General features: G+C 43.3%; 10 protein-coding genes across 12 annotated transcripts; 6 read left to right on the top strand and 4 right to left on the bottom strand.

Annotated features, from left to right (window-relative positions):
- Window positions 1–15741: 15741 nt before the first annotated feature.
- Window positions 15742–16542, top strand: LOC107277835 (cysteine proteinase inhibitor 5). Its single transcript, XM_015773973.3, has one exon. It carries the CDS (start codon window positions 15744–15746, stop codon window positions 16242–16244), a length of 501 nt encoding a protein of 166 aa, XP_015629459.1. The 5' UTR covers window positions 15742–15743; the 3' UTR covers window positions 16245–16542.
- Window positions 16543–19065: 2523 nt separating this feature from the next.
- On the top strand, window positions 19066–19766 carry LOC4331784 (cysteine proteinase inhibitor 5). Its single transcript, XM_015774852.3, has one exon. It carries the CDS (start codon window positions 19113–19115, stop codon window positions 19494–19496), a length of 384 nt encoding a protein of 127 aa, XP_015630338.1. The 5' UTR covers window positions 19066–19112; the 3' UTR covers window positions 19497–19766.
- Window positions 19767–25642: 5876 nt separating this feature from the next.
- On the top strand, window positions 25643–26382 carry LOC107280269 (classical arabinogalactan protein 9-like). The gene has a single exon (XM_066308303.1). It carries the CDS (start codon window positions 25729–25731, stop codon window positions 26356–26358), a length of 630 nt encoding a protein of 209 aa, XP_066164400.1. The 5' UTR covers window positions 25643–25728; the 3' UTR covers window positions 26359–26382.
- An 8436-nt stretch (window positions 26383–34818) lies between these two features.
- Window positions 34819–35214, top strand: LOC136355890 (cysteine proteinase inhibitor 8-like). The gene has a single exon (XM_066309082.1). The coding sequence runs from the start codon at window positions 34819–34821 to the stop codon at window positions 35212–35214; it is 396 nt and encodes a 131-aa protein (XP_066165179.1).
- Window positions 35215–36790: 1576 nt separating this feature from the next.
- On the top strand, window positions 36791–37198 carry LOC136355889 (uncharacterized). Its single transcript, XM_066309081.1, has one exon. It carries the CDS (start codon window positions 36791–36793, stop codon window positions 37196–37198), a length of 408 nt encoding a protein of 135 aa, XP_066165178.1.
- A 698-nt stretch (window positions 37199–37896) lies between these two features.
- LOC4331782 (putative MO25-like protein At5g47540) lies at window positions 37897–42117 on the top strand. Of its 2 annotated transcripts, XM_015773564.3 has the most exons (11): window positions 37897–38411; window positions 39554–39721; window positions 39935–40053; window positions 40205–40279; window positions 40521–40614; window positions 40844–40903; window positions 41008–41076; window positions 41180–41278; window positions 41500–41544; window positions 41623–41725; window positions 41821–42117. In XM_015773564.3, exons 1-11 carry the CDS (start codon window positions 38226–38228, stop codon window positions 41877–41879), a joined length of 1077 nt encoding a protein of 358 aa, XP_015629050.1. In that variant the 5' UTR covers window positions 37897–38225; the 3' UTR covers window positions 41880–42117. The 2 variants fall into 2 exon arrangements, with proteins under 2 accessions (XP_015629050.1, XP_025879399.1); XM_026023614.2 differs by lacking the exon at window positions 39554–39721 and having other exon boundaries at window positions 37959–38411.
- Window positions 42118–42244: 127 nt separating this feature from the next.
- Window positions 42245–42755, bottom strand: LOC4331781 (uncharacterized). Its single transcript, XM_015773565.3, has one exon. It carries the CDS (start codon window positions 42678–42680, stop codon window positions 42432–42434), a length of 249 nt encoding a protein of 82 aa, XP_015629051.1. The 5' UTR covers window positions 42681–42755; the 3' UTR covers window positions 42245–42431.
- A 2237-nt stretch (window positions 42756–44992) lies between these two features.
- On the bottom strand, window positions 44993–49982 carry LOC4331780 (nuclear pore complex protein NUP96). Its single transcript, XM_015776134.3, has 6 exons — window positions 49820–49982; window positions 47065–49687; window positions 46796–46919; window positions 46368–46513; window positions 46196–46293; window positions 44993–45841 (listed from the first exon to the last, which is right to left on the bottom strand). The coding sequence occupies exons 2-6, from the start codon at window positions 49522–49524 to the stop codon at window positions 45652–45654; spliced, it is 3018 nt and encodes a 1005-aa protein (XP_015631620.1). The 5' UTR covers window positions 49525–49687; window positions 49820–49982; the 3' UTR covers window positions 44993–45651.
- Window positions 49983–51027: 1045 nt separating this feature from the next.
- Window positions 51028–55036, bottom strand: LOC4331779 (alanine--glyoxylate aminotransferase 2 homolog 1, mitochondrial). Of its 2 annotated transcripts, XR_001544836.3 has the most exons (10): window positions 54607–55036; window positions 53997–54227; window positions 53731–53901; window positions 52632–52775; window positions 52335–52514; window positions 52003–52228; window positions 51715–51828; window positions 51527–51613; window positions 51330–51443; window positions 51028–51251 (listed from the first exon to the last, which is right to left on the bottom strand). XR_001544836.3 is itself a non-coding variant. In XM_015777607.3 (9 exons), exons 1-9 carry the CDS (start codon window positions 54868–54870, stop codon window positions 51400–51402), a joined length of 1461 nt encoding a protein of 486 aa, XP_015633093.1. In that variant the 5' UTR covers window positions 54871–55036; the 3' UTR covers window positions 51028–51399. The 2 variants fall into 2 exon arrangements, 1 of the variants encoding a protein (XP_015633093.1); XM_015777607.3 differs by having other exon boundaries at window positions 51028–51443.
- A 7672-nt stretch (window positions 55037–62708) lies between these two features.
- LOC4331778 (transcription factor ILI3-like) lies at window positions 62709–63875 on the bottom strand. The gene is made up of 2 exons (NM_001417236.1): window positions 63532–63875; window positions 62709–63242 (listed from the first exon to the last, which is right to left on the bottom strand). The coding sequence occupies exons 1-2, from the start codon at window positions 63652–63654 to the stop codon at window positions 63090–63092; spliced, it is 276 nt and encodes a 91-aa protein (NP_001404165.1). The 5' UTR covers window positions 63655–63875; the 3' UTR covers window positions 62709–63089.
- Window positions 63876–69842: the final 5967 nt, after the last annotated feature.

Raw genomic sequence — 69842 nt, 5'->3', positions numbered from 1 at the left:
CCGGCAGGCTATCTCGCAAGCCGCGGCCGAATTACTTGTGTAATTCCTATTTATGCAATATTTGCGGAAAAGAAATACTTAGTTTTAAATTATAGGTGCAAGATGATCAAAGGTGACTTGTCTTGCTCGAGATCTTGAGCTTGATCCTCGATATCCTCGCACTGCGGGTCTTCGGGCTCCGAAACTACACGCGAAACGGGACAACTCAACAAACGGCGAAAAAAAAGCCCTATTAACGACCTCTAATCATGCCATTAAATAGATCTCGAGATTTGAGGAATTTTGGAAGTTGAACGGAGTCAAACGGATTTACGGTTGGGGAGATATGGAATTTCTAAGATTATTGGATTTTTGGTCTAAAGGAAAAGGATTTAATTAAATCCTTTTTGAAAAAGAAAAGAAAATAAAAGAAAGAGGGAGGGAAATTAGACTTTCCTCGGGCGGCTAGGGCGCGGCCCGAGAGAAATGGGGCGGTCCGGCCGAGCTAGATGGGCCGGCCGGCCCAAGGCGCGTGCGCGCGGGAGGGGAGGAGAGAAGGCACCGGTGGACCGGGCTCACCACGCGTGGTCCCGGGTGGGACCCGCTTGTCGGTGACACGGTTCACCGTGCGGAGCGAGCACGCGGCGTACGCGCGCGGGCGGGGAGGGACGCGGTGCACGCGCGCGGTTCGCGGTAGACGCGGATGCGGCGGGCCCACGCGCAGCCTCACGGCTCGCGGTGGACCGCGCCCGCGAGCGGGGCCGGAGGGAGCGGCTGACCGGGGTCGGCTCGACCCAGTCTTGGCTGAGCTGGCGCCGACGTGGCGCCTACGTGGCTGCCACGCGGGCTGGCGGGAGGTAGACGACGACGCCGGCCGGAACGGACGGCGGACGACTGCGGCGAGCGGCGGAGCGAACTACGGCGAAACGGGCGAAAGCGAGCACACCGGGGAGTCGCGCGGGACGAGGGGAGTCGGGCCAACGGCTCGGATTCGCCGGAGGGAGCTCGACGGCGGCGGATTGCGGCGGCGGCAACCGGCGGCGAGGAAAGGGGGAAACGGCGACGAGGTCACGAGGGGTTGATTCCCGGCGGCGAGAGCATCTACGCGGCTACGGGAACCCGATGCTAGCGTCGGATTGGGCGGAGCTACGCCGAGCGAGGCCGGCGACGAGCGGACGCTACGGAGCACGGGCGGCGACGGCGGCGAGCACTCAGCGAGCGGCTGCAACGGTCGGGGCGGCACCGGCCAGCTACGGGGAGGCTACTCGTGCTACTACTCGAGTCTAAGGGGAGGAGATGGAACGGGGAGGAAGAACGGAGGGAGGCACTACCGTGCGGGCGGGCGCAGTGACGAGAGGCCGACGGCGCGGGAGTGATCTCTCCGGCCTCGGGCCGGGGAAGAGGAAGAAGACGAGCGCCCGGAGTCCCCTTCCGCGTCCTCGAACGCACCGGCTCTCCCGGTGCTCGGCGGTGAACGGCGGAAGCGAGACAGTGGGGCGACAATGGCGCGGCGGCGGCGAGCGAAACGGGGAAGGGAAGGATGGAAGGGGCGCCTCGGGCTTTAAAGGGTGGCTATGTCGGTTAGGAAACCGACTTTGGGCGGTCAAGGCGCGAGCTGGAGCTCAGCGCTCGCGGCCAAAATGGTGACAGAGGCGGATGACGCCGGCGGGGAGGGAAAAAGGAAAAGAGGGAGAGAAAGGAGGGCTTGCCCCTTGCCGCTTTGGGAAAAGGAGAAGGGAGCGGGGGCGACGCGGCAGAGGGAGGGGGAGCTCTGTCTCCGTCCCTTGGCTGCTCGCGCGCGGAGTGGCGGGGCCGGGCGATGACGACGGCGATGACGGCGGGGCGGTTTGGAGTGGCGCGACGACACGGGCGACAGGTGCGGGCAGGCACGGCAGAGGGTGACGGCGGTGGCGGCCAGGCGGTCGGCCACCACGGCGCGCGCGCGGGAGAAAGAGAGAGAGAGAGAGAGAGAGAGAGAGAGCGCCGGGGGGGAAAGAGGAGATGGGCCGAGAGAGATTCGGCCCATCGACCCCGGGGAGGCAAAATAGACTTTTGCGAAGGGACCGATTTGGGATGGATTTGGATTCGGGATTGAACTCGACGATAGATCGGGGATTTGAGATCTGAGATGGCACGGGGACTGCCTGCAAGCGAAGAAACAATTTTCGCACTTATGGTTTTTAAGAGATAGATTTTCCCGCTAGGCGCCACGACGGAACGGGCGCTACAGTCATCGCCGAGCCCCGCGTGGTCGCCGTCGCCGAGCCTGCCGCTGTCGCCGTCGCCCGAGCCGTCTGCCGTTGCTCCCGAGGGCGAACAGCGCGAGCGCGGTAGGAAGGCGTCGTCACGCCGTTCGCTCGTCCCAGGTGGGACGAGTTCGTCCGCCACATTTTCCCGGATCAGTTGGTCCCGGATCTGAGAGGAATATTCCTCTCCAGGACCAACCCATCCCACTCACCCCTCAACCAAACACCTCTAAAAGTGGGTTCGTCCCATCCCATCCCCTCAACCAAACACTACCTAAGTTGGCTATCGTTGACTCGTTGTCACTGATATCTTCCGCCATGGATGCAATCATGAAGAGGAAGCTAGGCATCGATTAAACACACTAATCATCAACCCGTGGGTTTGCACATATTACTGTTATCACATTATAGATGTAAAAAAAATGCTAAATAAATAGGGTGTTTTTAGAACTATAGCTGCTTCATAAACTAAAAGATGAGTTAACTTAAGTTACAACTCGCTAATTATTAATTTTAGATAAAAATAAATAAAATAGTAAAATATTATTTGATAGTTCACGGTAAGTACAACTCCATATATATATTGATTCCTAATTATTTTTAAATTATAGCAGATTATGAAGAAGTTTGAAAAAGGAGTCACAATGATACGATTACTCTGATCAACGGTTAGATATTTGTCATTAACGTATGATCTTTTTCAGAGTGCACGATTACTCAATTAGTAATTTAGTATAGATAGATGGATGGATAGGTACCCTCTGGTTATAAATATCATTTTATGTTTACGAAAGATAGGTTAAACTTTTAAAACTATAAGCATATATTAGCATTAACTTCTCAAATGATTAGCAAACTCTGTTTTCAATAGGACCCCTATATAAGTATGTACTCCCTCCGTCTAAAAAAACCCAACCAAATACTTCGATGGGATATAATCTAGTACACGTCCAGACTCGTTATACTAGGTTATATCCTATCAAGTACTCCCTCCATATTTTAATGTATGATGCCATTAACTTTTTGATCAACGTTTGATCATTCGTTTTATTCAAAATTTCTGTGCAAATATGAAAATACTTATGTCATGTTTAAAGAACATTGGGTGACGAATCAAGTCACAATAAAATAAATAATAATTATATAAATTTTTTTAATAAGATGAATGGTCAATTGTTGAATAAAAAGTTAACGGCGTCATACATTAAAAGAGGTAGTATTATGTTGTTTTTTTTTAACAAAGGGAGTACACCGGTTCCATTTAGTCTTTCCTAAGTCATCTAGTACGTGTACAGGTCTTAGAAAATACATTTGAAGATCTCGAAGCCAGCAACAGTGCCGCAAAATATTTATTAGATAACCGATGAGAACTGAGAAGTACCTTTGTATTTCAAGACTCAAAAATGGGGCTCCAATTAAAGATCACACATGATCTTCGTGGAAGACCTCAAGCTAATATTTTTATGCAATCTTCAAATGTATGATGCTGCTTCTCTACTCCCCCTTGTTAATCACCTCTATAATAGGATATGCCACAAGTCACATCACATCACGTACTACATTAACTTATTATGAGATTAACTTATTACGAGATGAAGGGAAAGTATATATATTTATAAATACATCATAAAGACATTAAATACGGGGGATTGTCTGCCAGGCCTATTTTAGGTAGATTTTGCGAACTAATTTGATATTGTATTTATTGGTGACTTAATCAATATATACGACCTAGGTTAAACTATAACATTTTATATTTTGCAATGAAGGTAGAGCCGTTGACTTGACCCGCCTCGCCTCTGGATCTCAACTTGTAAAATATGCATGGAGCGCAACTTGCACGGAGGTTATCATGGGCACGATCGAAGATCTCATGTTTTCCAGGACGAACAGCTGTCTTCTCTCGTCGTATACGACGACATGGTAGGCAACCTACTGCTCATTTCCACGCATACTACGTACGTGCATTGACAATCTCACATCAAGATCGCCATGAAACCAAGCTAGCTCTGCATATGGAATGATGATGCAATTTGACATGGCTCGATCTGCATATGGATGGTGCAATTTGACATGCATCGAGATCGCCATGAAATTAAAGCAGGCTACACTGGTAGAGAAATCGTTTGTAGTCCCGGTTCGTAACCCCTCTTTAGTCCCGGTTGTCCAACCAGGACTACGAATCCGGGACTAAAGACGCTATCTTTAGTCCCGGGTGAAATAACCGGGACTAAAGATCGATCTCTAGTCCCGGTTGATAATACGAACTGGGACTAAAGATCGGTCAGCCACGTGGCCGGCTGATCCATCTTTAGTCCCGGTTGGTGTTACCAGCCGGGACTAAAGATCCATGTACCATTTTTTTTATTTACATGGCCCTGTTTGCTGCATGGTTGATTATATATATATATATATATATATATATATATATATATATATATATATATATATATATATATATATATATATATATATATATATATATATATATATATATATATATATATATATATATATATATATATATATATATATATATATATATATATATATATATATATATATATATATATATATATATATATATATATATATATATATATATATATATATTACAATACATATATATGCATTGTAATATATATATTATGCATGTATATAGAATACATATATATATATATATGCGTATGTATATATGTATAAATACATATATTACACATATATTTATAATTTAAAGCACTTAACATTTTATGTACCTATATGTTACCAAAATATATATTAACACTAAAGTAAATGTACGTACATATATAAATATAAATATATATATATATATATATATATATATATATATATATATATATATATATATATATATATATATATATATATATATATATATATATATACACATATGCATGTATAGTACAATTTATTTGCTCGCTAGCTATAGCTACGACTTCGACGCCTGCGTTACGTCAGAAGAGGAAGGACCGACGTTACGAATTGTCGATCTGTCGTAGTAGAATTCACCATCGGGATTAAGGACTTCTTCGTTGATGAACCCCATAAGTTGTTCTTGAACAGCCGTGATAAAATCCTTATGTGGGAGTTTTTCCCTCATGTGAATACGCTATCATTTGAAAAATAATGACATATCAATATATGAAATTAATAAACAACTTAACAAATCGATACGCAATGAAATTTTGAACGGTTTATGTATACGTACATCGAGCTCTCGTTTGGTGTATATTTGGTTTGATAGGCAGTGGGCATACTCGCATACGTAGTAGCCGCATAAGTTAGTTCCCTTGTCCTGCTTTGCACACTACATGAGAAACGATGAGAGATTTAATATACTCTTTATATTAACTGTAACTAGAGATTCAATTCAATATAATTTTGGATCATGCATGTACTCACTGGAAAATGAAACCTCCGTCCAAGTTTTTCTTTCCAAGTCCCGCGGACCAATTGACGGAACCGATCCCAAGCCCTACATGTGCAGTTGCAAGCTATGATTAATTAAATATTACCCGAGATCAACATAATATCAACAGAGCCCCGCGACTTTGGAATAGATGGCATTATATTACCTGTCTATCAGTTGGAAGACCTTGTCAAAAACCTTCTCCTCTTTATTCATTGAGTCATACACAGTGACTCTGCATGCGTCCAAGTCAAAAAAGAACAGGACCCAGTGGAATCTGGAATATGCGTGAGATGAGATAAATATCAGAATGTACATGTTATATGTATGGGAATGAAATTTGTTCGAACGACAATAAAAACTCACTCTGTGTTGTACGGCAATAGTATGAACGTCTTGAAATGCTGCTGCGTTAGGAGATGGACAAGATTGTCCTCTGTGTCTTTCTCGTACATGTCGAGCATTTCGGTGTTGATTTTCCGAGGGTCGATGAACCCAGTATTGTAAACCCCCTGCCGTCGGGCCCTTTGAATCTCCATTCTACAACAATGAAAGGAAATTATTATTGCTTACATATATGCCAGGAGCTAATTATTGAACGAAACAAATCGAACTCAAAGATACTTACAAAATCCATGCGCTCAGAAGAGAGACGTCGAGGGCGTCCCGATGGTACAGATCGAAGACATCCTTGAAATGGATCCATAGAACATCTTCTCCTTGCAAGAAGTCGGGGTTTCTGATTCTCGCTCCGAACATCTCTCTACCATTGGCGCTCATCTCCATGTACCGTTCATGGAATTTGTACATTTGTGTCGGTAGGGACTGCAGCTGCTCAGGCTTGACAAGCGGTTTACCGAGTTCAAACTTGTATGCCACTTCCGCCTTCGGGATTGGTGCGCCTCCAACCAACTGAGCCATGGTTACACCGGTGTCCGAAATGAAATCCGTTATGCCAAAGTCTTCGCCGGTCACCAACGGCTCGACCACTTGGTCTGGTTGTTCTCCAAGCTGAGGAACTGGTTTGGACTTCTTGTAATAGGCTTTCCTAAGTGTTCGGTCATAGTCCGATAGCTTTAAGGCCTCCTTGTTTGCGGTGGACATTCCCTTGAAGAAATTCTTCACGCTCGGGTCAATAGGTATCTTCTTTTCAGGACTCCGAGGCTTGAGTTGCCTCTTCACTTCTCCTGCCACATAAGCATTAAGCTCCTCTTGACTGCAATCGTACGGCAGCTCCTTGTTTTTGGTGGTGTCAACTTTGGCCTTCTTCGTTGCCCTTGTGCTGGCAGGAGGTGGAGCTTGGTGAGACCTTGTCTTGGGAGGTGCAGGCGGACACGGTGGAGGAGGAGGCGGAGGAGCCGGAGGAGATGGTGCAGGAGGAGGTGGCGGAGGAGCCGGAGGAGATGGTGCAGGAGGAGGCGGAGGAGGCGGAGGAGCCAGAGGAGATGGTGCACGAGACGCCGCTTGTCGCCCAGGGAGGATGATGTACCGCTTGCGCCATAGTATAATGGCGTGGCTTGTGTCTCGTAGATGCGTCTCACCGTCTCCTCCTGGGTAGTCCAACTCGAGGTCCTCGTACACGGCTTCCACCAGCTCAACTTCGACCCTCGAGTATCCTGCTGGAATCGGCCTGCAGTGGTAAGTCCCTGAAATGTCCGTTGGGATGGCCATTCCTGACGCTACCTTCACGTGATGAGAGGTTATCTATTAGTAATCAACCTAAGCAGCAACTTGCGGAACGTACGAGTCAAAAATCATGTATTACATCGAGCATACCTTGATTGATAAGTTCTTGAAGGGAATATGCAGCTCACATGGTGTCCGATGCGTGATCTCATCAACGGGGCAGGTGGTTTCGTCCCGGGTTTGCATGGCGTCCATGCTATGTGATACTACCTACCCCGTTGAGGCGCAGCTGCTACGATTGCCTGATGGGCTGACCATTGGAGGAGGTATGTACGGCTGGGGATCGTGTGACCGATGTGCTGCCATGCGTTCATCCACCTTCTGGGCCACCTCCTCTTGCATGCTGAGCTCGTAGCTCGATATCCTGTACTCGAGATCTGCAATCTTCGCCTCGGTATCTCTCTTGCTCCTCATCCGACTCTTGTATGTGTGGATGTCCTCCTTGAATCCCATCTTCCAGGGAATCACGCCTTTCCCTCGTGTTCGTCCTGGATGCTCGGGAGTCTGTAGAGCGAGTGACAGCTCGTCCTTCTCTCTGTCGGGTCGGAACGTGCCCTGAGAAGAGGCTTCCACTGCGTCCGTTAGTCGATTCGCAGCCTCGCGTATCTGATCGCTGAAGACCAAGGAGCCATCACCTGGGTTGAGCGTTCCACCGTGAGCATAGAACCAGAACTTCGATCGATCGGGCCATTTAGCGGTGGCCGGTTCGATACCCCTCTCAAGCAAGCTTGCCTCCATCTCCTCCCACTTCGGCATCGCGACGCTATAGCCGCCTGACCCCAAGTGGTGATGGTACTTCTTCTTGGCGGCATTTTCTTTGTTTCTTTCCATCATCGCCTGCCCTTGTTGACCTGTCTTGTAAGCAACGAACTCGTCCCAGTGATCCCTTAGCTTCGAGAATACGTCGAAGTTTGGTGTCTGCCCCTTCAGGATGTATTTCCGGTACAGATCTCCCTTGAAGGTCTGGAACTGTTCTGCCATTTTCTTAAGAGTCCAGTGTTTCACTATGTTCTCTGTACCCGCAGGGAGCGTGAACGTCTCGAGCATTGTGGTCCACAGCATCTCTTTCTCTGATTCCGGGACAAAGCTGTCATCACCCCCGCGTGCCCTTGTTCTGCGCCAGCACACCTTGCTGACAGGCACGTTATCCCTCACAACCCAACCGCTGTGGCATACAAAATTCTTGGCTGCTTGTGCCGGGGCACTAGGTCGGCCGTCTACGTCCACCTCAGTTATGATGTGCCGACCCTCTATCTTCTTCGCGGCACCTCGTTGTCCGCGTGCCCTCTTCTATCCAGCGGAGGGATGACTTCCACTAGCCTCCTCCTCATCGTTCCCCTCCTCGTTCCCCTCCGCATCCCTCTCCACGTTCCCCTCCTCGTTCAAGTACTGGTTTGGATCCTCGTTCCCCTCTTCTTCGTTCCAGTACTGGCTGCTTCCCTCTGCGATTGTATCATATAGTATCTGTTCCTCATCGCGATCAGCCATCTGTGCATACAAAAAATATATGTTAGGTATATAGGATGTATTTGCTAACCGTAATATTAAAACTCTAATAATCTTATATTAAATCTCTAACAATCTCATATTAAATCGCTACTAATCTTATATTAAAATTGTAATAATCATATATATATATATGCTAAGTCTAACAATCTTATATTAAATCTCTAACAATCTTATATTAAAATTGTAATAATCATATATACTAAGTCTAACAATCTTATATTAAATCGCTACTAATCTCATATTAAAATTGTAATAATCATATATATATATATGCTAAGTATAACAATCTCCTCACTATCTCGTATATTAAACCTCTAGTAATCTTATATTAAATCTCTAACTATCTCTAACACTCAAATATGCTAAGTCTAAGTGTCGTGTATTTGTACGGTAGATAATCATATATGCTAAGTCTAATTAAGTTTCGAATATTACATCTCTAATAATCTTATATTAAATCTCTAACAATCAAATATGTTTCGAATATTACATCTCTAATAATCTTATATTAAATCTCTAACACTCACATATGCTAAGTCTAATTAAGTTTCGTATATTAAACCTCTAATAATCTTATATTAAATCTCTAACTATCTCTAACACTCAAATATGCTAAGTCTAATAATCTAATAATCTCTAACACTCACATATGCTAACTCTAATAATCTAATAATCTTATATTAGAAATCTAACAATCTTATATTATATCTCTAACAATCACATCTTTACATAACATGCCTGCGCGAATTCCTTCGAGGGCTAGCTACCACTTCGGCTTGACGGACGACGACGACGATGTCTTCTCTGCAACATGCAAAAAAAATGTATTAGTCTAAATGCAAACATATAATGTATTTCACGTTTTCAAGTATATATAATCATATATATATATATATGCTAAGTTCGTACACATTTCGCTCGCGTTCGTTCTCACACTTTTTGTTCAAGTGCATTCACGTTCGTTAACGTTTCAATCACGTTCGTTCGCGTTTCATTCACGTTCATTCGCGTTCGTTCACTAACACTCACGTTCGTTCACGTTTCAGTCACGTTCGTTCGCGTTCGTTCACGTTTCGTTCGCGTTCGTTCACGTTTCTTTAACGTTTCGTTCGCGTTCGTTCGCGTTCGTTCGCGTTCGTTAAGCGTTCGTCCGCGTTCATTCACCTTCGTTCGCGTTCGTTCACTAACACTCCCGTTCGTTCACGTTTCAGTCACGTTCGTTCGCGTTCGTTCACGTTCGTTCGCGTTCGTTCACGTTCGTTCATGTTTCGTTCGCGTTAGTTCACGTTCGTTCGCGTTCGTTCGCGTTTGGTCACGTTCGTTAAGTGTTTGTTAAGCGTTAGTTCGCGGCGGCGACGTCTCGCGGCGGTGGGGGCTCGGTCCGGTGCCGTGGGCCGGCCCGGCGGCGTGGGGGCGGCGGCGGCGTGGCGGCGGCGGCATCGTGGCGGCGCCGGCGGCGGCGTGGGGGCCCAACGGCGGCGTGCCGCGGCGGCGGCGTAACGTAGCGGCCTGGCGGCGTACGTCGGCGTCGGTGCCGTCGGCGTTCGTCTGCGAAAGAGAGAGAGACAAAGAGCTACATCGAGAGAGAGAGAGAGAGGGCGGGGGCTCTCACCCAAGAGACGCGGCGGCGGCGTCTGCGGCGGAGGCGGCGAGGACCGCCAGGCGACGGTGAGAGACGACGGCAGCGTCGGCGCGGGGTTGCCCTAGGCAGTGGCGGCGAAGGAGAAGCCGATGCTCGATCTCGATGGAAAAACGTCTAAGTGCTAGTGGAGAAGACGAGGGTGCACCGGGAATATATATACCCCCGGATCTTTACTCCCGGTTGTTGTTACGAACCGGGAGTAAAGATATCTTTACTCCCGGTTCTTCTCACCAACCGGGAGTAAAGATATTTTCCCGCTATTTCCAAATTCTTTTTTAAACCTGGTTAGGGTTAAGAACCGGGACTAAAGTTAATAGCACTGAATATTGAAATTCGTTGCATATATGTTTCTAAAATAGTAAATAATGCATTATAAATTCTAATTAACATATGTAAATCCCACATGCATGATTTAAAACTTTTAAAAATTCTAATAATCATATATAATTAGCATATGCATGATATTAAATTATTAAAAATTGTAACTAACATATGTAAATCCCACATGCATGAATTAAAACTTTTAAAAATTCTAATAATCGTATATAATTAGTATATGCATGATATTAAATTGTTAAAATTGTAATTAATCATATATAACTAGCATATTCAATACATCCAAAATAGTTTACAACAATTACGGCAATAGATCGGCGGTGACGGTTGTCCGCACGTACTTTTTCCTCACTATTGTTCCTTCCTTGTGATCGCTACGTGAGTAAGGGGTGTCTTCGTTTGATAGGAGGATGCTAGGGTCAACCGTCACCGTGAAAGGGGGTTGCCCATCAAACTGATCGTAATCCTCGTCAGTCTTGTCCTCTACTCCGACGATTTTTCTTTTGCCTGGGAGAACCACGTGGTGTTGCGGCTCGTCAGGCCCTTTGCCCTTCTTTCCTTTGCTAGACATGTCCTTCACGTAAAAAACTTGCGTTACATCATTGGCAAGGACGAAAGGTTCGTCCGAGTATCCAACCTTGTTAAGGTCAACCGTTGTCATCCCACTGTCATCAATCGTTACGCCTCCACCAGTCAACCTAACCCATTGGCACCGGAACAGAGGGACCTTGAGAGGTCCATAGTCAAGTTCCCATATCTCCTCGATGGCACCGTAATACGTGCCAGTTGTACCATCGTGTCCCATGGCATCGATACGAATACTGCTCTGGTTCGTGCTCTTCATGTCTTGGGCTCTTGTGTAGAATGTGTACCCATTGATCTCATATCCCTGGAATGTCGCGATCGAGCCAGATGGACCCCTCGCCAGGAAGGCCAGTTGCTGGTTAATCGTCTCGTTACCCATGAGATGTTGTCGCAGCCATGCGGGGAAAGTATCAATGTGATGCCGTGTAATCCATGCATCGGACTTACCGATGTTTCTGGCGCGAACTAGAGCCAAGTGCTCCTCGATGTAAGGAGCCACCAATGAAGATTGTTGTAAAACCGTGAAATGGGCTCTACAGAATAAATTGTTGTCTACTGTCATTATAGCTTTCCTTCCGAGAGTCCCCTTCCCCGTAGTCTCCCTTCATGGCGTGATTCAGGTACCCCGATTGGGCGAAGGTCTTCAATAAATTCTACGCAGAATTCAATGACCTCCTCTGTTCCATACCCCTTAGCGATGCTTGCCTCTGGACGAGCACGGTTACGAACATATTTCTTCAGAACGCCCATGTACCTCTCGAAAGGAAACATGTTGTGTAGGAACACAGGCCCGAGAATACCGATCTCTTTCACTAGGTGACAAAGCAGATGCGTCATTATATTGAAAAATGAAGGTGGAAATATCAACTCAAAGCTGACAAGACATTGCACCACATCATTCTGAAGGGCTTCTAACCTATCCGGATCGATGACCTTCTGCGAAATTGCGTTCATGAAAGAACATAGCTTTGTTATTATTGCCCGGACATTGTCTGGGAGGATACCCCTTATTATAACTGGTAGCAGCTGTGTCATCAACACGTGACAGTCATGAGACTTTAGGTTTGTGAACTTCTTCTCCTTCGTGCTTATTATTCGCTTTATATTCGTGGAGTATCCAGACGGTACCTTGATGCTCTCCAAGCATTGAAACATACTTTCCTTCTCTGCCTTGCTAAGAGTGTAGCTGGCTGGACTCAAGTAATGGCTGCCTTTCTCCTTTGGTTCCGGGTGAAGGTCGCCGTGTTGTTCCATATGCTTCAGATCATTACGCGCTTCCAGTGTATCTTTCGACTTTCCATATACACCTAGGAAGCCAAGAAGGTTTACGCAAAGGTTCTTAGTGAGGTGCATCACGTCGATTGCGTGGCGGACGTCCAAGAATTCCCAATAGGGTAACTCCCAAAATATGGAGTTTTTTTTCCACATCGCCGCGTGACCATCTTCGCTCTCTATAGGCTGGCTGCCAGGCCCCTTTCCAAACACTATTTTAAGATCTTTAACCATAGCAAACACTGTTTTCCCGCTGCGATGTTTAGGCTTCGTACGGTGGTCCGCCGTATGTTCAAAGTACTTGCCTTTCTTCCGTACCGGGTGGTTTGCTGCAAGGAATTGACGATGACCCATGTACACAACCTTCCTACAGTGCTTAAGATACGTACTTTCTATTTCATCCATACAGTGAGTGCAAGCCTTGTACCCCTTGTTGGACTGCCCGGATAGGTTGCTAAGTGCAGGCCAATCGTTGATGGTTACGAACAGCAGCGCTCGTAGGTTAAACTCCTCCTGTTTGTCCTCGTCCCACACGGGGACACCTTCCTTCTTCCACAACAGTTTAAGATTTTCGACCAGTGGTCTTAGGAACACATCGATGTCGTTACCAGGTTGCTTGGGGCCTTGAATAATAATCGGCATCATTATGTACTTCCTCTTCATGCATAGCCAAGGGGGGAGGTTATAGATACACATCGTAACGGGCCAAGTGCTATGGCCGCTGCTCATCTCTCCAAAAAGATTCATGCCATCCGTACTTAAAGCAAACCGTATGTTTCGTGCGTCCTTTCCAAAGTCTTTAAATTTTCTGTCGATGTTTCGCCACTGCGAACCATCTGCGGGGTGTCTCAGCATCCCGTCCTGTTGACGTTCTTCAGCGTGCCAACGCATCATTCTAGCATTCCCCTTGTTCCTGAACAAACGCCTTAGCCGTGGTATTATAGGGAAATACCACATCACCTTAGCAGGAATTCTCTTCTTCGTTAGCTGCCCGTCAACCTCACCTGGATCATCTCGTCTAATCTTGTATCGTAGTGCTTTACAAATAGGGCATGCTTCTAGGTTCTCGTACTCCTCACAGTGATATAGGATACAATCATTCGGACATGCGTGAATCTTCTGAACTTCCAGTCCTAGAGGGCAGACTATCTTCTTAGCCTCGTACGTTGTCTCGGGCAATTTGTTTCCCTCCGAAAGAATGTTCTTGACGAGTTTCAATAAATCGCCAAATGCCTTGTCACTAACACCATTTTTTGCCTTCCATTGCAAGAACTCCAGAGTGGTATCCAACTTTTTTGTGCCCCTGCTCGCAACCTGGGTACAACGACGTTCTGTGGTCCTGTAACATCTTGTTCAATTTATGGGCCCCCTTTTCACTTTCGCAGTCCTCCTTGGCATCCTGCAACATCTGACCAAGATCATCCGCAACGTCGTTATAATCAGCATCTATGTCCTCCTCGCCCGTTTGATTTCCTTCAAATCCAGCGTACTGAGCAAAGTCTAGAATATTGTCGTCTTCCACTTCATCTTCTTCCATTTCAACCCCTTGCTCTCCGTGGGATGTCCAACAATTATAGCTTGGCATGAACCCCGACTCAAACAAGTGGAAATGAATAGTCCTGGATGCAGAATACTCCTTCTGATTCTTATACTTATTGCATGGACAACAAATAAAATCCTTCTGCTTGTTAGCTTCGGCCACTCTCAAAAAATAATGCACGCCGTCAATAAACTCTTTGGACCACCGGTCAGCGTACATCCATTGCCGATCCATCTACATGAAATGAAAAAAAAAATCGTACACAAATAATCATTCGTACAATAATGACAGTCATACAATAATGATAAAATAATCACAAACTCTTTCAACAGTCATACAATAATGACATATCATTATTCATACAAAAATTATAAAATATTCTACCAAATAATTCTTATTTATTATTTTTTATGTTTTAAATTCTTTTAATTTTCAATTTAGTTTGTTTTCTTTTATTTAAGATTAACTTTCATTATATTTTCCTACTCAACTATTTTATAAAACCTTATTTAGCAAATAAACAAAATTTCTATATATTCTTTCTTTTCCCACACAAATTTTCTCTCTCATCAACTTACAACAAAATTTTGGAGACAAAAAAGTGTGTAAAACATAGCTCCAAATGTAATATGACCAAAAAAAACATTGGAGGATGAAGTTGCTAACCTTTTAGGCACCTCCGATTTATATATAATCACCAAAGTAAATTCACTATAAATTTTGGCATGACCTCCCCTCATTTTTAAAGAAATTTTGAAGCTTGCTCGGGCTGGAGGAGGAAGAAGATATATATAAAGGGGTGGGACTTTAGTCCCGGTTTGTGTTACCAACCGGGACTAAAAATTAGTCCCGGTTGGTAACACAAACCGGGACTAAAGATCCCGGGGGGGCCTGACAAGCCCTGACAGCATTTGAACCGGGACTAAAGATCATCTTTAGTCCCGATTGGTGTTACCAACCGGGACTAAAGATCAAATATGCCCGTTACCCTTTTTAACCGGAACTAAAGATCATCTTTAGTCCCGGTTTTTGTTGTAACCGGGACTATCGTGGAATTCGGCCAACCGATGAAAGATGGTTTCTCCACCAGTGCTAGTACAATGCAAGTCACCCTATAACAACTTCCACGCATGACATCGGGCACTTTAAATTATTCATCATCACTGTAAAAACGCATGGTTTTAATTAATAATCTTGTAAGCCTTTAACTAGCCTACTTGCACCGGAGAAATGGCCGCGGTTGGCGAGTCCACCCCTACAAAACCAAGAAACTGCGTGAAAACTGAGCCAAAAAAAATTGTGTGCACGTCAGTACGTGGCCTCGAACCGTGCAAGCTCACGCTCACTCCAGCTTGCTCCCCACCAGATGTCGCCTCCTCAAGCTCGCACCGTTAATGCACGGCCTCGGCGCCCTCTCGGCCCCGGCGCCCCGCGCGCGCGCGCTCCCGCGCGTCAAGTTGGCCACCACGCGCATGCACAATTCACATGCACAAATCCACCGCGCCATCCACGTCGGCAATGGCTTCCGATGGCGGCAGCTCATTGCTCTTTTTCGCGAGCTATAAGTATCAAGGCCAGAGCAGAGCAGAGCAAAGACCAAAACCGCAAGCAGAGCCTGTGATCCAGTGGGCACTGAGCACCAGCAAGATCGTCGCCATGAGGACGTCGTCGTCGCTGCTCGTTGCCGCCGCTCTCGTTTTCGTCGTCGTCGTCGCCGAGACGCTCCCGGCGGCGGAGGCGACGTACAGGCCGATCGGCAACACCAGCAACCTGGTGATCCTGCAGGTGGGCCGCTTCTCGGTGCTCGTCTACGACCTGTCGCACCGCAAGAGCCTGGTGTTCGTCTCCGTCGTCAGCGGCGAGACCGAGGCGGCGGTGGGCGGCGGCACCAACTACCGCCTCGTGATCTTGGCGGAGACGACGCCCGGCGGGAGCAAGGCCAAGTTCCAGTGCGTCGTCTGGGGCGTGCCCGGCTCTCGCGCCAACACCTGGAAGCTGCTCAGCTTCAAGGCGATCTAGACGTGTACGGCGATCTAGCTGGTTCAATTTGATCAGCGTACAAGGATGCTCATGCATGCATAAGTTGCCATTTTGTTTCTCGAGTTATAAGTTAGTTTCTGTGTCTCCGCGATATATAATTTCCTTGGATTGGGAATAAGCTGTCCCACTAGAAAGGAGACTGCATTTTGTTATGATTAATTTTTGTGCCACAAGCGAATTAAACCATGTCGATGCTAATTAATGTAACCTTATCACATTATGCATGATAAATGAAAATGTGATTATATCGAAACACTTACTATATCGTAATACACCGTGCTAGCTGGAACATCATTTTGTTACCACACCAAAATATTACTCGGTATACTTTCTGGAGGGACGGACGGACATGTTCATAATATATATTGTCCTTGGTCAAAATACTGATGATTAGTTTGAGGTTAAAAAACATTCATATAATACATAGATGATCCGTAGAAATTAAGTAGTTTCATGTGCGCGGTGAAATGAATCGCACCAAATTAAGGCCAAATTTTTGTTGTGTATCTCATGGCAGAGGCTAGCCGGAGATGCAAGCCGTTTTCATTATCTTGAAAAAAATATTCAACCCACCTCTTTAAAAGTGCAGTCATTCTCCTTCCACCTCTTCTCACCGTGTGCATGCATAAGGTCGGGCACTCTTTCGTGGGTGCATAATCACCATAGAATTTAGTAATTTCTCCTTATATGGGTCATATATGTGCTTTATCCTAGATCAACCCACCCAACCGGTAGTGATCAGCGGATATATGTATCTCTTCTTGTTTAATTTGCCATGTACAGCTGTAATTCTAGTTTCACCCATCTCGACCTAGCTTGCTTGTTAATCACGTCCAAAAGACTGTTCAGAAACAGTCCGAATTCAACTGATCAATCTATGACCTGTAGGTTCTCGCAGCCGGTCCACGTTCTGAACATGGAGACATGTGAATTCTTTTCGGTGTTTGAGAAACCCAGCTCATTAATTTGTTTACGTCCTTTGATGGTTTTGTATGGCAGGGAGCCAGGGAGAGAGGAATAGAGCCTAATGCCATGTTTAGATTCCAATTTTTTAAAAAAAATTTAACTTTTTTTTGTCACATTAAACTTTCCTACATACACAAACTTTCAACTTTTCTGTCACATCGTTTCAATTTCTTTAAACTTCTAATTTTTACGTGGAACTAAACATAACCTAACATTGTAATGGCCAATGTGCATTCATTTCCTCTACGTGAAGCAAAGAGGCTTTTCAATGGCGATGAACTGGTGATCTCTAGGCCAGTGCAGTAGGCGAAGAAACACATATCGATCCGATGATATATATCCGAGGATTTAGATTGAGTACGTGCGTGGTACACGCGTCGCGCCTGGAAATGACGGGTGTTCTCGGAATCTCGGACCATGCTAGCTCGGGATCGACTACAAGGAGCAGTGAGAGACATTCGCTTCACTCGACAAAAGGGAAAAAGAGGACAGCTGCGTTGCATTTTAGGCTGTGTTTGCGTAGAGGAGAAAAGAAGAGAAGAAAACAAATACATAAGATTAATTACTTGTGTATAATTAATTTAATATTAATTATTTTAAACTTAAAAATTGATTATTATATATTATTATAGCGACTTTGCTAACAAAACATACAATTTATTAGTTTGAAAATATGTACGTAAAAAATGAGAGATTTATTCTCTCTTTTCTCATCCCAATGAACGTACCCTAAGGGCCTCATCGTGTCTTATGAGCAGCTCGCAAAATTAAAATTCTATAACTTAATTTTTGATGTTTTGTTAATGCAGTTTCTTTTTCAACGTTAACTTTTTAGTCACTAAGAACATATATATATATATATATATATATATATATATATATATATATATATATATATATATATATATATATATATATATATATATATATATATATATATATATATATATATATTCATAAATTAAACTGCTATACTACTCCCTTCCATACGGGTATTCTACTACTCCCATCGATACAGATATTAAGGAAGTAGTAAAATGAAACAAGGAAAAGTTGTGATTTTGTTCGAAAGATAAAAACAGTATCAAAATTAAGTATCAAAATTAAGTAGCAGAAGGTTACGATTAATTGAAAAGATAATATTTTAGGATAAATTTTAAGAACTAAAAATTCATGTTATATTGTTTGGACGGATGTAGGAGCCATTTTCTGCCGTAATTTTCTCAGCTTCTCTTTCTGTGTGCTTTTGCCCTTGTTGTCCTGGACGGTGGAGACACCGGTTGGCTGGCAAGGGGAGCCAGCGAAGCCCATGGTTTTCTGCCTGCAGGCTGCAGCAGAGCAGGTGGGTCGGCCGTTTCCCCGCGCGTCATCTCGTGTACCGCAGGCGCGTGGCGTGCCAAGTTCCACAGCTCGATCGACCACCGTGCCGACGCGAACCAACCCCATCCACCGCGCGCGGCCGCCGGCACGATCGAACTACCGCCTCTGCTCGCGCGGGGCGGCCGGCTCGCCGCGGCGAGCATCGGCGCGCGCGCGCACATGCAGTGCAATGGCGAGGCCGAGGAATGCCGGCCCACTGCCGACAAGCCGGCTAGCTTGGTAAGCTACTGAAGACTTGCATCAAGTTCCAACACACGTAGCACAAAAATTAAACGACATTCCCCGAGAGCACCGCCCCGTCAAGCTGGCTAACAACCTACGTGATGATCAAAATGAGAAGAAAAAGAAGAAAAAAACAACAACAACAACAACAACGTCAGGTGGACGCCTCGCGTTAAACTTTTCCCCACACTATATATTCACCTCTAGCTAGCCACACAAACTCTCCACATCTCCCTACAAATACATATGCAAGCATCGCTCAAGCACTGATCGATCGCAATGGCCAGATCGTCGCCGCTGTTCCTGCTGGGAGCCGCGCTCGCCGTGGTCGCGGTGGCGGCGGCGACGCTCCCGGCAGCGACGGAGGCCGCCGGGTGGGCGCCGGTGGCGGACGTGCAGGAGCTGGTGATCCAGCAGGTGGGGCGGTTCGCGGTGCTGGTGTACAGCCTCGCGCACCACACGGACCTGGCCTACGTGGGCGTGGCGCGCGGCGAGACGGAGGCGGCGGCGGGCGGCGCCGGCGGCACCAATTACCGGCTGGCCGTCGCCGTCACCAAGCCCGACGGGAGCGCCGCGCAGTACGAGTGCCTGGTGTGGGGCGTGCCCGGCTCCCGCCTCGACACGTGGAAGCTCCGCAGGTTCAGGAGGATACAGTTGCCCTGAAGTACGTACGCTGTACACACGACCCGATCGATCGAACGACATGCCAAACTCAAATACTCAATACATACAACCCATTACGACCTCATTATACATCGATATCGGTTAATTCAAGCTTGGATGAGCCGAAATTAAACTGTACTAGTAGCTAGCATGATCGTGCTCTCTTTTCATTCATGTTCCGGTGTTCGTGGCCATTTCTCGCACAAGAGGTGGGCATGCAATAAGGTTTCTCCTTTGTCAGGAGGTCACATATATTTTTTAGTAGTATCATTTTCACACTCGAGTTATATATTTGCATAATGAACTAATTAATCTCTCTGTTCTATATTACAAAGCATTTTGCGTTTGTCTAAAATCAAATTTCTTTGGATTTGATCTAGAAAAATATGCTAAAGGTATGTAACCTATTGGTTGCAGTGAACTGAGTAGTACCCTAAGGTCTTGAGTTCAAATATCCATATGAGCAAATATAGCAGCACACATAATGTTTTATCACACACATCCTCCGTTAAAAAAAAATACCGTTTAGCTATGTAACTACTTCTAGGGTTCATCAAACATTCGAACCGTTTTGGGTGAGGTTACCGTCATCCTACGGTTTGGTGATTATCGCGGTAACCGTGAAAATCGTGTGGTTACCGCGAAGTGTGGTTTCAAAAACTAAAATAGTTTGGGCACATGATAACCACGATAACCGTATGATTTTGTAAACCCTAATTACGTCTAGATACATAGTTAGGGGTTGATTTTTTCTAGGACGGGGAGTAAAATATATTTATGAGTTGTGCTGGGCCAAAACTTAAATTAGGATGGGCACATACGCTTTGCACGAAGTGGGCCGATGTCCAAGGGTTAGTGGGCTATATATTGGTTCGGATAGGATCCGGTCCGGTCACAGTTTGATCAGCACTTCCACCGTTCCACAGTTTCACCTTCTTTCTACACTTGATCGAATCAGAAGTTCAGAACGTGTGCACGCGCATAGTCACCGGCTTGTCTTCGACCAATGTTATCGAGCTGTCAAGCCAAAGGCACGGTGAAATAGAGTATATGCACTCGCATCAACTTGCAGTGGTAGAAAAGGACAACACCTCTCGAGACTCGAAGCAGTTTATGAGCTTCCTCCTCGTCGTCGTCAGGCCATTCTAGAGTTCCAGCAACAGTAGCGCGATGATGGATGTGAATTACAGTTGACAATGAGAATTGGCAAACAGTTGACTATGACAATAGGCTTCCAATGAGCAGCACATCGTTAATTAGTTTTTGTTACTGTGTTGGCCACTGCCGACGTCCTAGGATGACAGCTGGCTATGGTATGTACGGTCTAGTAACTGTTCAGTAAGAAGGCAATGTATCAGGTGCACACAGCCCATTAGGTGCACACATGCACTCGTGCAACGGCATCCCTCCGATCTCAATCCAAAGGCTAGCATCCTGGTTAAGGAATTTTGCAAAAAAACGCCCGCCTACCGTAAGTTTGTAAAAAAATCCCTGACGAGGCTTTTGTCTTCTCCATCTTCGTATGTAAATCTTCATCTCTGTCAAGCAATGAAGCAACTGAACGGGGAAGCCCAGATCTGAAACAGGCAAGAACAAAAACAAAGAATCAAGCAGCAGGTGGCGTACATGTTCTCTCGAAAATCAAATCTGTAATTTCTCTCATGATCTCATCTCCCAAGCTGGCCTTGTAGGTGGCCGACGGTAGCCACATCGGCAATGGCAGCGGTGCAGCGGCTGCATGGCTGCGGAAGCATCGGCAGCGGTGGAGGCGTCAACAACCAGAAATCAAGCACCTACACCTCCAAAATCTCTGTTTTCGCTTGAGACAAGATAGAATCGGTGGAGAAGGAATGCATGGGGAAGGGAATCCGAGGAGTCGAAGCTTCGTGCCGCCGCAGAAGGACGATCTCCATCGATCTGTTCGATCGTGGGATGGATAACTAAAGGTCAAGGAGTCTTGTGCAAATGTACATGCAAGCGGTGGGCGTATTTTTGCAAAATTGCTCCACCTGCTTTATACCCTTTGGATTGAGATCGGAGGGATGCCGTTGCACGAGTGCATGTGTGCACCTAATGAGCTGTGTGCACCTGATACATTGCCCAGTAAGAAAAGCTTACGGGAAACTATTCTAATCCCTTATGGGATGTTCCTTTATTTGCTCAAAAACCATCTAAACGGTTATGAAAAATTCTGAAAAAATTTGACAACATTCATACAACACATATATACAACTCCACAAAATGTTAAGTCCAAACTCAACTCACACGTCGAGATATAAAAAAGACAAATTCAGCGTATGAATAGTAGCATACTGTTTATATCTAAATTTGTCTTTTTTGTTTCTCGATGTGTAGATCGAATTTGAACATGAATTTTGGTGGACTAGTAGGTATCATTATACTCTACATTATCAATTTTTTTTAGAATTTTTCATAACTATTTGCATCAAATTTGGAAGAAAAAGATATATGAGGGGATATCCCCTCGAGGGATTAGAATCCACTCCCAAAGCTTACAGTTGTAGTACTCTGTTTAACATTGGAGTTCTGGCTTCGAGGTGTGTACTTGGCCAATAGAAATTTTCGATACCAAAGACTAGCCTGAATTTTTAGTTCTTAAAATTTATCCTAAAATATTATCTTTTCAATTAATCGTAACCTTCTGCTACTTAATTTTTAATTTTGATACTGTTTTTATCTTTCGAACAAAATCACTTGTTTCATTTTACTACTTCCTTAATATCTGTATCGATGGGAGTAGTAGAATACCCGTATGGAAGGGAGTAGTATAGCAGTTTAATTTATGAATAAATATTTATATATATATATATGTTCTTAGTGACTAAAAAGTTAACGTTGAAAAGAAACTGCATTAACAAAACATCAAAAATTAAAATTTGATGCAAATAGTTATGAAAAATTCTGAAAAAAATTGATAATGTAGAGTATAATGATACCTACTAGTCCACCAAAATTCATGTTCAAATTCAATCTACACATCGAGAAACAAAAAAGACAAATTTAAATATAAACAGTACGCTACTATTCATACGCTGAATTTGTCTTTTTTATATCTCGACGTGTGAGTTGAGTTTGGACTTAACATTTTGTGGAGTTGTATATATGTGTTGTATGAATGTTGTCAAATTTTTCCAGAATTTTTCATAACCGTTTAGATGGTTTTTGAGCTAACGAGGAAACATCCCCTCAAGGGATTAGAATAGTTTCCCGTAAGCTTTTCTTACTGAACAGTTACTAGACCGTACATATGTTTACTGGGCGGCAAGTACTTGTACTTTTTCAATCGTTACAAAAGCTTCAATTTCGTCCAATAGCATTTTCGCATTTCTTTTTTTAATCCTTTTTCTATATGCAGCTGGTAAGTTGCTAACTCGTCGAAGGTTCATCATCTTTCTGTAAGTTGCCGTAGTTGGGTAAAGTTTCCTTTTACTTAACCCCAAACTACGTCTTGGTGTAACCTTGCAAGCATTTGAAGTTTTTCAACTCCAGTGCTTCAATTTCAACAATACAAGAGCAATAGTTAGCCAAATACAGTTCTCCAGTATGTAACTCTGTATATTCTGACAGAGAAAATGTCCATGCTAGATAGTCATTATGAACGAAGAGATTTACACGATCATGCATTGATGCGTATGCCCAAGCACGCAAGTGGTTAATGTCATGTGGTATAGTGCATCTCTTTAGTAAAGTATCAGGCGTTGACATGAACACCTGACGGAGCAAGTAGCTAGTCTCCTTATTCTGTAAAAACGACTCGACTGACGAGCCGTGGACTTCATCTTCATGTGCAAGCTGTGCATTTTATGTAATTTGTGGCCGGGCACGTTTTGTCAAGTGCATGCCTAGTTAGATCAACGCTAGTCAACTGGCACTGGGTATCTAAAAAAATACACAACTGGATGATCATAAATTACACCTGAAGTTCAAATGGGGTCGCAGAGAAAGGCCAAACTTCATTGTCTCGCAAAACATCTCTTCTATGTTATGTTCAGTTCTAAGCAATTCTCTTTTGAAGGAAAGTTCCAAGTTCCAAGTAGGCTCACTACTTAAAAAAAAACATTTTTAGAATTAGGTGGGCAGGCCGCCCTAACAAAACGGCCGCAAAAAATGTAGCCATTTCCACATGCAGGTGTGCTAACCAAGCAATTGTGCAAATGTTTTCCACGGGTGACCAGCTTAACCAAACTGCTTGCAGCCTTATGGGGCTATCTGCGCAGGCGAACCACTTAAACGTCCACATGTGAAAACATGTATATTTCTATAGGTGATCACTTTAGGCTAGTGAAATGCAGAAAATTCAGTTTTATGAGTGGTCGGTGAACAGACATATCTCTTTTGTCATGTTGCACAGACAGTTGCCCTTATGGACAACATGTATAGTCAATTTTTTTAGACTTTTTTTATTTTTAAATTTTATTAATAGACTATTCCAAAAGGTATTTCTGAAAACTGAACCTTTTGGCCACATCAGCCGAGTGGCTGGCGTGTCCAAACAATATTGTGTGTGGCGTGACAGAGTTATTTGGCTAGTCTGGCGTGGCCAAAAGATTCAGATTTGAAAATACTTTTTCGAATGGTCTATTAATAAAATTAAAAAAAATAAATAAGTCTAAAAAAAATTGTACAGTCCGAGGGGGCATCAACGAAAGTTTGATTTTTTTTTTCTTATATAATGCTTATAAATGATTGGGCCAATTCAATTTTAACTTAAAGTGATTTGAAGAAGTTTGGGGACACGATCTTACCGCGGTGTCAATAACTAGAGTAATGAACACAACCCAAATTAAAAGAAAAAAAAACTCCCGGACCAGTAGGCTGAGTTTAAGGAGAAGGGGATAAAGAAGATTGGGAAGATACATAAAACGAGGTGAGCTACTAGTGCATGATTAATTGAGTATTAATTATTTTAAATTTCAAAGATATATTAATACGATTTTTTAAAGCAACTTTCCTATAATTTTTTTTTTTGCAAAAAACACACCATTTAGGAGTTTGGGAAGCGTGCGCGTGGAAATCGAAACAAACAAACTCACTTTCACCTCTCCTAGAATGCAGCAAAAGCACAACTTCAAAACATCATGTAGCAGTAGAGTATATGTTCAATTTAATTTGGAATTACAATGCAAGTTTTCCGGTAAACCATTTTAAGCACTCGAGTGGACGCCCACCTATTTTTTGCATATCAATTCAATGGTTATGAAAAAATTTTCAAATTTTTTTTGATAAGATAGATTAAATATGAAATATATCACTTCACAAACATACAAGTTTAAATTTAAATTCTACAAGTTTTTTAGAAAATAACAAATTTAATTATGAGTATATACGTATACTAGTTAGAGTTTAGTTTGTCATTTTTATTACAACTTGTAGAAATTAAACTTGCATATTTGTTGAGTGGTATATCACATATGAAACTATGTTGTAAATTATTTTAAAAAACTTTTTAATAACTATTTAGTCAATATGTAAGAAACAGGTAGACATAAACAACAAGAAGATTAAATTAGGCCCTGTTTAGATTCCAACTTTTCTCTTCGAACTTTTAGCGTTTTTTAGATCAAAGGCTTCACACCTGGCTTTACTGAGATAAAGCGTAACAAGGTAACTTCTAACTTTTCCGTCACATCGAACTTTAATACACACAAACTTACAGCCTTTTTATCACATCGTTTCAATTTCAAACTTTCAATTTTAACGTGGAACTAAACACAACCTTAATCTCCAAGTTTTCCAACCATCAGGAGGCTCTGGCTACATCATCATAGTCATAGATGGAAACCAGAAACAAGCTGGAAACTTCTTCGGTCAAACAGGCGCTAAGCTATACAGTATATTGCTTATATGCAATTGACGTGACGCTCCTACTGTTTGGTCAAACAATTAAATAGATACATAGTTGCATGATGCATACTTCTTTGCTTGGCAAACCGTAACAAGTGTGACCACGTAAAATACGTACACGGTCATTGCTAGCTGTTCTCGTGTGCTGATTTTTTTTTCCCTTTAGAAACGAAGCCTGTGTTAATCTCATCACTTGAAGCATTGCACTATAAATAGGCTGTGTTGATAGAACTCTTCCTGCAAATTCTCAACGTGAACGTACGCAGTACGCTCTAGCCTCTAGCATAACACACACATTGACACACATAGCACAAGCTGACAGCAATCCACTGAACGATTAGCAACGTAGTACACATACATACACGACATGAAACCGTCGCTTCTTCTCCTTGCTCTGCTCGCCACGTTCGTCGTTGCCATTGCCAATGCCGATGACTACACCACTGCCGCGCCAGCGCCAAGCCCAGAGGCAGAGGCAAGCCCGCCGTCTCCACCGACGGAGGCCAGCCCGCCGCCGCTTGCGCCGCCACCGTCGGTTACAAGCTCTCCACCACCGCCGGCGGCCGGCCCTCTGATGCCTCCGCCACCGCCACCGCCGTCGGTCACAAGCTCTCCACCACCACCACCACTACCACCACCACCACCACCACCGGCGGCCAGCCCTCCGCCTCCGCCACCATCACCGCCACCGCCGTCGCCGGTTAAGAGCTCTCCACCGCCACCGCCGGCGTGGTCGCCCGTGACGAACGTGAACGACTACACGATCCAGCAGGTGGGGAAGTTCGCGGTGCAGAGCTACTGCCTCAACACTGGGGCGAAGCTGGTGTACGTGAACGTGGTGAGCGGGCAGACGCAGCCGTGCAGCGGCGGCGGTAGCAACTACCAGCTGGTGATCAACGTCGCCGCCGGCGTGAGGACGGCGCAGTACAGCGTGTTCGTCTGGGGCATCCTCGGGACAACCACCTGGAAGCTCTGGTCGTTCACGCCCAAGAACTGATCGATCGATCATGGCAGCTAGGCACACGTTGAGTGTGGCCGTACGTAAACGTACGCGTCAAACTCAACAATGTGTTGGCTGGGCTACGTCGTACTTAGAGAGATATGATGACTGGGTGTTTGTATTTTGCCTTGGTTGTTCATTTGCTGGAGTCTGGAGTCTCTGTACGTTTTTTGTTCAGCGTGGAGTTGTTCGTGTTTACCCGTACCCTGCAATGCTGCAACGATTGGGTGGCAATTTTGTTCATCGTCTCAACGGCGATTGAGTGCTGTTTTTTGCGCGTTCGTTAAAAAAGAGGCGTTTTTTTTACTGACGATCGATCATTCGATCGAGCGTGACTGCGTGACTGCGTGAGGCCGCGAGTCGTGAGTCGATTCGAGTTTTTAGGCCTCGTTTGGCATGGGCTAAATCCGGCCCAGCCCATACATCTGTCGTACGGGAGGCCTGGGCACTTGGATGGGCCGGACTTGAGGGCCATCAAACGAGGCCTTGAGACAAACCCAAGTTTGGCGTGGGCGGAGATGCGGATCGGCGTGACCTTGCGCAGTTTCGCGGGTCCGTTGGATCGATGGAATAGCGCGATGTTCGGTGTGTACGGGTATGTTAGACAGAGATCCAACTTCTAAACTTAGTTCAGTAAGTAGTTTAGTCTGGATTAGAATTGTAGAGCAATCTAAATCTAGCTTTACCTCTCTAATTTATTTTGTAAGAGCTCGTTACCTAACGGGCCGTTCTCATTTTAGGTAAAGCTGTGATAAACAAGCCTTATACATACTCCACTAGATTCATGGGATCGGGGTGTGTGTCTCATCACACACACATGGCTCCAATAGCGCAGCAGTGTTCCTATACACGACCACATTCACACACAAAAGATCTATATATCTCAATCAACCTCATGCAAAGGAAAACATCTTACTACTACTATTATGTTTTCTAGAACTTAGCAGTAGGTCCCCTCCGTTTTAGTTTATAAGACGTTTTAACTTTGGTTAAAGTCAAACTGTTTCAAGTTTAACTGAGCTTATAGATAAATATATTAATATTTATAATACTAAATTAGTTTCATTAAATCAATAATTGAATATATTTTCATCTACCTCCGTTTTAGGTTATAAGATTTTCTAGTATTGCCAGTATTCATATAGATGTTAATGAATCTAGGCACACATATATGTCTAGATTCATTAATATATATATATATATGTAGGCAACGCTAGAAAGTCTTATAATATAAAACGAAGGAAGTAATAAATTTGTCTTGGGTTGAAAATGTTACTACTTTTTTCTATAAACTTGGTTAAACTTTTTTACCAAAGTCAAAATATCTTATAACCTGAAACGGAGGGAGTAATAGAGCCAGTGGTGTATCCAGAAATAAATAACAGTGGGTCTGAGTAAACAGTCCCCTCCTCCCATTTATATATGCTAAAAATTTTAGTGGAGTTTTCGTGGGGCTCTCATAATCTTCACGCTGATAATGGGGGCTCGAGACCCGCCACCCCATACTGGATCCGTCCCTGAGTAGAGCTGCTTGGTAGGCTGAAAACTGCGGCTACGACTGCCACTAGGACGCAGCCTTGTGTGTGTGGCACTATTGGTGCTGGCTGCAGCGCATCAGCAGAACAATCTGTTGAACAACCCCAGTACTATGTTAGATCTGTCTGACTTGCTGAGTTGGGCATGTTTAACTCGCTGCTCGGTCACCGCGGTTCGGTACTTGGCAATGGCAAATTGGCAATGTATATATAAGCATCCAATTAATGCGAGTACGTCGGGTGGTGCATCAAATTTTATCTTGGGCTCCAACTTGTGCGTTTGAGTCTTCGCCGTCGGCCCTTACCCGCGTGCGGACAAATGCCGGACCGGACTGTGCGTGTCAACGGGCGTTAATCCAGTTATATCGTCGATCTGACACTCGTATTGCGGCTCTTCTCTCGAATTAATCGGCGTCGGCGATCGATGAACACAGGTACGACTTGGCTGTAGACTGAGCTGGACTGGCTATATGTAATTACCATGCCCTTGTCTAGACGTCCAGTTTAACAACTTGCCGATCGATGTGGTCATGGAGTATATAATATAAGTTCAGAACTACTCTCAATGTCGAATGACAGCTAGCTAGCTTCGTGATCATATAAGTTGATGCATTTATTCTCTCTGTAATATTGTAATTCAGGTCAAATTAATAACTAATCAAAATTCAAACAGGTTTTTGAAGGAAACGATGCCAGCACACGTAGCACGTTTCATGCAGGAAAACATTTTCTTCTAGAGACTGCAAGAAAACAGTTTCTTAGACCGTGTGCATGCAGAAAAATTTCGGGACTTCGGTACATGCCAAAAAAATTCATGCATTATTCGATTTCTGGTCGTTGATGAACCGGGATCGATATTGGCATGTGTATATTCAGCTATGCTACATATAGCCGCTTAATTTCGTCAAAACTCAGTAAATTTGTAGAAAACATAACAATATTTTCAGAACTAAACAAACGTATTATTTAAATATATTTAATGCTAGATTTAATCAAACTAAGTTAGATTTTTGGATTTTTAGATTTGCTAAATTTTTTCTAAATTTGATTAAACTTAATAATGTTTGACTAGAGAAAAAGTGACAGCGACTTGCGATATGAAACGCATGGAGTAGTATTGTTGTGTTAATAGTTGACCGATACTCAAATTAATTAAGCAGTTAAATATTAATTATAGTTATGAACAGAGTGAGTATATGTATATTAGTACGAGCTTCCATGTTGAAGTTCTTTCTGTAAAAGTGATGATCACGATTTTCTTGTCGTTCTAAGTCAAATAGTGTCCTAAATCTGTCCTAATCAAATATTTTTAGATTTGACCATCATTTTTTTAGAAATTTGTGTAGTTTAAAATATGAATTATAAATTATAAAAATATTTGGTGAATCTAAAAATATAAATCTTATTATGTTAAACAGTTGATATACTATACTACAACTAGGGTACGATATAGCTAAAATACATCTAACGTAGTTAACTTTTTACTGCGAGAGAAATCATCGTACTATAGCACTAAAACTTTTACTATGACTACTAGGTAATGAAAAGGTGCAGGAATGAATGTTCGGGGGTGATTTTTCTGGCATTAAAGATTTTACTATGCTACCTCATAATAAAAAGGTATGGGAAGAGATATTTCAGCATGATATAGGGCTTGTTCGGCTGGCCGATACAGCCGCTGCACGTAGCCGTAGCTGCTGCAGCTGTAGACACAACACATTGTTTGTGTTGGCTGCACAACAGTGAAGTTGAGTAAAGCCGAATAGAGCCATAACTCGTGGTAACAATTTTACTGTGTGAGGAGCGTGTCGACGTTTGATGTCGCGATTCCGGTATTTACATAGTATGGGGATCGTTGGGACTAGGGTATATGCGAGACTGAGGTAAAAGAGATGGAGACAGAGATTTTTATACAGGTTCGGGCCCCTGAATTGTCAGGTAATAACCCTACATCCTGTTGGCTGAAGCCGGTATTGCTCTTATTCACCATAATCACACCAGTACAATATTTGGGGTAGCCTATCTAACTGTTGTTGACATGGCGGTCTGAAGGTCTGACTCGTAGTCGACAACAAGGTAGTCTTCCTCCTCGAGTTCGTGCCCGGCGAGATCAGAGATAGCGCTTTCGTCTCTCCTGACAGTATCCGGAGACACCGTAGGGGACTAGCCTTACTTATCCCTGAAGTCGATATCCAGCGTCTTGTCTTGGCATATGTTGGCTTGTATGTTGATCTTGTGTCTTGATCTATTGTTTCGTGTCTTCTATGGTGGATGTGTCCCCTCTCCTCCTAGGGGTCTTGTATTTATACCCATAGGTGTCCCCTTGTCCAAGTAGAACTAGGGAAACCAATATGGATACAATCCGAGTAGTACTTGTCGTTTCCATGTAGAACTCTAGTCGTCTTTCCTTATCCGGAACTCTCTCCATATGCGAAGGTTGCTTCCATATAGGATATGGTATGTGGTGGGTCCTACCGAGATTTAGTCAACTATTATGAGGTATGTGGTATCCATAACCCTAACAGTAGCCCCCGACTTCGATGCAAATGAACGAATTCATATTCTCAACCGTGCGCAGTCCTTGGAGTAACTGTTATCGAGCTAATGTGATCGTTCTCGGTGAGTTCAGAGATAACGTTAGACTTCCTTTATCAGCCTTGTGCGGGCACCTAAAGGGTTTGTCTAAGTCAATCTCCAACGTCAACCAATAAAGTACAGAGCATACGACTAAGTCTCCCGTCTTGCTGTAATCGAGAATTTGGATTGAAGTCAAGAAATTTTATCTCGGCGGGTACACCATCTCTTCATTCCATATTCCTCGTCGAGATCCACCAACCGTTCTCGAGTAATCGAGTAGGTGTAGAGTCTGCGACGGAGCCTTGTCAACATTTGTCGTACTCGCCTTAGTAGATCTTGGTGTAGAACCATAGAGACATGGAGCCTTCGATAATGTCGAATAGAATTTTCCTAAAATCAATACTCAGAAAAGAATATTAGATAAAAATAGCCCCTGAGCGAATGCTCAAAGGGTGACATGTTATAATATGTATGGAAAACCGAAAATGAATTAAACTTACAGACCAATGTTCTGTATATGAGCGTCTACTCTTTTACCGACTTCGATCAGTCAGTTTGTTGAGTTATACACTCTCCCTAGCCCCCAGCCTTGTCGTTGGAGAATCGTTCTCAGAGAATAAGGCTCTTGGACCTTTGACCTGCCTCGGTTGAACGAGCACTGATCCTAGCCCCTAGCCGTGAAGTTAGAAAACCCAATTTCCGATTACACGGCTTGGTTAATACGCACGGCGAGAACTCTTACACGACCAGATCTTACATGGTCTTTTGTCTCTACAGGATCCGACAAGGCCTTATCCGCTCTGGGCGTCCCCAGCCGAAGTTCTCTTAGGTTCCTCAGAGGCCTTGTCAAGACGGCGTAAAGGGACATGAGGATAGGTTTCAACGCTATGTGTCATCTGGGTAAGGAATCTCTGGGTAAAACACTTGGTGATATTGTGTACCTGATATCAGGGGCGGAGCTAGAGCAAAACAGAGGGTGGTGCCACTTGCTTAATTTACTCTACTTTAGATCGAGTTTAAGCTGATACGGGTGCCTAAGTTTGTATTGAGGGGGTGCATACATGGTGAAAATAGATGAGGTATAGCTAAAATATTTTCTTAACCGGGTTCCTGGGCACCCCCCTAACATATACTACCTCCGCCCCTGCCTGATATCAACTTTGTTGAAGTAGAGGTAATAGCAGAATCGCTACACCTCTGGTCAAGAATCAGGTAGTAGTTGTAACTCAACCACTAGAAGTAAATGTACGAGAGATCGCTACAATTGACTGGTTGAGAACCAATGAGTAGGTGTCTCTCGATCATTTGAAGTCGTGGTGTGAGGACCGCTGCGTTATTGATGTAGTCGTACCTCAACCATCTGAGGTTGCGGTGCGAGAGATTGCTACGTACTGGTTCGAGGACTAGCGAACGTGTAGAATCATCTCTCGAACACCAATGGAAGTTGCGGTGTGAGAGATTGCTACGTACTGGTTCGAGGACCAGCGAATGTGTAGAATTATCTCTCGAACACCAATGGAGGTTGCGGTGCGAGAGATTGCTACGTACTGGTTCGAGGACCAGCGAACGTGTAGAATTATCTCTCGAACACCAATGGGGGTGCTAGAGTTGGTTTATTACATGTGCGTCTCATGTGGCCAGCATGACTCACGCACCCAACTTATAGCATATCCGGATGTCCGTTCACAATCATGTCGGGTGATCAAGTCGATGACGTTCGCGAGAATTATCCGTTAATGACCTTTTCTCGAGTAGTAGTCCAGCCATGGCCGGTGCTATGAGATAGGTCGTCGGCCTTCGTTGGTAGGTTGGGCGCGACGACTCTACATTTGTCGAGACCGTTCTCGATAATGCGGTGTACTTGACCACAACCTACTCGAGTGCTCAATTGTTCCTGAAAAATATTTTCTAGAAGACGAGACATATAGCAGAGAATATCGAGTATGTACTCAAAAAACTGCATGGATCTTCTAGCATTATCAGGATATAACGAGCAGAAAATGTCAGACATTATGTAGACTGTAAACAAGCATGATTTATACAGAAGAAGACAGAGCGAGCTCCCAGCGTTAGATCGTAGTCGATATAACATCGGGGACACCTGCGCAACAGATATTGTATAAAAAACATGCTCTGGGTAAACATAATAAATTATTGATCTGACAATGCTGTATGATCTGAATAGATACGATAAATTGCATATAAAATATTGCGTACCTTTGTAGATACATGCCGGATGTATCTACGAAATTAGTAGATCAATTTGAAAAACCAATCTACCAATTACCTTATTGCGTACTCGTTTGACGTCATATGATCTGACATCCTTTGGTACGTCGCGTATCTTGAAGCTTGGATGATCTCGATAGACCAAGTTGTCGATGACGATGATGGTTCCGATCTAGTCGGAAGATGTACTTGGACAGGTTGGATCTCCCCACAGCCAAAGTCATCGAGTAGCTTATTGTTGGAGAATCCCTCTTGAACCCATCTCGTCGAAATCCTGAAGCACCAAAATGCCCCTACCTGGCACGCCACTGTCGACGTTTGATGTCGTGATTCCGGTATTTGCATAGTATGGGGATCGTTGGGACTAGGGTATATGCGAGACTGAGGTAAAAGAGATGGAGACAGGGATTTTTATACAGGTTCGGGCCCCTGAATTGTCAGGTAATAACCCTACATCCTATTGGCCGAAGCCGGTATTGCTCTTATTCACCATAATCACACCAGTACAATATTTGGGGTAGCCTATCTAACTGTTGTCGACATGGCGGTCTAAAGGTCTGACTCGTAGTCGACAACAAGGTAGTCTTCCTCCTCGAGTTCATGCCCAGCGAGATCAGAGATAGCGCTTTCGTCTCTCCTGACAGTAACCGGAGACACCGTAGGAGACTAGCCGTGCTTATCCCTGAAGTCGATATCCGGCGTCTTGTCTTGGCGTATGTTGGCTTATATGTTGATCTTGTGTCTTGATCTATTGTTCCGTGTCTTCTATGGTGGATGTGTCCCCTCTTCTCCTAGGGGGTCTTTTATTTATACCCAAAGGTGTCCCCTTGTCAAGTAGAACTAGGTAAACCAATATGGATACAATCCGAGTAGTACTTGTCGTTTCCATGTAGAACTCTAGTCGTCTTTCCTTATCCGGAACTCTCTCCATATCTGAAGGTTGCTTCCATATAGGACATGGTATGTGGTGGGTCCTACCGAGATTTAGTCAACTATTATGAGATATGTAGTATCCATAATTCTGACAGAGCGTGTTCAAGTTACTGAGCATGTTAAGTGCATTTTAGTGCATCCATGTTAAACCATATGAATTTATAGTAATTAATGGTCAAATATATAAATGTAATGTTTTAAACTTAGGAGGAAGTGAGAAATACCAATTATTTGAAACGGAGGAGTAACTAGGATTAACTAGCTTAATCCTGTCTGACTAGTTGAAATGCACTGGCTACTGTCTTGGGGGGTTTTCGGTTTAGGGGTGGGGGAAAAAATTCAGTGTTTAGTTCCTAAAAAAAATTTTAACGTATACAGACACACATTTAAAATATTAAAAATAGACTAATAATAAAACAAATTACAGATTCTACCTATAAACTGCGAGACGAATTTATTAAGTCTAATTAATACATCGTTAGTAAATATTTACTGTAGCACCACATTGTCAAATCCTAGCGTAATTAGGCTCAAAAGATTCGTCTCGTAATTTACATGCAAGCTGTCCAATTGAATTTTTCGTCTATATTTAATACTCCAAATATTTGAGGTGAAGGGATTTTTTGAAAGTTTGAAGGAAACTAAACACGGCCCAAGTATGGCTTGAACTGAAGTCTGAACTCGGGAGATCAGCTCGTCACCTTTCTGCTCGAAAATAAATATAAATCACCGGCGTACCTTAGCTTAGTCCTAGTAATTAAATGTATACATGTTAGGCACGATGTTGGGCCGTGTAAATGCAAGTTTTTAACTGACAGTATTGACCGTACGCGGTAATTGTTTGAAACTTGATTTGAACGTTTTGCATATGTACGTAGTACGTGTATTATAATTAACAACGAAATGAGCAGTCAGCTACGAGTGCGCTAATTAACAATATGAACTCGTATGTACTGGGTCTAATAAAGTCAATCTTAACCTCTTGTTTTCTCTGCAATTGCATCTTGCTGGCCATACCGCTGCTACGTTAATTAGCTGGAGTAGTTTGTTCAGTCACTCCACTATAAATATGCCACTGCAGTACTGCACAATTAAGCTCACAATCTCACTGTCACAAGTGCAATAGAGCATTAGTAGGCAGCCATAATTAAGCATAAGCTGCATACACATACAAAGGCACGACATGAGGCCGTCATCCCTTAGCACCGTAGTCCTTTCTGTCATATTCACCGCTGCGTTGCTTGCCGTTGCCAAAGCAGATGGCGGCAGCGTCACGGCCGCCGCCGCGGCGCCGCCGCCGGCGGCGTGGACGGCGGTGGCGAACGTGAACGACAAGAGCATCCAGCAGGTGGGGCAGTCGGCGGTGCGCATCTACGGGCTGAGCACGAACAAGACGTACCTGCGGTTCGTGAACGTGGTGAGCGGCCAGACGCAGCCGTGCAACGGCGGCTACAACTACCGCCTGCTGGTCACCGTGGCCGGCCCGGGCGCCACCACGGCGCGCTACGACGCCCTCATGTGGGGCATCCTCGGCACCACCAACTGGAAGCTCTTGTCCTTCACTCTAGCAGCCAACTGAATCCAGTGATCGCGATCGATGTGTGTCATGTATGTGTAATGTGTGCGTGCAAACCCCTGCATATCAGACTATTGTTTTAAGAGAGGCTTAGAGCACTGTGTATGTGCATGTTAATTTCATGTATATTCTAGTGCTAGTTGTTAAATTCTCGTTTGCATTGAGCACATCACGCATATGAACGTTTGAAGTACTGAAACAAAAATTCGTTAACGTTATGTTATTGTGTTTTGTCCTTTAATTTCCCCCTTCTTTTTTTCGGTGAAGCTGGTCACCAATCGATTTTATTAGATAAGAGAGCAAAGTGTTACAGACGCAGCTAGCACAGGGACGCCGCGGGAACAAAGTGCCACTGCCTGAAAAATATGCCCATTCTGTTCTTCCAAAATTTTCCAAGATAAGATTATTACCACTGAATCCATCCTCTTCTGCCGTGGCTTGTCAAGCTGCTTCCTCGTAGATAACTAGCCGTGTCTAGATTTGATCTGTATGTCCAGCTGGGGTCCAGCTTGGGCCTGCCCTCAGGCCCGCTGTGGACTTTGGAAGTGGAAATGTGGAACAAACGGGCCTCGATCACAAGGCCATGAACTTCAATAGCTAGCTGTAGATGTCGGTTAGTTGTAGATGTTGTACACATGCACACATGGACTTGTAAATTTCCTGCGGGTTTCTTTCTAGTTAGGGCTTAATCAATTAGCATGTGATTAGATCCCGACTAAGGAGATAAGTTAAGCACCACCGGGCTATAACTGGAGCATAAATGCAGAATCGCGTCTTAAGAAATTAAATCAAATTATACCTAATAAAGTCGTCTGCGCTCTGGAAATCGTTAGGCATGTTCGAACCAAAGTGCTCGCAGTGATCCTAACTGACATATTGACCGTATTCGCGCGCGGTACGCTCGATCAGTTGTTTGAAACCTTCAACAAAACCACCAAACACCAATTTAATACTCCCTCCGTCCCATAAAAATTACATTTCCAGCTAATTTAGTATAAAACAGTAGGATTGAAAAATGACCATAATGGCCTTATTTAATGAACCCACTGCATGCACACATTTCATATATACAAATGATTAAAAGGAAGTTTGAGAGAATTAACCCATATAATTAGCATACTTAATTACATGCATTAGCAGCCCAAATTACATGCTTTAGAGCCAAATGGATTTGGCACCAAAAATTTGCTGCTCGTATTAGGAATCTTATCTAGATCAATCAATTTGCTGGGCCACACATGGCTACAAATACAATTTTTTTGGACAAAGCTTTGGAGCTAGAAATGCAATTTTTTTTGGGACGGAGATAGTATTAAAAGGATTTGCATTTGCATTTACATTTAGTACAGGCGAACAAATTAAAGTATGATTGTTGTCTAATTAATTAAAGCTAAAATTTGTCAACGCTACTAATTAATAACCGTGTATGTTCTAGCTGTACGTCTGAGACAAGGCACGATCGTACACCACTATAAATACTAGGTCACCACACAAACTAGCTCTCAACTCCAACACGTCCTAATCATCTCGTACCCTCACAATTAGCACTACCCGCTCTAGGTATATACGTACTCGCGACATGAGGCAGTCGTCCCGTCTTAGCATTATAGCTGTCGTCATTTCTGTCACCTTGGTTGCCATCACCAACAACGCCGACGTCGCGCTAGCAAGCTCGCTGCCGCCGGCGCCGCCAGCGGCGGCCGCGGGGTGGACGGCGGTGGCGAACGTGAACGACAAGAGCATCCAGCAGGCGGGGCAGTTCGCCCTGTGGATCTATAGGCAGATCACACGTCTGTATTTTCTGCGGTACGTGAACGTGGTGAGCGGCCAGACGCAGCCGTACAACGGCGGCTACAACTACCGGCTGGTGGTCACCGTGTATGGCGGCCCGAACTGGAAGACGACGCTGTACGACGCCGACGTGTGGGGCATCCCCGGGACGACGACCCACTGGTGGTTCCGCTCCTTCACTCCCAAGCGATCGTAGTGATGATGTGTGTCTCAATCCCTTCTCAATTTCGCTCTGGTAGAATAAAATGTCATTTGTTTCTTATATCAGCTACTCCCTTCATTCTATAATACGGTGAGGGCCTCATCGTTTGGCTTTTTTCGTAATAAGCCAAAACGGCTTATTAGAGAATAAAAATGAATTTGTTAGTAAAATTTTTATATATGTGTTCTCGGTGACTTAAAAGTCAATGCTGAAAAAAAAACTACGTTGAAAATATCTCAAAATCAATATCAAAATTAAGTTTGAAAATTCAAATTTTGGCTTTTTCTTTGGCTGAATAGGCCATCCGATGGGAGCCTAACTTTGTAGTACTTAATATATATCATATTCAATACTGCATTGCTATATTAAGTACGAAAGAGGGTAGGAAATCTCATTTTCGTTGAACTATAATAAGGTCGATCATTACGCAAATGTGTACACATCGTGAATATTGGTGTTCTCTTTCTTTGCCCAATTCGAAGAAGATATGTACGGTTTTTCTTCTCTCAACTCGTACTAGATAGCACAGCGGAAGAACATAATTGGGCCGGCGGGCGAGAGGAGAACCGAGAAGGACACGACAACGTGGACGAGCCCAACTCATACTGATCCGGCCCAGCCACACGAAAATCTCGCGTGACCCCGGTTTTGATCCATCGAATCAGAATCGCGGCCGGTTTGGATCCAAAAATAGCGCCGAATCGGTAAAACTTTAGGAGGCGCGCAACGTGAGCTCGCTGCCCGCTCCGCGCCCGTCGCTCCCCATCCAATTCGGCAAATTCCTCATCTCCCCGCGATCTCGCCACCCAGCGCACGCACACACGAACGGCCGAGCACGCGGCCGCCGGCGCCGGCGCATCGGCGGCGGCGTACGTGCGAGGAAGAAGGCCGGCCACCATACCGATCACCATTGTAGCGCCGCAGGAGGTGATAATCTGGGTCGTCGTCGTCGTCACTGCCGACGTACGGCGCCTAGCACCGGCTGCTGGGCGAGCGAGCTCGACCGCGTTCGCGTGAATTAATGGCGGGGTGCCTGTGGCCGTGCGTGACCGGCGGCGGCGCGGCGGCGGACGGGGCGGGGAGCCTGTTCCGGTCGAAGGCGAGGGGCCCCGTGGAGGTGGTGCGGCACGCGCGGGAGCTCCTCGCCTTCCTCGCCGAGAACCACGACGCGTGCGGTGACAAGCGCGACGTCAAACGCGAACACAAGGTGGGTGATACACATTTTTCATGTATCGTTCGCTCGTTCCGTTCCGTTTCAACCGAGAGATGACGAGATATGTCCTAAATTAAAGCCTGATCTGAAAACGCAAAAGTTTAAAGGTTGCATATATCCAGTTGGATGTAGAGGCCAGGTAAAAAAATACACTTCTAAAAAAATAGAAAACACAAACGTGAAAACGTTTTCCAATTTTAACGATATGGAAGTTTTTTATATGACAATTTACCAATGTCGCTTTCACACGATACATCGATGTTTTTCAACTTTTTTTTCGCGAACGTATAAAAAAAATTACACGTCAATATATTAGAAGGTAGAAGAGTTTTTGTTACACAGCACAATCAACCAGATAGGCCTATGCCAGGGGAAGGAGAAAAAAAAACTGCAGGTAGGAAAAAAGAGAAACTACTTTAACATATTATTTTGAACCCCCTTTTTAACATATTATTGATTAAAGTGTTTAATTTTGTCTGCGCATATTCGAAAGCCACATTAATTTCAAACCAGAGATTGTATTAGACCTATTTAGATGGGACTAAAACTTTTTAGTCCCTATCACATAGGATGTTTGGACACTAATTATAAATATTAAACGTAGACTATTAATAAAACATATCCATAATCTTACTAATTCGCGAGACGAATCTATTGAGCCTAATTAATCCATGATTAGCCTATGTGATGCTACAGTAAATATTCTCTAATTATAGATTAATTAGGCTTAAAAATCTTGTCTCGTGAATTAGCTTTCATTTATGTAATTAGTTTTATAAGTAATCTATATTTAATACTCTAAATTAGTGTCTAAATATAGGGACTAAAGTTAAGTCCTTGGATTAAAACACCACCTTATTATTGTAGAATCAATTAACAGCTGAGCCTGTTGCCAATTAAACAGAAGATTTGACTAGAATAACTAGGCATGATTATATTAGTCGCTCTGCTTTCATCAAAATGAGCAGGAACTTAGTATAACAACAAAACAATAAACATATGTAGGGGGAAGTTGTGTTTGTCCAAAATTGTGTTAAGGTTAGACACTACAATTTATACGTTTAATCATTCATATCATCATATATAGGGGGATCTTATGCATTTGTGACTAAATACGCACTTGAACTAACATGTAGATGGTAGATCTAGCCAAAAGCATCGGGGAGATGAAATCCATCCTTTATGGAAATGGCGAGGCAGACCCAGTCGATGAAGCTTGCTCGCAGTTGACGAAGGAGTTCTTCAAGGAGAATACCAATAGTCTTCATCTACTAGTTGTTTGCCTTCCATACATGGACCTGGAAGTATGTCAAAGGGATCCATATATATTTGATATTTTTCAAGAATTTAGATGCTGCATTTTGTTTAATCTAAGTTATTGTTTAAGAAATTCTCTAGATAAGGGAAACCCATATAGGACCATGACCCACTTTATCCTCAAGAAGCTTATCTGCACCAACACATATAATTTAAAACTTCTTATAATTTAAGAGGGTTTTTCTTTCGTTTTTACTCAGACTCAGAAGGATGTCACTCAAGTTACTGCGAATTTGCTAAGGCAAAAGGTAGATTATAGGATGGTTGCCTCTGATTATTTGGAAGAAAACCAGGATCTTTTGGATGTTCTAATGTCTGGGTAAGTAGTCAGTTAGTTCTTCCTTAACCATGCATTTCTATGATATGTTTTTTTCCCTAGGACATAAATGTTATGGACTTCATTCTTCACATTCAACCCATAAAACAGTTATATGATCTTCATTCTTTACATTTACACAACCTGTGTACAGGTATGACAACATGGACATTGCAATACATTATAGTGCAATTCTAAGGGACTGCATACGGCACCAAGTCGCTGCAAGGTAACAAGACCATGATTTACATTACTATTTTTAATTAATTATGAAAAAAATATATACATTTTATTAAAAAATATATATAATATAGCAAGTAAATTTCACAGGACAAAGCATCACCGTTAATATCATGTTTCTTCTTTCTTTATCCAATATATCATTGTTTGCTTGGCGAATTATTTATATGGTTACCAGTTACCACTCACTTTCTCATGATCTTCAATTAATAAACTTCATAATTTTGCAGGTATGTATTAGAGTCTCAGCATATGAAGAAATTTTTTGATTATATACAATATCCAGACTTCAACATAGCATCTGATGCCTTCAAGACCTTTAAGGTGATTATGTCGTCCATCTTGTACTTTTAATCTTCTCCTTGATGAATGACGATTATTCCAAAGGAGAGACTCATCCTTTTCTAGATCATGTTTGTTTATGCTCCCTTCTGCCTTTGTTGGGACTCGTAAACGATTTTAACAGAATATGAGCAATCATCATAGTGTGTTGTCTGAACAAATGTCTTTTGGTGTTGATAATGGCAATTGTGCTCAATTTAACTTTTAACAGGAACTCCTCACAAGGCATAGATCAAGTGCTGCTGAGTTCTTTTCAAATAATTACGATTGGGTAAGATTTCTCATTGCTAGTAACGGAGATGTTAGTATTCATCAACTTCTATTTTTGACCTTTGACAAACCTCCATTGACATATAATTGCAATTCATGTGACAGTTTTTTCCGGAATTTAACTCAAAATTGCTGTCATCATCCAACTATATCATTCGAAGGCAAGCCACTCAGGTACACATTTTTTCTTGCGTTAGCTGTATATTTCACCTAAATTTTACATGATGATTGACTCGAATTTTGATGATTTGTGATATGCACATGATATGTTTTTCAGCTACTAGGAGACATTCTTCTGGATAAGTCAAACACAACAGCAATGGTGCGCTATGTTAGCTCAAAGGATAACCTCATAATACTAATGAACCTTTTAAGGGTAAGATCTCATATCTCATATACCATTTTTGTGTCCTAATCTCAATCTATATTTAAGGCCGTCTATGTTCTTTTTGTTGTTAAAAAATGAAATACAACTTTCAAAAAAAATTGAAATACAACAGTACTGTCGCATCTTGGTTCCTTAATTTTCCTTTGTTCAGTAATCTCGTAGCTAATATGAGTTTATTTTAATATGATATGATGTGTTGTCATTACCAGGAGCAAAGCAGGGCCATTCAAGTTGAGGCTTTTCGCGTTTTCAAGGTACAATTCGTGTTAACGCACGAAAAATTCGTCAGTTTGCAAAACGAATACTGAACATCTTCTTGCATGTACATTCAGCTGTTCACTTGCAATCCGAAGAAGCCACCTGAGATCGTGGGTATACTGGTGACAAACAAGAGCAAAATCCTCAGGTTCTTGGCAGATTTCACAATAGAAAAAGGTAAAGTGTACCTTTTGTGATCACTTCTTTCCATGATAAAATCATAAATCATAAATCAAAACCGGTTTGCTAAGACACTTGCTCTGTTCTTGCAGAGGATCAGCAGTTCGAGGCCGACAAAGCCCAGGTTGTCACCGAGATATCGGCCATGTGATCAAACAACCGGAGAAAGCGTTGATATCCACAGAGAGTGGAGTTCCTCTTGTTTTCGTTTTCTTCATCATAATCTAACCAAATGGAAAGGAAATCAAGCTGATTCTACTGCTACGATGCTTGTGGTTTGGGCCACTTGTCCATTGAACTTGTAACTGGGCCGTTTGCTTGATAGCCTCTACTACTACTAATGTGTGCGCCCTTCCTCTCAAAAAGGAAAAAAAAAGAGAATTTTGTCAGCTCTTCCATCCTGCCACTTGCGCGAGACCGCGACGGGAAAAAAAATATGGATATTTTGGTCAAAGTCCTCCTGTGGGTTCGATCGAACACATGGCAAATCGACAAATTCAGAGAAACCAAAACGAATGGATGAATGATGAGCTTGTTTCAAATCAAAAGACAAAAATTAAGCGGCTATATTTACATCAACACGGTGACCGAGCTGTATCAAAGGAGGAGAGATACATAATAGACTAGTTCCTCCTCCTAATTAACTTATCTTTTTTTTTGAGTAAAAAAGAAGAAGAACAAAAAAGAAAAAACTGTGAAGCGACTAGGCGGAGAAGGCGCCGTCCATGGCGGCGACGGCGGGCCCGGACTTGGGGTCGACGTTGAGCAGCGCGACGTTGACCGTCACCCCGGCGGCGGCGGCGGCGGCGGCGGCGTCGACCCACGAGCTGCACACCTTGATGACGGCGCCGAAGTTCCTCCTGGACTCCGCCGCCGCGCCCTCCTCGCCCGGCGCCCCCCTCTTGAGCTTCCTCTCGAACTCCTCCGTCACCAGCAACGCGATGTCCGCCATGACCAAACTCTCAGACACACTCCTCAAAGCTCAAAGCTCAAACTCGGTGTCGTAGTACGTGTCTGTGGGTGGCTTGTGAAATTCTGTGTGTGGGAGAAGGGATTTTATAGGGGGGTTTGGGTTGGGTTGCGTTTGCGTGGAGAGGAGGCTGGGTGATGGGTGCGGATAAGTCGATGGGCTCGTGGCTTTGGAATGGATCAGTGGATGGGTCGCTGTTGGGTTTTCCTTGTTTACTGGGTGCGCTTTGCCTGTTTTTGCGGACGCGGCTCTGGGTGCGGCCGTACGTTCACGTTGGTTGTTCTAGCGCTTTTTCAATTCCGTTGGCGGGTGGGTCAGTGGCCTCCTGGACCGACACCACGGTCATGGTTCATTCCTGCGTGCGAAACGTTCTGTAGCAAATGGATTCTTTTTTTTTTCCCCTCCTGTTGGTGCCTGAGTAGTACTACATCCTGTCCCAATATACGCGCCGTCGTGGTTTTCCGCACTCAACGTTTCATCATTCGTCTTATTTAAATAATTTATGAAAAATTTAAAAAGAATAGTCTCACATAAAGTATCATTTATGTTTTATCATGTAATAAGAAAAAAATAATATTTTTTTTTAAATAAGACGGACTATCTAAACACGGAAACCTACACTGTACTTATATTGGGATGGAACGGAGGTAGTACTAGACATAAGATTTATTTTATTTTAGGACGAGTGAAATACTACTGCTGCTGTAGGTTATGTTCTTTTCTCCAACAAGAGTTAGATGGAGATTAAGATTTTCGTGGCACACTTTTCAAACTACTAAATGGTGTGTTTCGTGCGAAAACTTTTTATACGAAAGTTATTCTAAAATATCATATTAATCTATTTTTCAAGTTTATAATAATTAAAACTTAATCAATCATAAGTTAATACATTTATCGATACATTTAATATATATATATAATGTAGATAATTCACTATAATAATTTGGTCAATAACCTATTTATTTTTTTTCTTTTCTTTCTTTCAAAATTGTCACAATGATCACTACGGAGTTATGAGTTGTTGGGTGATTGGACACGAAGTTGTAAGAGAGTTTTTTTTAATAATGAAAATGGTATACATTATACATATCCAGCATCTACCGATAAACACACACTAATATTTTTTTATAGTTTTTGATATCGAGTGGTAGGAGAAGCCCCTAACCCCTCTGAAAAAAAATAACCAACTGAATTAAAAGCTAACACAGGGCCATGGCCTCATGGGGTTGAGATAAGTTTTTTTTTTTAATCGTTCGCACAATCGCACGTTACCATCGCACAATCGCATAGTCTTTGGGATGAAAATGACCGTGAACAGTCACATGTTACATGTCGTGGCAGCAGTAGTATATCTTTCCTTTCTCTCTCTTTGCCCAGCGTTGAGCCGTTGATGGAGGCACACACCAGTACACACCACATCGTGCTCTGCTCCTGCTTGTGCTTCCCGTGCGCGTTTGAGTGGTGCAGGCCTCGGTGAGGCAGACAGGTTAATTGTACGTCCCTCATCCTGCTGATTTGTACAATTGTACTACGAGATTTGTGATTGCGAGTTTTCACCCAAGTTTTTATTTTACTTAGGCAACTGGGTGTAAGGGTATAGCGCTATCATTTCCATGTGCAGCCGACTACAAAAACTCTGAGACAAGTGGTCGTTTGTATATGCAACTAACGTGAAAGTCGCCTACGCTTGATGCGGCTCACACTACTGCACCACCGGCCGGCAACAAGGACGAAGTTTGGAGTCAAATCGTTGCGTTCAGAATCAGACGCATTAGTATGTTTAATCAAAATTTTCTCGTTTAATAATGGTTTCAGTTGCAGAATAATTGAGTGAAGATACAGTATGGTTTGCGATGTTGCGAGTGGGAAACGTTGCTGTCTCCCTGCTATTCATGCGCGTGAATGATTACGGGACGAAAAGCACGATGAGAAAACGAAATCAGGGGTCCTACAAAACCAGGAACGCCGCTCAATATAACGGAATAAAAGGTACATATATATGAGAAAACCAAAAATTAAGCAGGGGAAAATAAAACAGAAGAATACAAGGAACCCACGTTAGCTGTCCACGGTTTTGGGCACTCTGGATGTTTCTCCTCAGACAAACCACAGCTTCACATGGTTCTGCAAAAGCAGTTTTGGCTCACTCCAACATTGTGATTTTTCATTTCATCGCGACATCGCGTGCACGACAGAAGAAATATTCTACCTAAGCTCTCAAATCTTTGCCACACTGACACAGTCCAATTTACGAGTGTGCAAGTGTGGGGTTGTTGCTTTGTGCATTTTCCGTGTGATGAGAAAAAAAAATATCCCCTTGCAATTGTTACAGGCCTACAGCTCCGTAAAACCTCAGTATTTTCGGAATAATCCCATAAGCTCTGAAAAAGTACACCACAGTATTTTCGGGATAACCTCATCATAAGCTGTGAAAAAGTACCTCGACTGAAGAAGAGAAATATGCAGCTTGCTCCCACGTCCATGGAAGGGTGGAATCGTGCATGTATTGCCGAGAATTGGGCCCAGCTGGATGCTTTATCTTCGTCGAGCTCTTCAGCACAACATACACCGTACACGATTTGCTGCTTTCCGTTGTAACAGTATTACAGTACAAAAACGAACAAAGATGACGGGTACAGCTCACATCTGAAAGTTGATTGGTACAGCTTAGCACACAGCTTATACATTCTTCAGGAGTTTGATGAGCATGGCAGTTATCTGCACCATCAATAGCTGATCTACATTTCCTCACTGCACTCGGGCAAGGGACGAACTTTTGGAGCTCTTCACTGTATTACTGACTTGCGACTTGGCAGCCGGGAGCTTCTTGTGCACCCAGATCCCGTGTATGATCAGAATAACCAATAGGTTAAAACCCAATAGATAGATCAGGGAAACTTCCAACAATTCTGCAGATATCATAGAATGCCATGGATCTTCAAGCAATCATGCATCAGTCCCTGCAAAGTATGTCGGTGAAAACAGAGACCGCCTCTTGCAGGTAGGATGACCTGTGGTCGTCGGGCACAGGAGCGTTAAGCATCGTCTGAAAGCAGCCCATGTAGAGATCTGGCGTCAAGCCCTCGCCGGGGGAGTTCATTAGTAGCTCGCACAGCTCCTCTGCCATCTTCGAGAAGCATGCCCTGCATACTCAAAATTGAGAACAAATCCTGAGAATAGATTCAAAAAGAAGCCTAGAAAATGCACCAGTATGTGTTGAACTCAAAATAGACATAGTCAGATTGTCCGTGCATGATCGTGTAATGACCATGAATTTCCACACTGGCCATAGTTTGGTTTTGGATTGAAATATATAATCCTGGCAAAATGAAAATAGCTTATTGCAAAACCGGTTACGAATTCACTGTGTTATGTCGTTCGGACTGAGGCTGCTTCACTTTAAACATGAAAAATAAGTGGCAGTAATTTCACGCAGAGATCGATATTTGATTTCTTTTCAAGTTCTGGATCTGTTACAACATAGAATCACATCTTACCTTGCCTCAACAGGTAATTTACTTCCCCAGACTATCAATGAATCATTTAACCGGCCAAAGAAAGTGCTGCATGATTCATTTTTCTTCTCAAGTTGATCCTGAAAGATAAAACAAGGTTGTGTTATCCACAACTTTCAGGAACATGTTGAAACTGTAAAAAACAAAAACTTACTGGATCATCCATGGTACTTTTTTCTTGCATAGAATTTCTTAGAATGAAGAAGTCTATGTATATTCCAGCACTAAGTTCCCAGTCAGCAATTTCAGACTTGTGAACCTCCAAAGAGCTTGTAATGTCCCAGATCTCTTGATGCTTAGCTGAAAAATGGGTTAACAGAACGTCTGGTTGAAAACTCATACCATGATGACAACCATGCAATATTTATCAACACAAGCAGAAAAAAAATCTATAAGACACCTTCATGAAACATATGAACAAAAAATATTTAAACAGAATAACAAAGATATCTGTAAGAAGCTTCATATTATTAGGTTTTGGGGTCAATATAGTTGTACATTTATGTACAGGAAACAAGGCGCAAAACTGAATTAGAGTATTTAGAAAACCTATTTGTTTAGAGTAATGTATGAAAAACTTACATGACAGAAACAAAGAATGAGCAATGGATGTCATGAAAATTGTATGGGCTTTCTTCCAGTTGCCACACAGAATATAATTCTCCAGTGCGCTTTGCTGATCTCCATAGTATTCATTGTAAAGAGCCTGTATAAAGATAATCAGTTACACAAGGTTGAAGTGCAATATTTTCCTGGTAGTGGCATTCTTAAGAATTTGCAATGCTCATTTCACTTTTAAAGCTACATGCATTTCTATCAGAAAATTTGTATAAAACGAAGTTGCTACTCACCAGAGCGTCATGCATCCATTCTACTGGAATACCAAGTTCTGCAATATAAACTCTCTGAGTTTCATCCTTGCTCCATGATTCGCAATATTGTGACAAAATTTCCCTGATCAACTTCTCATGGATGTATGGGGCGTCATCAAGATGAGGCATATGTAGAATGACATAGATAGCCCAATGGCACTTCCCCAGACACAATAATTGGTAAACAAAACTCAAATCTAGCACATGAAGATCATTTGAACTGAAAGCACCGATAGCTTCCAGAATGGAACACTGATGCCAGATCATATGGTAGTCCAAGGGATCATATGAAGATGAGAATGCACTGAACATAGTTTTTAGCATCCCAAACTTCTCGTCTTGATTTGCATGAAGCAGCATTAGATAAAAGGATATGTCAAAGCGGTCACCTGGGGACCATTGAAGTGACTCATCAAGGGGTCCTTCATCTATATATACAGGTACAGGATATGGGACTTTGCCCTCACCAAGGAGCTGGTGATAAGAGTGAATGATAATATCAAGTGATGCATCAGGTGATAGTTGATACCACATTATTAAACCAAGGTACCGTTTCCAGTCAATTGATGAATCTACCAACGCGCCTTGTACATTACCAGAAAGCAACTCATATATCTTTAACCTGTCTTCCTGAATATAATCAAAATCCAGACCATTTGTTTTCCATAGATCCAGTTGCTGAGAAAGGTCAGAACGATTTAGCATTGACCCACCTGCCTGGCTTAGCAAAATTGCCAGTCGAACATCACCCCTAAAGGCAGCAACTTCTGTGGCTGTGTCTAATTGCCGACCAGTCAAAAGCAGAATAATATGTTCCAGATACCTGGCATCATTTAAGGAGCCCGCCTCTCCTTGAACCCGATGACAAACACTGTCCTGTAACCAATTGCTAAAGTCTGCTCTTCTAACCAAAGGGAGTGCTTCAAGGTCTATGGCAACAGTACCTTCTTTCTTATCTAAAATCATCCCCTCCTGGTCCTCATCACCAGTAGGCTCTAACTGGTTACCAGTTGCTCTTTCTGAGAACAAGACCCGAATAAGCTCCCAAACTGTAACCTGGTGCATTAACAGCACACGAGAAGACATAGATAAATCACTGACTTCAAGCTGCCTTTCAATGATGTCAATATAAGATCTGCAAATATCTGGCAACACAAAGCGACTTGCCACAACCTTCTGAAGCTTCAATTTAAACAAGTCAGACTCAGTCTCCAGATATTCATGATGAAGCCTCCTATGGAGATCCAGCGGGTCTGAGAAGCACAGATCAGTCAGCTCCTCCTTAATTTTGTTCTTCTCATCACGTACAACTTTGTCGCCTGCAACTTTCTCTATGTGAATAACAGAAGATAGACCAGTTCCGGGTCTATTGACAAGACTGCCAGAATGTACAAGGATGCCATTTGGTCCCCAACCAACACGAAATGACCTGCCCATAAATAAAGCAGCATCCACAACACAATTGGAATATACGTTCCCAGCCACAGGAGTTTCCTGATCAGATGGCAACTTAAAGCCATCCACCTTGGTCATTCTCACTGGAAATCCCTTGTTTTGCCCAGACATAAGAATACCATGAGAAGATGGGCCATGTTCTGAAGAATTTACACTGTATTCCAGCAGAGCCTGTGGTTCTCTCCTACCAATTACACCAGGTCTCCTGCTGACTTTCAGAGAAGAACCATGCAAAGGAGAGAGAGACCTTAGCCTCAAACCTTTAGCACTTGAGTTCGGTGAATCCACATTCATCTTCTCACTGCTGAAGTATCTCTGATCAGATGGGAATCCATCCTCCATATCTTCATCACCTTCCTCATTGGAGAACATCGTCATCCGCATTTCATGCATCTTTGCAGGGTCAAGCCCAAGATGAGCAGGCAACGAACGTGAAAGCTCCAGCTCATGACCATTTGCAGGTGGGTCTCTTACTTCCGCAATAGGCTGCCGAACAACCACCTCATCCATCACAACATCCTCTTCCTCCTCGTCCACAAGACCGAATCGACTAAAATGATCAACCTCGAACTTCCACCTGCCGCTCGAGTGGTTGAACGAAACGAACCTAGCGCCTTGCTTTCTCGTTTGACACTTAAGCAACTCCCCAAGAGCGCTAGGCTCTGGAAGCACGCTCAAATTCAGCATCAACGTCACTTCTGCTGGCTTATTAAGACCTTGCCCTAAAGGCGGCTTGCTAGCCTCATCCTTGTAAACCTCCACAGAGTGCCTACCGAACTTAACGATCCCATTCAGGTCCATCCCCCTCACATCAGTGTCACCGGGGAAGTGAATTCGCCCATACCCGACCCTCCCGACGACGAAATCCGGGACCCTGCTGCAGTAGCCAGGGTCAGCCGCCTCCCTCTCCACCAGCTCATCGATCGACGGCTTGGTGAAGTAATCGCCATGGCGGAGCACGGGGAACACCGGGTCGGAAGACATGGCAGGCCAATGAGGCAACCGAGACAGAATCAGCAAGCCCTAGCGCCGCCGGACTTCATAGCTTCATGCGCAGCCAAGCCCTTCGCTCCACCAAACCACTCCAGATTCAGATTCTTCTCCTCACTTGGGAAACCAACTGCTGCAAACAAAATCCCCCAACAAACTGCAGGGGGTTCGAGAGGAGGAGAGATTCGGATTAGATTTGAACAAGGGGAATGAACTGCGGGTGGATCTCCGCGCGGAGACTGCGCAGGGGGTCGGGAGGGGAGGAGGGCTACGGGAGGAGAGCGGTTACCTTCGAGGGCGAGGAGGTTCGCCGGCGGGGAGGACGCCGCCGCAGCCGCCGCGAGGGGGAAGAGGAGGAGGCGGCGGCTTGAGCGGAGCGGAGCGGCGGCCGGCGAGGAGGAGGAGAGGGGGGAGCTCGCACTAAACCCTTCGCGAGGATTTCTGGGGCATCCGAATTATCGTGACCGTTGGATTGAGTGATGGAGCATCATCCTGCCGTTCATTTCCCACTCCAGCATCTCTTCTTACGCTTTCCCAAGTGATCCGAACCAGGGGCCAAAGTGAAAAGTATCAGACCTGTAGTACCAACGGGAGCGGTCCAAATAAGTAATAAGGGGGTAAAGCGAAAATTTATGGATCATTGCTAATGGTAGCGATCATAATCACTTAACCAGGGGCTAAAGTAAAAAAATTACGGAGCTTGATAGTGTACTGCTTTGATAGCAGTCCAAATAAAAGGACTAACGTGAAAAATGTTGTGGATCGCGTGTTACAAATGCGATTTAGAAATGGACTAGTTTGAGAACTTCCATGCTGGGGGAATTAGCGGCTCAACTCGGCAGCGCCGGCGAGAAGGTCAGTCTAGATTTATTATTACGGTTATTATTAGTCTTTTTGATAAATTTATTTTATAAATAGACCTCTAAAATATTCCATGAATATACCATTTTTCTCAACACCAAAGCTTATTGGCACCTTGGCGTCAATGACACTTCTACCGACACTCTTCCTACCATGGTAGCTAAGTTACTGATGTAAATAAGGTTTGTGTCAAAGAGACTAACACTGAAGGCTTATTTGTAAAAGGATTCGAAAAAAGGTTTAAATTTTCTCCAACAAAAGCATCGGCATCTTTAGCATCAAAGGACCTATATTTATTATAAAAATATTTTATAAATAGGTCCTTACACCTCTACATCTTGGCTGCTAGGGGAGCAAGGGTGTCGGCACCCGCGCGTTGGCACCGATACGTTGGACCTCGGGGGCTAGAAAATTGTCCATTTTCCTAGAATAATTTTTCTATGGTCTATTGTAAAACAAGTTTTCAAAAAAGGTCCACGTAAAAAATCTAGGTAGGCCGGGCGTTCGCCAACGATCCATTTGGCAGACAGCGGCCCATGCGGAATCAAGTCTTGGACTCGGGTTGGGAGAACTCCAGCGAGGTAAGAATATTATGAAATGTTCATCGTTTTCAGAAATGTTTAAGACACATTCGACTGCAGTCTGCAAAACCATATCTTGGTGCACAGCAAGCATATATCTTGGTGCACAACAAGCATACATTTATTAGTTTTTCTTTTGGATACACATGTTGCCCCTAAGGCCAACACTGCTTACAATCACCCATGGCCTTCTCACTGTTGCAGAACTGCCACTTTTACAATGGGAAAGCCACACCTACATGGTCCTTTCCTTCCATCTTATTCTTGGGATTTCCACACCTACATGGTTCTGCCACCGTTACACAACACATCAACTGGAACTGGAAGCATGTACATGGAAAGAGTTGGCTGGGCTACCGGTAGCATCATGACATGAATCTTCTTGCGTTGAGGATGGCAGACGGCTTTGGTATTCAGGGTGCAGCTCTCAGAGCCCTGACATTGCATAGTCCATGGCATCCACCAGGTAATCTGCATGAAAGTAGAATTTCCTTTAGTTACTCTATGGGCAATGCAGTAATGGCAAAGTTTTGTTTGAGACAGTTCATACGAACCTGCATCATCCCTTGTAAAGCACATTGGTGGTTTTATCCTGAAGACATTACCATGCAGACCACCTTTTCCAACTAAAATGTTGAGATCTGGATTACAAGGATGAAGAGGCAAAGTGTTAACAGGGCTTTATTAGTATAAACTAATAATGATGCGATCATGGAAAAGAGAAAAGGAATAAGGAAAGCACCCTTGAGTTTCTCAAACAATAAATTGGTCTCGGCCTTGGCAGGTGTCTTCTCCTTCCTATCGGTAACAAGCTCCACCCCAAGCATCAATCCCCTCCCTCTAACATCTCCAATGACTGACAACAGAAAGACCAAATGATGGGATTAGACAGATTAATCAATAATAAATAGTTGAGTGAAAATGTTACTCAGATGAAAGGCATCATCAACTAAAGCAACAATGTTGAATCAAGCAGAATGTAAACTGGCGATGTTGTTATACAAATATAACCAAAGATTGTAGATTTTACTTTCATGCTTTTGCTGGAGCTCTTTTAGACGATTCACCAAATGAGATCCAACATCAGCACAATGTGCCTGGCGTTTCTCCTTGTCAAGAACCTTGAGCACAGCAAGTCCACCAACGGAGCAAACAGGGTTTCCACCAAATGTGTTAAATTGGATTTTTTGCGCCAGCACATTTGCAATCTCGGGTGTTGTTACAACTGCCCCCAATGGTAGACCATTTCCAATTCCCTACAAACAAAAAAAAAACATCAGCAATAAATAATGGCAACAAAATTAAACCTTTGAGGCTTATTTTTCCAAGGTCCATTCAAATGTATGTGTGTTGGGTGAAGACCTTTGCCATTGTTACAATGTCAGGAATAACATCTTGCGTCTGAAATCCCCAATAGTGACTTCCAGTTCGACCAAATCCACTCTGGACTTCATCAGCTATACAAACACCACCAGCCTTCCGGACAGTGTCATAAGCTAACTTTAAATATCCAGGAGCTAGTTCAACTGCACCTCCCACGCCCTACATTCATGTTCATGTATCAACAAGATCGCCATATCAGTAAGTTCTTTCAGATAAAAAGCTGAGGAAAGCTACAATCTTTCGATTATGTAAAAAGTATCATATAAAAAATCATACTTGGAAAGTTTCAGCAATGAAACCCGCAACCCTTCCGGAGGTACCATAATTTATTTGTTCTTCGACTTCCTTGGCATAAGCTACAGCATCAGAACCGAAAGTTCCACGGTAAGGATCAGGGTTCATGACATGATGTATTTCGCCCTGCAAATGTTGTGATAAGATTTTGCTTCATTTTCATAGATAAAGACTAGTTTGCTACTACCTCCATTTCAGGTTATAAGACTTTCTAGCATTGCCCACATTCATATAGATGTTAATGAATCTAGGCACACATATATGTCTAGATTCATTAACATATATATGAATATGGACAATGTTAGAAAGTCTTATAATATGAAACGGAGGAAGTACTTTGCTATGTATAGATAGACAGTTCAAAGTAAAAATCAATTTGCGCAAATATAACCGGTGGTTTAAAATCAGCATTATGAAGAACAAATAAAAGAGGGCATAGATCGAAGGAAGTTAGCTATTCTTGGGTAACACAATGAACTCGGTAAGTGTACAGCTGATAACCATGCTTATTTTGTTATAGACGTGTAACACCACCTAAATAAACTTTTTTCTCTTTAAATGGATGTGTATAGCTCCTGCCATTTTACTGCTTCAAAAAAATATAATAACAACTTAAAGTTAATTCTTTTCCAGAAAAAATAAATGAAGTTAGCTTAGGTGCTGTTTGCTTCGAGAGTTTTCTTCCACGATCTGATCACGCTATTACTTGTTTGCTTCGAGTACAATGGGATCAGGTACCTTGGGAAACAATACGGACCTAATACAAACTCATTACCTACCGCCTGATATCAAGCGTTTTCTGAAAACATTACAGCGTAAGTGATCTTCCGCTCGAATTCAAACAAAGCATGGTATCACTTGCTCTGTTTCCATTCACGGTGTGATATTTACATTTGCCTTACCAAGTTTCAACCAAACAGCACCTTAGATGACTTGATGAAAAAGAGTAGGAATTGCACTTATGCTTCACTATTACTTGTCGGTACTGTGATAGGACCATTCTCAGCTACAGACCATCTTAAGCTAGAGTGCATTAATTGAATTGTAGCAGTAGTACTGGTATTATTAACAGAACACAAACCTGAGGGATTGGGTACTTCCACGTCTGCAAACCCGTCAATCCTATTGTTCCAGCACTACCACCATGATAAGCATTTCTCAATGCAATCATATTGAGATTCCCACTGTACAGCCGAGCCATCAGCATCGCCAGTTCATTCGCTTCAGTCCCAGAATTCACAAAATACACCACCTGCAGGCATCCTCAGATATGAAACAATTATTTCCATGCAAATCAATGAGTTGTTTTACAATTTACATCATGATCGACTTCAAAGTATCTTTGACCTTGAGATTTCCTGGCATCTTGGACGCGAGCGCTTCTGCAAACTCGACGATGGGTTGATTCAAATATATGGTGGTCGTGTGCTGGAGCAGCTTGGTCTGCTCCACCACAGCGTTCACGATATCCGGATGGCAATGGCCGCATGAAACTGTCACGATGCCTCCGAAGCAATCGAGGTATCTCTTCCCATTCTCATCGTACAGATACTGCATCTTCCCTTCCACAATGTTCAGCTGTAAAATGGACAAAAAAAAATGCATTCCATTTTAAAATGAAAAACAGAAACACATGCCTTTCGCCATGATTCTTACTAGTATAACAGTTTTTTTTTTTTTTACGAAAGAGCATGTAGCCTAGTGATTGTAGTGATTTGAGTAGTACCCAAGGCCCTGAGTTCAAATTTCCATATAAACAAATTTCATATAGGGTTGTTTTGCGGGGCTAAGTTCTATATTTCAATAGCCGTATATATCCAGTTGAATATAGAGGTTTGGTAAAAAATACCCTCTCTAAAAAAAAGAACAGATTATTTTTTAGGGCGTTTAAACACATTAGTTTATTGGTGAATAAAAAAAAAAGGGGGAATAGATACGATCGAATCAGGGTTTGTACCGGCTTCTGGTAGTAGTAGAACACAGACGATCCAAGAAACTGCTTCCTCTTCGCGAGGATCTCATCGCCGCTCCACCCGGCGTACGGCCTGGGCCGGTGCTCGAACGGCGGCATCACCGGCGGCGACCGCGCCGGAACCTTCTCCGCCGGCGCCGCCTCCGACGACGACACCAGCCTCCGCAACGCCTCCCCCGGACCCCACCGTCTCCCGGCGCCGCCGGTGGCTCCGCGGCGGAGCAGCAGCGACGACGACGACACCGCCATGGATCAAATCACGCACGGACCGATTCTTCCACCAAAACAACAACAGCTCGCGATCGAGAGTTGGAGCCGTGCGGATTACTGCGGAATTATAATGGATTCTGCTACTGTAGGTCGGGTTGGTGAGATTGAGATTGGATGAGAAGGAGACGAGACGAGATAGGATGGTGAGGAGGCAGTGGCGGGCAGTGTGTGTCAAGCCGCGGTGGCGATGACGTGGAGGGTTCCAGATTCCGGTAGGAGATAGCGATGGCGACGCGACTAGCAAAAAAGTAATAAAGAAGAAGAAAAAGAAAAGAAACCTCGTGGGTTTTGGAAGTTTTTGATGGTTTGCGATGGAGTGATGAGTGTATGCTCTGAGTCACTGACACGTGGGGGCAGGAGGGAATCATGCTGAATCGGCCTCTGACAAAAAAAAATAATTGGAGGTGAATCGTGCTGAATTCCCGAGAGAATCTGTACTGTTTGGTACTGTAGTATCTTTGATACTTTACGCACTTGGATACTTTACGCCTTCAGATGGCGTTTGCGGAAAACATTCTTTCCCGCCTCCGTGGTCTGCCTCTCCCCCGTTGCGGCGGTGGAACTTATTTTTTGCTTCTTTGCTGCTGCTGCTGCTGCTGAAATGAATGAATCTCTGAAGTCTGAATTTGTCTGCCCGTGCCAAACACATGCCGAGATCTGAATTGACAGTTTTTGTTGAGCGTGTACAAATGCCATACTGCCAAAGCGAACTACTCATATCAGAGCAAGTCTAATAGTACAGCCCACTACTAGCTTTAAATCAATCTAATAGCCAATTCATACGATAGTAACTTACGATACTATTAATGTATGGTCCCACATGTCATACACACAGTGTGTCTTGTAATCCGTGCAACAGCTAGCTATAGATCTGTAGCCCGCTACTCTTCTCTCTCATGGTTTATCCCATTAAAATATATTTATAGCTGGTACATGCTATTAGATATGTTCAGGCAAATCCAATCTTGTTTTCAGAGCTCTGTACATGACGCGATCTCTGATGGATATGCAAATATTGTACACTACTATCGAACTGCCTTAAGACTTTCAGTCTCTCGTTTGAGAGATTGTATTCACAGAGTTTGTAACACAACAAAAACATTAGTACTGACATTTACAGCACAGCACAATATAGTACTCCTACATGCTGTTGGTTTCGTAATTAACCGAGTGATTCGATGCTTAAACGCGTGCGAAAACTGTCACTGCCGCTGTGTCCTAGTCCTACTCCTACTGCCAAGCTTACCACTTGCCAACTAGGCGGTGGCGTGAAAGCTAATGATGACTTGCTAGTTGATGCTTGTACGTACTAGTATCTGCCCATTTCGTCGTCTTCCTTAGGCGGTGCAGCCACCGAGGAGGATTCCAGCTAGCTCTGATGCTACTGACCTCATCAAGTCATCAGTGATTCAGTGTCATGTGATGATATTCGTTTTGAGTGCAAGGAAATTTACTGCCGAGCTTTTAGATCCTCTTGCTGTTTGATCGAGAGGAGATGATGTGGCTGGTTTTGTCGGATCGAGTTTGATCCGGTTTGGCCACATCCGAGGCAACCTTTGATCTGTTGGATCAGATTGAAGATTGATTCTGATTGCCAAGCTGCTGCTTCATCATGTGAGATATTGGTCAAACTATGCCATGTGTAAACAACAGAAGTATTTTGCGTTTAAGGCCATGTTCAGAGGATTCGGTGTACCAGCTGTTTCAGAGGACTGCACTTCGTCAGATGATTTCTTCTCTAGATTATGTTAGTTTAGGATCAAGGCCTTGTTTAGTTCTAAGTTTTTTTTTTCAAACTTTTAACTTTTTCATCACATCAAAACTTTCCTACACACATAAACTTTCAACTTTTACATCACATAGTTCCAATTTCAACCAAACTTCTAATTTTAGCGTGAACGAAACACACCCAAGCTGTAGTTTATCTGCAGCAGAGCATGCAAGGTGTGTGATACGGAGATAACTGCTGGCAATGCGTAACTACAGATTCACATAAACACAAACAATTTTTGGATCTCCGGTGCATTAGTAGTTCTTGAAGTAATTTTCAATCGAAACTACTCCTTTGGATCTCCGGTACTTTGGAGTACTTCAGGCAACTTTGGAGCTTCACGTACAGAATGCAGGGGTTGGTTGGCCATGAATCATTATCGTAAAATCTCATTCTCATAGTCAGCTGGTTTTTTTCCCTCTTATGTTTCACTTCTACCCCAAGGGAATTACAGAGTGATCCAAGGATTAATCCTTTTTTTTGAACGCTTCCAAGGATTAATCTTGAGTCAAATACAAGTAATTAGATACTACAGGTAAAGGAGAGGTAAACCTGCGCACTGGAAGCCGGATTAAACCAGGGAACATATCTTATGTGTATAAGTTTGAGCAATTCTACGGTACTTGAGGAGTTACCATGAGATATCAAAATTTCAGTGTAAAATTTGGTACCTCATAGTACCTAGATACCAAGAGATACCAAATTTACAATAGAAAAAATGGTACCTCCTCAAGAACCATAAAATTCGTATAAGTTTTGCATGCACACTTCGTGCACATTAAGTAGCAAATCTTACGAAAATTTCTAAAAAAAAAGACATTTACTTCTAATAATATTACACATTCTGCAAAGTCTTATATTCAAATTCATTATATTTTAGCCGTAGAAAAAAAGGAAAAATAATTTTTCATTTTCTTAAAAAAAATAAAAAAAATCATTTTTTATGGCTAAAATATAATGAATTTGAATATAAGATTTCACACAAAAGTGTAATATTTTTGAAAGTTTGTGTATTTTTTTTAAAAAAATCTGTAGTATTTGTACGAAGTGTGCACGAAAAGTGTAGTATTTGTACGAAGTGTGCACGAAAAGTATGTGTGCATATGATATCTTCCATTCAACCAAAGCATGTGTTCGACGGCAAGGTGCCAAATTTCTGTACTGCCAGTAGCTCCGGACGCGCATGCTTGTCACCTCAGTTGCATAAGCTGTTGCCCTGTCACGAGATGCAACAGTTAGCTCGGTCGTTAGCTGTTCAGGCGCTGTTGGGCTTCGAGGCTGCCGATGCCGTGCCAAAGATTGCAGAGTTCGTTAGTTAATCGATCGTCCGGCAAGGGCGCAAGGCGGCAACACGTCCGCACGTCGTTTCATTTTCTCCGAAAAGTGAGTGAGGCCACCTCCCGGCCCGTCCCATCACCAAAACAAACAAAAATTTTGGTTGCCGTGTTTAGTTCTAAAATATTTTTTCAAACTTTTAACTTTTCTATCGTATCAAAATTTTCCTACACACATAAATTTCTAACTTTTTCGTCACATCGTTCCAATTTCAACCAAACTTTTAATTTTGACGTGAACTAAACACAGTACTGTACTTCCGAAACTTTTTTAAGCACAATTTGATTGCCATTTAAATTCCAATCAAAATTTAGTGTATAATTGATTTGGGATAAAAAGGGTAGAAAGATACCCCAAGGTAGCGAGGTCCGGCTAGAAGCCGGCGACGACCATCTCCAGGCACACGCGCTGCAGCAACTTTATCTTGAAGTTGGCGGTGAAGGAAAGGAGGTAGAGGTCCCAGAGCAGGTCGCCGTTGGCATTGCGGCAGCCAAGGCACCGAGACCGCTGACTACTTCTGCTTCTACTGCGGTGACGGAGAAGCCATTGGGGCGGGCCTAACGGGAGGGGGGGGCATGGAGCCTCAGCTGAACAACTCCCCCAAATTTCGTTCAAAGCAAACTACTATTAAGCCCAAAAGAGAAGCTTTCAGATCTACCAGAGAAGCTGAGTTTGAGGCAAAGAAAAAAAAGGAACAACGAGGAAGAGGATGCTCGTACCTGTGCTCACCGACAACGAGGCGGTGGGAACAACGTGCAAGGACGGTGGCGCTGGTGGCTCGCGGGAAGCGGGTGACGAAGACCTCGGCGTTGCTCGACGCGGGCAGAGATGAGGAACTTGTGGGGAGTCGAGACAGAGTCGAGGCAGAGTTGCCTATGGCAGAGGAGAGAGGGATACAGAGGTGAGTGAGTATGGGAGTGGGGATTAATTGATCCCGTGGCAACGGAATCCCGTGGGTTAGTTTTTATGCACTTAAATAGTTTAAAAAAATTAAGAAGAAGTATTAATATCCAATATATCATTCCACAAACAAACAACTTAAAATTTGATTTCTACAAATAAAAACAAATTAAACTAGAGCCAGTTAAAGTATACCCACTCCCATACACATACCCGTCCTGGCCTGTGTCCACCGTGCGTGCTGTGCTACGAGATCCGGCCGTACGCACATCTACCCAACGATGCATTCTGGCCGGGCCAGGCTCCCTCCCCCCCTCGGCGCGGGCCATGTCGTCCGCCGGCCGCGGCAGGCAGCAGCGCGCGGGCCAGCCGCGGCGCCGGTGCGAGGGGACTAGATCCGACACCGATTAGATGCCCATGCCCATGTCCATTGCTCCTCGCCGCCCACCTCGGTCCGCCCCCGGCAACCAACCTGGGGCAACCCAAGCCCCGGCCGCGCGCGCATGCGTCGCTCGCTCACGCCCGCCGTACGCCGACCCACGCACGCGTCACGGTCACGCCGCTCGTTCTCGTCTCTCTCTCGGCTGCCGACTTGCTTGGCTCGTATACACGGGCCGTGTGTGTGCCCCAAAGAACAGCGCGTCGTACTCGTACGACGTCCTGCCCATGTCTCGCGCTGCCGGGGCAGACGGCAGAGACGAAGGACTGCACGACGCAGCCTGTCAAAAAAACTCAAAAAGGACTCGTATCGTAAGTACCCCTCCGTTCCAAAATAAATACATTTTCACTGTTCATGTGTAATGTTAATGGTTCGTCTTCTTTGAACTGTTACTAGATAATAAAATATGAATATGACTATGTTTTTTAAAAAATCATAAAATTTTCAAATAAGACGGATGGTCAAATATTGGACACGGATACCCACTACTACATTTATTTTAGAACGGAGGTAGTACGTGAAAGATCCCTTTCTGATGATGCCTGACTGCATCAACCCACTGTACGACGAATAATCTTCATCAGACTTCTGAAGCAGCATCGCGTAACAAAAAAAACGTAAATATTAGGAAATGACATAATATCAAATAATTAGAAAGGGTAAAACTTTAAACCCAAATGGTCTAGCATACCATCTTATAAAGCTAGAAAAAAAAACCCTTGAGCGTTTCTCAGCATTGCCTAACCATCTTATCACGAAGCTGGGACTCGGTACGTAGTTGTTGGTTGTTGCCGCTTCGCTCGGATCGAACAGCGAGCGGCTGGGGCCTTGCGGCAGCGAGGCCGGCCAGGCCCCTACCACCACCACTGCCGTTGGCCCAGCGCTGCTGTCCCGGCAAGCGGATCGCCGGGGAACCATCGATCGCCATCACGGATCAGTTGCCAAACCGCCGGTGCAGTGAGCGGGTAGCGGCAAAAAAGTGACCAAACTACAGCGAGCTTTCACTGGAACACCAGGGCCACACCGTGCAACGCATGCAAACTGCAAACAGCGAGACTGGCCCCCCGGCCCCCGGATCTGAGCGCTTCTTACTGCCACGCTCGATTGGTATCATCAACCGTGCATATATATATCCACTCCGTTGTGTCATACATTCGTAGGTGCAATCAAAAAATTGTGAGATGTACTTAATAGTGCAGTATTAATAGATGTGTAGTTTCAATCCTAAAGTGTTATGTTCAATCCCAACACATGTATAATTTCTTCTTAAAAAAATATTTAGAGGGATGTCTCTCAGATTTCGCTATGTGGATAAGTTATTATCGGCTGCTCCTTGGCTTATTAGTTGCGACTAAAATTTGAATTTTAGCACTTATTTTTTAAGTAGATTTTTGAAAAAAAAATCATATTATATTTTCTAGCTTTATTTAAATTATAAATAATATTATATATAAAAAGTTTTACCTATAAATTATTTTAAATGTTTTGTTAATATTTCTACAGCTTCTCACTTCACCTATCAGACACTATAGGTATGTTTGGCTACCTCAGAGGCTATCAAACAACTGCCCACGTTTTAAGTTGAGATACAATGCAAACGCACATATTTATCTTGCGTATTTACATTAACAAATTCTAACAAACACTGATATTTCGCACAGTTCACGAATTTAATTTGGGCCCTTGTTAGCACAGCAGGGGTCGTTTTCGCTGCACCTTGTAACTAGCAGGGGGTAGCTCGTCGATCCCCTGCATCTGTTGACCTGAAAGAGACGAGACAGGCGAAGCACGTTTCTAGGGCGCCCCGGACACACCTCCTTGTAACGTGGGCACCGTCCTGCCCCTTGCTACCTGCTGCAAAGCCCTTCACGTCGCAGACAGAAAGTTTGTTTCCTCCTCAAATCGCTCCTAAACTATATCCATCCCTTGTTAATCCAGCAGGCACACATTTCTGACGGATTCTAGTTCCCAGCTCTGCTTTCCATAGCCCCTTCCAGGGTTTTGGAACTCATCAATAGAAACACACACACACACCTCTTTGAAGTCTTGATGACTGACCGGGCTAACAAAGCCGGTTGCTTTCTTGATCTCCGTCTTCTCAGGCCCAAAACTTATTTTCGGATTAGAATGGTTTTTTATATTTAAACTGTGCACGTTCTCCAGCACAGTTCTTGGACTGTGCGTGCGTGAGCCATTTCCTAAGTGTGCGGTTTAACTTTTATTTTAGTATCTGCCAAGGTCTTGATAAATGCGAGAGTTAATCCTGATGATCCATTAGGATAATCGCCATGCTGGATGGAGGATTTTGGATGTATCTGTACAGTACAGCCCCTGAGATTTTGACTATATGTACATATATATCCTGTTTCAGTTCTTGGGTGATAAACCTTCACAGTTATTGAGATTGAGCACGCAGGCGCCGGAAACAAATTAACCTGTGCAATGTGCACACTGCATACACAGATACCTGTCACATGAGCAAATCAAGCGATTAGATCACGAGATATCAGAGACAAGAGAGTGACACTGTTCATGTAGTGGCATATCAGTTTGCTGAATATTCTCTCCTGTCATGAAATTAATAAAAAAACAACATGAGCTAGGAGCTATAGTGCCATTGATTTGGCACCATCAGACGCCTCTAATCAAGCCTAGCACAATCCATATGTACTGAAATTTTGTCAGCTTAAATATACTAATGAACTGACCAGATGTCTGCTAGTCTAGTACTCCATTTTGCATTTTCAACAGCTTGGAGATCTTGTAGCAATTGACACTTTGCAGGGCCCCATGTCTGTGACTTTCCATGGTCTAATTTAATTTGTGAAGCCCCAGGGCCGAGCCAAAAACTTTGACCCTCTAGGTATTAGGGCCTAGTACATTTGATCCCAATAACCTGCTTAATCAATCAACCTCTCTTTTATAGAACGTGTTGCCCCTTTTCGGAGTCCTAAGCCACGTTGCAATTTTACTATTGCCGACTTCGTCTCCTTCGATATCCCTGCTCACTTTACAATTTTACATCGATCTGTTCTTGGATGCATCGAAGAACTCGAGCTGTGTACTTCCACTACGTTATGTGCGCACGTACGCGCGCACGAGAGGTTTTAATTTTTTAAAAAAAAAATTTTGCAGATTGCTTTGGCCTTAGTAGCAGTTTGTCGGTTTGATCATTAATTACCGTGCAAATATATTTCCAAGTTGTCTGAATTTTTCTATTGCCAGAAACGAAAAACAGATCAACAACATCAAATTAATTAATTGTTCACAAAGTAGTGTGGTGTTTAATTATCCGAATTGGTTGTGCGTACTCGTTAAGATTGTCCTTTGGATCAAAGGCAAAAGGCAATGCAATCAATCCACAAAACAAGTAAACAAACACCTCTAGATGCATCTCTGAAGCTTATCAAAGCAGCTTAAGTACAGTAGTAGTACGTCTACAAGCTAAATTAAGTAGCTAATCTAGCTACTAATAACTCTACTAGCAGCTAATAGAAATCCACATATATCGATCTCTATTAGCCCTGGTACAGTACATACCAAACAAGACAACCCTTTTTCTTCTCCTAAACAATGCAGGGGCCTTCGGTGATTACCTGAGAAACAAACACTTTTCCCTTTTCAGGAGAGATCGAAGAAAGAAACAAAGAAGAGCAAAAAAATCTTGTCGTCTCCCTCCTCAATCGCTAGCTAGCAAGCTCGTCCTCCATCAATCGTCGTCGTCGCTGCAGCTACTGATAGAGCTAGGATCGATCACCGGAGGAGGCTCCGGATGATCTCGGCCTGCGGGCTGTTGTTGTCCATCGTCGACATGAGCTCCGACAGCCGGTCGGACAGGTCGTCCACCTCCCGGTGCAGGCTCTTGATGTAGCTGCACGTCTCCTTGAGCAGCTTCGACGCCGACGACTGCATCATCCAATATATTTCTCGTCAAGATCACAACCAAAATTACCAAACCGAATGTCTGAATAATCCTAGTATCCTGTCAGACTCTGCTAGCTATAGCTAGCTAATCTGCATTGACGAATCGTGCTGCGTGTAGTGTACTACTGCCAGTGAGTGACAGTTGGTGCAGCAGTGGCGACGCCAAGTGACGGCAACAATAATGCAAGATCGGTAGATGCCACCGTTTAAAAAGGCACGAGACACCGGAGATGTAATCCATTTCTATTATCTTAAAAAAAAAAGTACGTACCCGGCTTGCGCCGCGGCTGCGGGAGGACTCCGGGAGGAGGGCCTGAAGCTTGGAGATGAGCTCGTTGATCTCCTCGTCGGTGATCCTCCCTCCTCCACCACCACCACCACGGCGGCTCGACATGGTCGCCGCCTGCAATATCACCACCACACCTCTACTGCCTTCTTCTCCTCGAACTCCGGCGACCGACCACCGTCAGCAAGGTTGGTGATCAAGCCGACGACGTACGGACAGTGAGAGAGCAAAGAAAATGTGGAAGTGACAGTGTGAGTGAGTGAGAGTGAGAGCACTAGCTAGTAGCCTATAGGTTTCAGTAGAAGCAGGGAGCCAGGGAGTGGTTGTATGGAAAGAGATGGGTGGAGGGAACGTGTATTAATAGGGGGGGTGGAGGGGAGATGGGCCCACCGAGCCTTCAGTTCGGGCCGACCTTCTGGAAGTGGGCCCGGGATGCCCTGGCCTGGCCCATGGGCTAGGCTCCGGGTTCACCCACATGGCCTTAGGACAGAACACCATGGACCAGCGCACAGGGTAAATCTCGTTACCGTATCTCAAAAATACACAGCAGAATCATGATCCCCTTTTTTTTTTCTCAAAAACGAAAAAAAAATCTTAAACCAATTTTTTTTCACTTATTGCATGACTATATGACCGAACAAAGTCAAGCTCACTATGTAAATTACAAATTGTCTCTCCTCTAATCATGTAAATCGTATTAGGGATTTGGTTAATGAGTTGATGCATGGGCCTCTAAACCGTAGAAATACGGAAATTATAATATTATAAAGCAGTATTTTTTTTGCGAATACACCGTAAAAAGAGAAACAATTGGTAGAGCAACAAATTAAGTTGTTTCTGTTTTCGTTTTTTTTATCATCTCTATTTTTTATTTTGTTAGTTACGATGCTTTCAGTTGGTGCAATTATGTGTGTAAGTGGCTAACCCGCGAATCCACTTATAGATTAAAATAAATTGGTCCGTGATTTATTTTAATATATAAATATGTTCGCGGGGTTAGCAATCTACACCCTTAGATGTAACATAAATGAGCGATTATTGCAACAATTTGCACCCCTAGTCCTAGTCCATATACGAATAGTGCTCAAACTACAGAGAGGCTATGAAATATGAAATCTTCTCAACTAGTGGTACCAATAAATTGATGGACGTTTCCATACAGTACCGACGGATATGAAACGCCTTTTAGTACAACAAATGACTAAACATTGTTGACTTTGGACAACCATTTGCAAGGACCAGGCACAGGCAGGGAGGTCCAGGGTCAAGAAAGTAGCAGTTGGTTAGAGCACTACAGTACCACTCTAGTTTCATAATCCGTCACAAAAACTAGTCCAAGATTTATTGGATTTTATCAGTTTAATGAGCGGTATCTTCAGATTTCGCATAAACCGTCAAAAAAACTGATAAAATCCAGATAAATCTTGTAAAAAAAATAAAATTTGGCTCGAATTTTCTTAAAAAAAATATATCCAAAAACCGAGCCGTTTATGTTATTAATCTAATACGAAATCCGAGTTTTGTGAAATCTGGACTGGATTCCACTGGGATTGTAAACCATGGTACCACTACTACAGTAGTACTGCTAGTCAAAGGTGACAAGATCACTGCTCATTTAGATCTCATCTACACTGCAGAGTTGGGACTTGGGAGGAAAGGAGGAATGCTTGGACGATGCATGGCAATTGTCAGCTGCCTCCTCTGTGGGGGCTGGCTATGGTTGGCCTGCAAATCGACCAATCTTTGATGTAGCGTGATCTTGCGGGGATCAAACGAAACGACCAATTTGATGGCGGTGTGCAGCGTGGTGGTCCTTGGTTTCCCCGGTGCTGGATCTTTCGTTTCTAGCTTCTACTTGATCTTTACAACTAGCTACGAAGATGACATCTGTGGAGCCCTCTCCTACTCGGAGGTAGAAGAAGATTCGTGTCAATTTCCTGTATTTTCGGGCTTTAACGCCACCCTCTCAGATCTGAATTCTGACGATTCGTGTCAAATGGAAGTCCTTTATGTGAGAAGAAGATTTGTTCAGGACATGCCTTTGATTCTGTTTGAAAAAAAAATAAGTTTCAGTTTTCCACGTGAGTTGAAAAAATGTTGACGTTCTTTCAAACGAGGACAGAGAATCCAACTTTTCGACGAGTTTGTTCCGGAAATCGGAACCGATTAGCGGTTTCTGCTCCCAATTTGTTTCGACGAGTTTAACTGAACTGAACCCAATTTATCCGTGGAAGCAGCTACTACCCCCGTCCCAAAACAAGTGCAGCCATAGTTTTCAGCGCCCAACTTTGACCATTCATTTTATTTGAAAATTTTTTGAAAAAAAATAAAAACATAAGTCACGAGTAAAGTATTATTCATGTTTTATCATCTTATAACAACAAAAATGCTAATTATAAAAAAATTTCAAATAAAACGAACGATCAAAGTTGGACGCGGAAACTCACGGCTGTACTTATTTTGGGACGGAGGTAGTAATTGTGTAGGACCGTAGGCACGCGCGGGCTATTAACTTGGAGGTGGTTTAATCGCTGTGCAGCGGGGCCTCGCAACCAGCTACGTCGCCGTCGCCGGCTTCAGAGTTTCAGACATCGTCGCTCTTCGACGCTCCATCTTCAGAAACCGAAATGGGGACAGCTTGAGGCAGTGTTTAAATCCTGGTACTGTACGCGAGTGTTACTGCGGACAGTCATTGGTTACAAAGGACACTGATGGAAATGGCAGCCACAAAGTTTCTGAAATTTCTGCAACGGAGAGTTTTGATTGCACGGCCAGAAATTGAAGCGCCGTGGTACTCCAGTCTGCAGATCGAATTCATGATACTCCCTCCGTCCCATAATATATGACGTTTTTGATATTTTCAACGTTTGACCATTCGTTTTTTTAAAAAAAAATAGTGCAAATATAAAAAAAGATAAGTCATATGTAAAGTACTTTTAATAATAAAGCAAATGATAAACAAAATAAATAATAATTCCAAATTTTTTTAATAAGACGAATGATCAAACATTGACAAACAAAAACTCAAAAAGACAAGTAATATGAGACGGACGTAGTAAAACGTAAGGTATTGGTTTAGTTCTAAAGTTTTTTTTTCAAACTTCCAACTTTTCCATCACATCAAAATTTTCCTACACACACAAACGTCAAACTTTTCCGTCACATTGTTCCAATTTTAATCAAAATTCCAATTTTAACGTGAATTAAACATAGGCAAGCGATGGAAGGCCAACAATGTCATCCATCAGTCCGTGGTTGTGACCATCTCCCGTACAAGCTGACATCTCCACATGCATCGGCCTGCGGATGCAGCAGCAGCAGCAGCCAAAAAAGGAGGTGGAGATTTCTAGGATGATTTGGCGTCGCGAGCTGCTAGTAGCTCATCGATCGATCGACTACTGAATTGATCAAATGATTGTGCCATGATGCTGCCGCCGAACGCTAGCTGCTGATGGTTTGGTTTGGTTGGTTGTGGGTACGCGACGTACGCGCTCCCCGGCCGCCGGCCGGCACCGGGACGTGGGGCGCTGGGCGCGTCGTACTACGGCGAATCGCCGAGATGATCCTGCCCACTGTGGCGAGATCAGTGATCGATCCAGCTAGCACATGCTAAGCTACCACCTGCGAAATCGTAGTATATATTGAGTTGTTCGTAACGACCAGTTCAAACGGACAATTCACTTTGTATTTTAACACTTCTCTTTATGTAAGGTCCCCTTAAATCTTTAGCGTGACGATTTACATTTGAAACCTCTAGATCTATTACCATATTCTCTTCATTTCAGATTTGAACTATAATGCCGCACTTATCTTAGAACAGATGAAGAAGATTGCATGTACCCACTAGTTAAATCTAAAAGTTTAAGCTAATCATGAAAGACGGATAATTTAACTTTTATATTCCAACAGTTATATGTTGATTTCGAGTTTAATTATCTTGGTTGGTTTGATTACTTAATTACACCTACCCCTACGTTTAGTGAGTGGTAGACTGGTAGGCCGGTGAATGAACTGGTAGAGATTGCGAAAAGGTTTCAGTTTTTTCTGGTAAAGCAATGTGTACTCCCTCCGTTCCAAAAAAATGCAAACCCTGGTTTCCATGTCCAACATTTGACCGTCCGTCTTATTTAAAAAAATTATGAAAAAAATTAAAAAGACAAGTCACACATAAAATGTTAATCATGTTTTATCATCTAATAATAATAAAATATGAATTATAAAAAAAAATTATATAAGACGGAAAAACCTAGGTTTTGTCTCTTTTTTTTTTTGGGGGGGGGGGGGGGGACGGAGGGAGTAGGAGTGGCAGTGTTGAGGCAGGAGGACCAGGAACTTTTTCTGACCCTTTGTCACGAGAGATGCAGTAGGTTTTCCCAGCTGCAGTCTGCACTCGCGTCGCGGTTGTTATTGTCGGTGTCATCCGGGATTTACCGCAGGGTGAAATGCTGGCCTTTTTACGAGGCAGGCAGACAGCGTCTTCAGTTTGGCCCTATGGGGATCTTCTTACAGTCTGCACTGTGGGAGTACTAGCATTGAATTCTTTCTGCTAGTTGTACTAGGTTTTTTTTTTCTTCCGTTTAAGGCCGTGTTTAGTTCCATTTCAAAAATTCTTTCGAAGTATACTTACACATATTTTAAGTATTAAATATAGACTAATAATAAAACAAATTACAGATTTCGCATATAAACTACGACATGAATCTATTAAGCCTAATTAATTCGTCATTAATAAATGTTTACTGTAGCACCACATTGTTAAATCATGACGTAATTAGGCTAAAAGATTCATCTCGTAATTTACATACAAACAATATAATTATTTTTTTTAACATCAATATAAATATGGGAAATGCTAAAATGACTTACGTTGTGAAACGGAGGGAGTATCTTTTTACAGCTTGAGAGTTCTATCGTTTGCTCGGACGCATGCACAATAAAACTGCCTGACTATAACACTGTGTTCGGCAGAAGCCGATTGAGAAGAAAAGTTCCTCGTTTTTTACACACACGTTTTCAAAGTACTAAACATTATGTGTTTTCAAAAAAATATAATACAAAAGTTACTTTAAAAAACATATTAATTTAATTTTTAAGTTTGAAATAACTCAATTAATCATACACTACTAGTTCACCTTATTCTAAGTATCTTCTAATCTTCTTCAATCCTCTTCTCACAAAATGGCAAAATGATGTGAAGAAAAGAAAATTCAGGTTGCATTTTGATTACTACTTCAAGTTCACGCAGCCCATGCATGTCATTAATCTGGCCTTATTAGAAGATTCAGAAGCCCATATATAGCCATCGCTAATCTTCTTCGAGCAGGCCTAAACCCTCCATTGGCAGCCCATAAATCACTCCAAAGGCACATAAATATAGGGCCTGTTTGACACAGCTCTAGCTCCAGCTTCACCCCTCTTGGAGCTGGAGCTCAGCCAAACAGTTTCAGCTCCACTAAAACTGGGAGTGGAGTTGGGTGGAGCTCTCTCATAAAATGTATTAAAGTTGTGGAGCTAGATTTAGGCAGCTCAACAACTCTACTCCAGACTCAACTTCTGGAGTTAAATTTAGGAGTTGTAGCTGTACCAAATAGGCCCTACTCTCTCTGTCCTAAAAAAATATGAATCTACTGGATATGATATATTTTAGTACAATGAATCTATATAGAGATATATTTAGATTCGTAGTAACAGGATATATCACATTCAATACTAGATTGGTTTTTTATGGGATGAGAAAAGTTGTTCTCACTTGAAGAAGGGAAAAGACGAGGCAAATTCCAGGTCGGCACGCACTCGTACGTACGGTACGTATCTTGGGGCGTATCATCAGCAGCCGCAGACGTGGACTTGGACGGTCAGTCAGACGGTCTGAACACACGAGGCCACCGTTCCTCGCCGTCGATGGAACAGCGGCCTGCCGTGACGGCGAGCCGACGGCGACCACCGGCAGAGGGGGAGAAGTAATGTTGGGGTTGGCGTCATGGCTTGTTCTTTTCTCAAGAATGGATTAGCGCAACACGTGTTTCGAGTTTCCTTTTTCTCCTTCTTTTTATTTAGAACACGGCATAATGAAGTCAGTACAAACGTCTTATTGTCGACAGATACGTCGTCTAACACTAAAAGAGTAATTAGCCGTAAATCCAGATAGGCTGGTTCTTCCACACAAGAAACCTAATCAATTGAGTTACGCTCACTTCGCCGTTTTTCGAGTTTCTAGACGGTATGATTTTCGTAAAAGAACATATCTACACATGAATTTCTTAAATACGGTTATAGATCATATTTTTTTTTAATTT

Source organism: Oryza sativa, chromosome 3 (genome assembly GCF_034140825.1).
Source record: "Oryza sativa Japonica Group chromosome 3, ASM3414082v1".
NCBI lineage: Eukaryota > Viridiplantae > Streptophyta > Magnoliopsida > Poales > Poaceae > Oryza > Oryza sativa.
The sequence above is the reverse complement of the archived record's forward strand: the minus strand, read 5'-3'. Positions and strand labels throughout refer to the sequence as shown.

Bases quoted from the DNA above. Each gene is read 5' to 3' on its own strand.
- LOC107277835 (XM_015773973.3), top strand. From the start codon at position 15,744: ATGGCTTCCGATGGCGGCAGCTCATTGCTCTTTTTCGCGAGCTATAAG.
- LOC4331784 (XM_015774852.3), top strand. From the start codon at position 19,113: ATGGCCAGATCGTCGCCGCTGTTCCTGCTGGGAGCCGCGCTCGCCGTG.
- LOC107280269 (XM_066308303.1), top strand. From the start codon at position 25,729: ATGAAACCGTCGCTTCTTCTCCTTGCTCTGCTCGCCACGTTCGTCGTT.
- LOC136355890 (XM_066309082.1), top strand. From the start codon at position 34,819: ATGAGGCCGTCATCCCTTAGCACCGTAGTCCTTTCTGTCATATTCACC.
- LOC136355889 (XM_066309081.1), top strand. From the start codon at position 36,791: ATGAGGCAGTCGTCCCGTCTTAGCATTATAGCTGTCGTCATTTCTGTC.
- LOC4331782 (XM_015773564.3), top strand. From the start codon at position 38,226: ATGGCGGGGTGCCTGTGGCCGTGCGTGACCGGCGGCGGCGCGGCGGCG. The intron at 41,545-41,622 runs GTACAATTCGTG...ATGTACATTCAG, and splicing joins AGGCTTTTCGCGTTTTCAAG to CTGTTCACTTGCAATCCGAA. The intron at 41,726-41,820 runs GTAAAGTGTACC...CTGTTCTTGCAG, and splicing joins AGATTTCACAATAGAAAAAG to AGGATCAGCAGTTCGAGGCC.
- LOC4331781 (XM_015773565.3), bottom strand. From the start codon at position 42,680: ATGGCGGACATCGCGTTGCTGGTGACGGAGGAGTTCGAGAGGAAGCTC.
- LOC4331780 (XM_015776134.3), bottom strand. From the start codon at position 49,524: ATGTCTTCCGACCCGGTGTTCCCCGTGCTCCGCCATGGCGATTACTTC. The intron at 46,514-46,795 runs GTAAGTTTTTCA...CCCATTTTTCAG, and splicing joins TCATTCTTTGTTTCTGTCAT to CTAAGCATCAAGAGATCTGG. The intron at 46,294-46,367 runs GTAAGTTTTTGT...TTTATCTTTCAG, and splicing joins AAAGTACCATGGATGATCCA to GATCAACTTGAGAAGAAAAA.
- LOC4331779 (XM_015777607.3), bottom strand. From the start codon at position 54,870: ATGGCGGTGTCGTCGTCGTCGCTGCTGCTCCGCCGCGGAGCCACCGGC. The intron at 51,829-52,002 runs GTAAAATCTACA...TTCTGTTGTCAG, and splicing joins GCTCCAGCAAAAGCATGAAA to TCATTGGAGATGTTAGAGGG. The intron at 51,444-51,526 runs GTTCGTATGAAC...ACTTTCATGCAG, and splicing joins CTTTACAAGGGATGATGCAG to ATTACCTGGTGGATGCCATG.
- LOC4331778 (NM_001417236.1), bottom strand. From the start codon at position 63,654: ATGTCGAGCCGCCGTGGTGGTGGTGGTGGAGGAGGGAGGATCACCGAC. The intron at 63,243-63,531 runs GTACGTACTTTT...TGGATGATGCAG, and splicing joins GCAGCCGCGGCGCAAGCCGG to TCGTCGGCGTCGAAGCTGCT.